At 35.2% G+C, this 72,089-nt stretch overlaps 3 non-coding genes across 3 annotated transcripts; all 3 read left to right on the top strand.

Moving 5' to 3' along the window:
* Window positions 1-2,144: 2,144 nt before the first annotated feature.
* Window positions 2,145-2,250, top strand: LOC121205817 (small nucleolar RNA R71). Its single transcript, XR_005900890.1, has one exon. It is a non-coding gene; the product is annotated as a small nucleolar RNA R71 (small nucleolar RNA).
* An 11,573-nt stretch (window positions 2,251-13,823) lies between these two features.
* Window positions 13,824-13,929, top strand: LOC121205875 (small nucleolar RNA R71). The gene has a single exon (XR_005900948.1). It is a non-coding gene; the product is annotated as a small nucleolar RNA R71 (small nucleolar RNA).
* A 35,788-nt stretch (window positions 13,930-49,717) lies between these two features.
* On the top strand, window positions 49,718-49,823 carry LOC121205427 (small nucleolar RNA R71). Its single transcript, XR_005900505.1, has one exon. It is a non-coding gene; the product is annotated as a small nucleolar RNA R71 (small nucleolar RNA).
* The last annotated feature ends 22,266 nt before the right edge of the window (window positions 49,824-72,089 follow it).

Below are 72,089 nucleotides of genomic sequence, written 5' to 3'. Positions count from 1 at the left end.
GGATTCCTAGTTACATTTCACGAACTCGGACTCAACTCAACGAGTTCGGATGCTCAACCATCCTAGTGACATGTCACTTGTATCCTAATCTATTCCTAAGGTTCAAACGGGCGTTTTCCTCGATCAAACATCTTTGCCGTCTTCCACGGAATATCGAAATCGGTACTTCGGTGATAGTTCATACTCATCAAGTAATTCACATAATTACATATTATTCAACAATAACTACAAAGCATAATATTTCATGATAATAATCAGCATCATATCATATAAACAACATTAAATTGGTTAAAATGACAATTATGTTACTACATTTACACATGAACTTACCTTGGTACCAAAATATAAAGATTTTGCAATTTAGTCCACAATCTTTTCTTTTCCTCGATTGAGGTCGATTCCACGTCTTTCTTGATCTAAAATAACACATTTAGCTCATTTAAAACTCACATTATCAAATTAATCCTTAACTCAAATTTTGGTAAAATTACAATTTTCCCCCTAAACTTTTGCATATTTACATTTTTGCCCCTAGGCTCGGGATTAAACTTTATTCCTTATTCTTATGTTTTACAACATGCTGATCACTTTTCTCTTCTATGGCAACATCAAATTCTCACTCTAACATGTACTTGTGACTATTAGGTATTTTTACCGATTAAGCCCTTTTACTCGTTTTTGCTTAAAATCGAGTAGTACAAGTTGTCTAACATAATTTAAAACCCCATATTCTATCATAAAACATCAAAATACACAAATTTCACCTATGGGTATTTTTCCAAATATAAACCCTAGGTTGAATTATTGCTAACATAAGCTTAATCGAGCTACCGGGATTCCAAAAACGTAAAGAACATTAAAAACGGGGCTTGGAATCACTTACTATGGAGCTTGGAAGCTTGAAACAAACCCTAGCTATGGAGAACCCTTGAAATTTCGGCCTAATGAAGAAGATGGACAAAAATTGGCTTTTAATTTTGTTTTTAATTCATTTTAATAACTAAATGACCAAAATACCCTTACTACTAAACTTTCCAAAAATTCCTTCCATGTCCTAATTTTGTCCATGAACTTAAAATTGGTCAAATTTCTATTTAAGACCTCCTCATTAATATTCCAAAACAATTTCATACAAAAAACTTCTAGAATGCATGTTTTACAACTTATTCGATTTAGTCCCTACTTTCAATTTAAGCACTTTAGGCATAGAATTTCATCACGTAATTTTCACACAATCATGAAATCATATCATAATCATCAAAATAATTATAAAATAATTATTTCTATCTCGGATTTGTGGTCACGAAACCACTATTCTGATTAGGCCCTAATTCGGGATATTACAAGTTCCATCGTGAGCTCAAGGTATGTTGGCTCGAGAATCCCAAAGAATAGCTCCCAAGGGTCGGTGGTTAGGAGGGCTCGAATCGAATCAGCCAACTGAACCTGTTCTACAGCAGCCCAATCAATGCAGCTACTCGCAATTAAAGGTTGGGCCCGAAGTATTTAGAACAGTTCTTCCTAGGGCCCTCGGGGGAACTGGCTCATCTAAACTTCTAGTTTAGTCAATGTTTTTGCTAAATTGGTGCACTCAGACTACACCTACTTTACATCTGTCCTTATTGACTACATTTCCCCTTCAATTTGATCCAAAAATTTACCAAATACAATATGGTCATTTTGGTTGGCCCTTTCTTGAGGTTTCTCTAAATAAGGAGGTTGATTTCCTCCCCATCTCAGTTTTGGGTGATCTCTCCACTCGGTCTATAAGTATTTGAATAAAGGTTTCCACCCTTATTCCTTATGCAATTCACATCCTCATAGGATTATTGATGTAATGGAAAAGTGGTTTGTCCACTCTATATATAGATTTTACACTATTCTCAGACTCTATACGATTGATTCTGTCCACTAGTTATTGATATCTATCGTCCTTATGGGCAGCCTTTACTGTAGATGGTCTCTGGCCATATCTATGTCATTCAATTAACCACTAGCAGGATTTCATTGCCATATTTTCTATTAATTAGTACGTATCATCACATGTTCGATTCATTAAGGCAACTCCTACGACTCCATCTAATCTTAACCTTAAGTGCACATCCAACCCATTGTAGAAAATTTGTAGTCGTAACCACTCAAGCAATCCATGGTGTGGGTATTTCTAAATCATCATTTTAAAACACTCTCATCCTTCGTGAAAACTTTCTCCTTCTCATTGTTTAAACATAGAAATTTCCCTTCTTAGCTAGATAGTCTTGGTAATGGGGAAGAAATTTTGTAGGAATTCTCCTGTGAGTTTTTCCCATGTTGTGATTGATCCTGGTGCCTTCGAATCTAACCAAGACATTATCAATTAATGAAAAGGGGAACAATTGAAGACGAATAGCATTACCAGTGACCCCATGATATTTGAAGGTATGAAAAATCTGGAGGAACCATTTTAGATGCTAACTCGGGTCTTCTGTCATCATTCCTCAAAATTGCAAATTATTTTGGATCATCTGGATCATAGCTGGCTTGCTCTCGAAATTACTAGCCATGATGGCTGGCCTCGTTATACTCTCTTGAACCATATCCAAATTCAGTAGCATATATTCCCTCATAGTCCTTACATTACATGGCATAATATTGTTACAGGTAGTTGTCGCGATGGTGATGGATCTTGTAGGTTGTTATTGTTAGCTTTGTCAAATGGTGGATTCTCACAAGGTGGTAAATTACCTCCAACAAGTAGTTGATTCTGCATTGGTTGTTGTTGCTCTTGCTATTGTTATTGATGATTCCTGTAGATTTTTCTTTATAGATCTATGACTGGACCTATAGGTGTTCCCCTACTACAAGTCATAAACTAAACCTAAAGAGAAAAGATTAGTAAGAATAATTAAATCATAACTATAATCTAGAACTTTACTAATTATTCTATTAATATGCAAAAATTAAAATTAAATCAGTGACGTTGCCTCCCCAACAACGGTGCCAACAACTTGACCATCTTTGGATGTACCAACGTCTAGAGTAGAAATCCTACACAAAATAAATAAAAAGGCGATATTCGCAAGTATATGGGTCTTGTTGAAATATAGTTACAATGAAATAGATGAGTACTCTGAGGATCGTAACCAAGGGAGGCAAACACTAAATTAATTCTAACCTAAGAGTAAAAAAATCTAATTAGTACTTTAAATGAATTATATTACGATGATATAAAAAGAATGGTTTTGGTGATCTGTACTAATAATAATAATGAAGAAAGAAAGGAATCACGAGAAATCAAATAATAATATATATCAAATATGGGCATGGGTGATTAGCTCGTTTCGGTAAACATAATCAACTGTGACTTCAGGTTTTCTTGTTCAATCCATTAGTCAATAACCTAGTAGGATCTTCTGATCTTCCACTAGAATAATAAGCCAGAAAGAACTACTTATCTCTTGACCTCACAGTCCAAACTGTTTCATGGTTAAGGTGTTTATGGATAGGCCATACCAAATTTGGGTTAATTCCCACCTTAATGATTTCCTAGGGTTGTTAGGCCTAGGTTTAGGTTCTTCCTGTCCTAAATAGATGATCCACTAAGAGAACCTTGCAAAACAGTTAATTAATCATACTTCCACTTGCTAATCCCCCACAAGAGGATTAGTTCCTCATGGATCTCATAAACAATATAAACTTGATAGAAGGAGTAAAACTGAATAATAATTCAAGAATACAAAGTTTAGAGAAAGCCTAATTTGTATTAGAATTGAATACAGAATCCTCGTAGAGTTTGATTATGTTTCAGAAATCTAATTTCTTTCACAAGAACAAATAATAAAATCGAAATAAACCTAAAGCCTCAGAAAAAAGAAAAATAAAAGACTAATCTAAGAAGAAAATTATACAATACGAAAGTTGTACATAACATGTGTTAAATGAACCTATTTATAGACTTTAGAGTTGACGTCATCCTTAAACCTAGGTTATTTGTTGTGCTCATGTTTAATGTTTGATTGTGCAGACCAAAACGCTAGATTGTAATTATTTCCCATACAGAGGTGACGTCGCGACACACCAGGTCTTGTGTCACGACATTGAGGGACTATGCTCATCTTGAGGGTATCTTTAGGGGTGTGTCGTGACACCCTCAGGTTGAGTTGCAACATCGAAGGCAGTCTTCAAATTCTTTTATTTTGCTCCCTATATTGTGACGTTCAATTCTCCTTGTTGCAACACAACGTCTAGTATCGAGTTAGCATACCTTCTAGTTTTCTCCTTTACATTCACAAAGTATATTAGCTCATCCTTAGGCCTCATTTGGTCCCTAAGGTCAATAAAAGACTCAAAGTACACATTTTAATGAATTTAAGTCAAGTTGCAAAAACTTAATTAAAACTTCACCAAAATGCTTGTATTCAAGCTCCTAAAATATGAAAACTAGTTTAATTTGTTACACCGAATTATGATAGATCAGCTACATTAGCCACTGAAGTGTCTCTCTGTTAACTCCCAACCTAACCTCTAATGCACCATTTTCTTGTGACAATAATGTGTTAAATAAAATCACATTAACATAATTATTTTCAAACACAGAGTGTAATCATACAAGTTTACAAAACATCAACGGAATGGTTTGCATATCAAAAAACAGAAAGGCTTAAGAGTTCGATACTTCGAATAAAATAAGCTCACTTCGCACCATTCAACATGAGTTTACAAACGCAAAGAGTTCGCACAACAACATAGGTTTGGAAACAAAAAAACTTCGCAACAAGGGGTATCATATATGCCTCGATTTTCATACTTTAATAGGGTTCATATACATCATGGGTTCACTAAATTAGGGGTGTGTATGTAATTTTCAGAAATAACAAACAGACATGGATAAAAAAAATGATACTTAGTAATAGATCTAACTCGTATATTTTAATAGCAAATCAACGTAACACTCATGCATGAAAAACATCGATTTTATCCATAGCAAAAGATAATCAAATATTCTAAGTCATGGTTCGTAAAATAGAATAACGAAAACTTTAAAGGAAACTATTTGGATAATAGAATCAAAATATAATAAGTCTAACATCCTCATAAAATAAACCCCATCACCTATGTTCCCAGGTTCACCAATAACTAGTTAAGAGTGAGCGTCACCAAGTCACCTACCTCACCACTTCTATTCGCAACATACTTCTCTGTGAAGTAAGAAATGAGTGGGTGAATTCATTAAGAACTCAGTGAATAATTAGGAATCAAAAGGTATGCTAAAAAATTGAGTTTTTAAAAAAACAAAAAGAAGACTTAGTCGTAATATCATTTCGCATACTGGGTTTGGGGTGGAGTTGAGAGACCTAGTTCATAGATCTTTTCAGAAACATAAGTTTGTAAAACAATTTTGCTTGTGTTGCTGAAAATCATACTTAAAAACTTAGCTTGTGATTTCTAGAAAACATAACTAATTCAGCATGAAATCATGCTTAAATACTTATCTTATCAAAATGGCTGAGAAACATAAAATATGTTCTTGCACTTAACGTGCTTATTAGAATGGCTGAGAAATATAAAAAATTTTCTCACACTTAACACACTTATCAGAATGGCTAAGGAACATAAGATATTTTCAAGCCCACACTTATTTTAGTCTCGTTAGATATGCAATTCTCCTTATAACACCTCAGAATGACTCAAAGAGCCCTTATAACATGTCTCATAAGTGAAACATGAAGTAATACATTCTCTTGTACATCAACATGTCCCAATGAATGGAGCATAGCTCGACATTCCCTTATCTCTCCATATGTCCCAAGGCCTCAATGCCCAAATCACATTAACAGAGAGATGAGTACTCACAATCCTCTGGTATACTAAAATATCCACCATGGCTCACAAAGAAGAACGCACAAAATTATTACAGAGAGCTCATATAGGGAATGTACATATCACAAAGAGCTTACATAGGGAGCTTGCATGAAAAAACTTATAAAAATCTCATAAAAAAGCTCGTAAAAAACATAGTTTATAAAATCATTTTTAAAAAAAAAATTAAAAGCATCAGCTCAATTAGGAGCTGGCATAAAACATATATTTAAAACACAATTTAAAAATATGTTTTGAAAATAGAGTCTCGGAACTTGAAAATAGGATCTCAGAACTTGAAAATTGGGTTTTTTCAAAAACTTACTTTTGGAACTTAGTTTTAAAAAATTAAAGTTCTTGAGACCATCATTGTTCGCACACAATATATGAACCTTAAACATTCATATTGAAAATCATGATAAAGAACATACTTAAGAAAAAATCCCATATTATTCACTGAAAAACTGTAAAACTAAACAAACTTGGCTTTGCCTTTATCTTTGCTTGTAGATGGTCTGGCTGGTTCGCAATATAAACAAAAACACAAATTACTTAAAGGGACCATACTTATAGAATTCACCCAAGCAATCTATCCTAGATTTCGGGGCAATCACCTAACAGGATAGAGACTTACCTTGGATGTTGCGAACTTGACTCAAAAAAGAGACTTAACAGCAACATATTCAATGAGAGAGTTCTCATTGAAATAAGGGTCGTATTTATAGACTTAAGTGTCTTGGAAATCTTTGGATACCCTACTTGACTTAGGAAAGGTGTTACTTGCACGTAAAGTATTCCAAGATACACCATATCTTTATTTCCTAATTTGAGTCTGACTCAATCTTTGACAGGTGAACCCCTAGTTCGCAACTTACCTGGTGAACTCTAACTAGCCAAACATACTAGCGAACACACTTGCAATAAATCTAGTGAACCACTTATTGTATCTTTTTTCACATATTGTTATGTTGAAACAATGGCGAATAATTTATTGATACACTTTTGGCACTCCCCCTATAACAGCCCGGTTTAGAACCTAGTCAGAATAATGGTTTCAGGACCACAAATCTAAGTTAGAAAAATATTTAAATATTATTTTTTGTGTTTTCAATACGTGGTTAAGCATGTGTGAAAGTTTCGTATAAAAATTTGATCGATTGTGTACTTAATTTTGAAAAACGACTTAATCGCGAAAATGTAAAAGATGTGTTCTATTTGTTAAAGTGCTTAATTGCTATGTCTTTTAAAATGGGAGGTCTTTATGATGAAAATAGACCATTTTTATGATTAAATGACATAGATGGACATGAGATAGTGGAATTATAATGAAATAAAAAGGTTAAAAATGTAAATGGCTTATTAATGTTAATTAAATTAAAACAAAACATTATCATCTCATATTGCCAAAAATACAAGGAAAAAGAGAAGAAAAAGAGATAGTTAGGTATCGGCTAGTTCAAGCATCAATTGAGGTATGAGTTTTGTTTGGTTTTTGATGATTTTTATGTTTTTGTGATCGTTGTTAAGTGTTCTAGCTAGCCCATATTTGAATTTCTTGAATTTTTGATGATTCTGAGTTGATCCATTGATGAAATTATGAGTTTTATGAAGTTTGATGTTAGTAAAGGAAAGATATGTATTGGGTTAACATGTTTTGTCTTTGAATTTTTGATGAATTTGAGTAAAATGGGCTAAATTATGAAATTTTTAAATTGAGGGACTAAAATGTGAAATAAGTGAAATATGTGGGCTTATATGAACTCTATGAACATTCGGCCTAACATGTGTAAAAGGATATTTTTTGTATTTTGTGGCTTTGTAAAAGTAGAGACTAAATTGTCAAAATGTGAAATGTGAGGACTAATTTGTAAAATTTCCTAAATATGTGTATATGGATTGAATTGAATGATTTTTTGAATAAAAGGGTTAATTTTGAGATACCGAGATAGCTTCGGTTATTTGAGATGGCACTAAGTGTGTGGGATTGTTCTAGCTTCAGCTAACCATTAAAGCATTAAGTGTGCGAATTCTTAAAGCATGGAAAGACTTCGGAAAGAATTAATGTATTCGAACAGGAGGTGAGAATGAAAATGAAAAAATACGGAAAAGTTTAGGTATGTACGAAACCTATGTGGTAAATAAGAAAATAAAGTAAAATTGTAAGAAAAATAAATGGCTAAAGTAATAAAAATTTAGTGTTCCTAATATTTCAGTTCCCCGGCACCGGTGCCAAAAACTTGATCGCGTGATTCGTAACAAATAATAAATATTTATAATGAAGATCAAACCTAGACTAACTATTATCACGACGAAAAGGCAAGCGCACCTATCGAACACTAGTATAGTAACGGCAAGACTGGGATATCGTACCTAAAGGAATCAAAAGTACTAGTAATAACTATCTTTTTATTATCTAGCCTAAAATAAAAGGGGTTCATTTTAATTAACTAATTATTTAAACTAAGAACGCATAGAGAAAAGAATTGGGGAATTGCTTTTAGGAAAATCGATTGACTTGAGACAATACCTAAGGAAAAATCCACCTAGACTTTACTTGTTATTCTGGCTCCGAATCGGACGATTTATTCATTCAACCTATTGCATAGAGATCCCTAAGTTATGTTATTATCCCTATTCAAGACTAATAACGTCTAATCCCTAGATTGAATAACCAAGACTTTTCTCTAATTAACACTTTAGGGTTGCATTAACTCGATCTATGGATCCCCTTATTAGGTTTCACCCTAATCCGGCAAAATCTTGTCACCCTATTTCTAGGCGCGCAATCAACTCCGCTTAATTATGGAAAATTTACTCTTAGACAGGGTCTATTCCTCCTTTGAATAAGAGCTGTCTTGAATTAGTATCCTGGGATATCAAAACAAGAATTAAGAACACATAGTTAAGAACAAGTTAAATATTTCTCATATGATTCAGAAAATAATAACATGATTCATCTTAGGTTTCATTCCCCTTAGGTATTTAGGGGATTTAGTTCATAACTAAATAAGAAAATATCTCAGAAGAATAAAGAATACAAAACATAAAGAAAACCCAAAACTCGAGAAGGGAAATTGAGGAGAGATCTTCAGTCTTGATAATGAATCCGGCTTCTGAGATGGATCAATCGGCTTCTTTAGGGTAATTCCTTACCCCTCTTCTCCGTCTCACTTTTCCTCTTCCTCTAGTGTGTATTCATAGGCTTTGGAATGCCTAGAAACCCTCAAAAGTGGCCTTTTTTGAATTGGACTTAACTTGGGCTCAACAGAGACATGCCCGTGTGACACACCCGTGCTCGATTACTTCAGGCCGTGTTTGAGTCTGCCAAATTGACACGGTCGTGTGGTCTGCCCGTGTGAGGAGGTCCAGGCATTGTTGATTTCGTACTTTGGCCCATTTTCTCCATTTTTGGCTCGTTTCTTGTTCCTTTCGCTCTCCTATGCTCTCCTAAGTATAAAATATGAAAGTAAAGCATTAGGAGCATCGAATTCATTAATTCTAATGAGAAATCATCCATAAAATGCATTAAAGATGGGGTAAAAATATGTATAATTTACGGTTTATCAAATACCCCAACACTTAAGCATTTGCTTGTCCTCAAGAAAAATCCTCAACTCATAATCCAAATACAACTTATAATTCTTATCGATAATATCTCAAAGTAATCCATAGGTAATCATACATTGAGAATTTGACTAAAAGAACATAAAAGTTTCAAATATTCGAAGTTGAGTATTTAATTATGAAAACATAGGTGTCTCTTCGCATCTAAGTAATTACCTTTGATTCAGAATATCACAGAGTTTCACATCCTCACTAATGATTCACTCAAATCACTCGAGGTGTTTAAGGACAATAAATGAAGCACTCAATAGTCAATAATGAAAAGTCATTACCATAGGCTTGCATGAATATCAAATCTCCACCACTGTAATTTAAGATGAAACATCAATCAAAAGGTCTTTAGAGGGTTGTAGTGCAGCTTGGTTAGGGGGATGTGGTCACAAGCTAAAAGAAAGGGTTAGAATCGAGATTGAATTGAAAAATTTCCTAACTAGAAAAAGGCTTAACCTTCACTTTCGTACAACAGAACTTCTTCTCATAATATGAAATTACTAATATGTATACATAGTTTTTTTTAAGAACAAGTTAGATAAAGAAGAAAAACATAGCTAAGCAACTTTTTCAACTCAGATCTCGATAAAAATAGGGATCAAATTAATTTGAGGGATTTCAACAATTATGGGTTAATGGTTAATATTAAGGGTAATACAAGGAATGGCTTGTTAGGCTCAAGGGGTTTTACTAGGGGTTAATCGTGGAGGTAGGGGTTTCATGGCATGAGTGGGTTAATCCTATGTTCGTTAATCATTTTGACATATCAAATCAAACGGTGTGGTCTCGACATGCATAATCAAGCAAGTTCTAGAATAACAGTTCAATACTAACGCACTCAAAGCAATAATAAAAGTGAGCATGAAAAGATGAATAGATGCTCTAAAGGCTCAAAAATCTCACAAAAATTATGGCTTTTTGATGTTTAGACTCCTGCATTCTAATTCAAAGTAATACCTAGACTTGGGGAAACAACCTATAATTTTAATTTCTTAAAAATCAACTTATCATGCTTGATTCTCTAATGTTTGAAAGTTTAAATAATCAGTGTATAAATCCCTATGTTTTAATTCAAGATATATCAATCAAAATCATAAGTCAATTAAACTTTATCCTAATTATGATATGAGAACTTTTTCAAGAGAATAAGGCAATCATTAATAAACATCCCCCCACACTTAAGATGTACACTACCCTCAATGTACAAAGATAGATATTAAAAATAAGATAGGGAGAGAAGTGACACTTCCTGTATGATGAATTCCTCGAACTAGACTTTTGGAGAGTGATTGGTTCAAGAATGGAGGAGGATACTCTGGCAGTCGTAGAGGTTCATTAGTCCATAAATTATACGCCACAAGAATATTATATCTAGTGGTGGCTATGATCATGGTCGAGCAGGACATGGCAGTCGTGGGGAACCTTTTCCGGTGGTAGTTTTAGTTCCTATGTGATGACGAGCTTAAAAGCTCTATATAACTGTGATAAAACCAGGAACTTTTTAGAGGATATTAGGAAGAATAATTACTTAAAAGGAAATAACCGAAATTAATAAAAAAGATAAAAAAATAAACTTTCTAAAATCTAATAAAGATAAAAAGTAGTTTCAATAAAAATTTAAAATAGAAAATAATAAATAAGTATTTTTAAACATCTTCATCGCTAGATGGTTCGCGAGGTAGGGCTGGTGATGAGATGTGGAGGCGTTGACAAATCTGGTGTAGAGTGGCATCAATGTTGTCAAATCATTAAAAACACTGCAGCTCGAATCGGGTGAGGCGTTCAGAGATGTCAGCATATGAAGCCGCCACATGAACTGGACAAGAAGTTGGTTGGTGGCTAAGAATAGGGATCAGGGAGTGGAGAAGGGGAGATTTCAGCCAGGGCTTTGGAAAGGAAGAGGAAAATGAACGGTGATTTGCTTATATAGGGGAGGGCCACAAAGCCTAGGGTCATGCCCGTGTACTTATGAGGGTGAACTCGTGGATTGTTGTACACAGTTGAAGGCCACGGGCGTGTCACCCGCCCGTGTCAAGGAAACAGAATCGAGCTTTGTCCCTGGCACACCCGTGGGTTTCCATCCCCACGCCCGTGTGTTCCTATCAAGTTCACCCACGGCCATGTCGCACGGCCATAGGGATTTATCGCACCTCATGTTTTGGGGAAATCATGTCATGCTTCAACACGGCCGTATCGCACGGCCGTGGCTTCTTCCCCTATTTGGCCACGGCTTTAGGTACGCCCGTGTGCCTGGCCGTGTGGGCTGAAAAACTTTGCAATTCAAAGATTAAGTTAAGGATCCAAAGTGTTAGAAAATAAAAATAAAGAAATCAAAATATGTTAATGCTCGGGTTGCCTCCCGAGAAGCGCTTATTTATAGGCTAAGCTCGAATTACCTCTCCGTTGATTTATCATGGTGGGTTGAGGAGTTCATACTCCTCGTTCCTGCTTTCAATTTTGAAATAAGGTTTTAAACGGGTGTTGTTTACCTTAAAAGTGCCGAACTTGGGATGACTCACCTCCACTGTACCGAATGGAAAAATACTAAGTACCGTAAGAAGGATTTCCTCATTTGGTGTGGTAGTGACAATGTGAGGATCAACGACATCTAGTAAGACTGTATCGCTGACCTGGAGTTGATTAGGAGAGGTATTGGGCTTGTGTTTGCGTAGTTTCGATTTATCGTGTGTTCTCGGTTTGTGTTCTCGCCATTCATCTAGCTCCTCTATCCATAGTCTTCGTTCTTCATGGACGTCTTTGTTCTCTTCATGATAGTAGCAGACTATTTCTATTGTCTTGGTTCAAGGAAGTTCCTGCAAGGATGATTGAATATTAGTTTTATCATCGACAGGTTTTATAGCATTAGCTTGAGTCTTAGAGGTTTTGACTGAGTCGCGTGCTTGGAATGTTACTGCGTCGTCACCTGCATGAAGTGTTAGCCCTCCTGTGCCTACATTAATAATGGTTCTGGTAGTTGCTAAAAATGGTCATCTTAAAATTAAAGGTACCTCGTTATCCTCATTCATATCTAAGACAACGAAGTCTACTGGAAATAAATTTATCAATTTTAACGAGAACGTCTTCAATAATACCCTTAGGAAATCTAACTGTTTTGTCAACCAATTGTATGCTCATCCTAGTCTGTTTGGGTTTACCGAGACCTAGTCATTTAAACATTTTATATGGCATAACATTTATACTTGCCCCTAGATCAGCTAAAGCATTATTCACAGATAGACTACCAATTAAGCAAGGAATTGTAAAACTCCCTGGATCTTTCAATTTGTTAGGTAGCTCATGCTTTAGAATAGCTGAGCAGACTGCATTGAGTTCTACATGTGATATAGCATCTAATTTCCTTTTATTCCTCAAAAGTTCCTTTAAGAATTTTGCTGAGTTTGGCATCTGCGAAAGAACTTCAATAAAGGGTAAGTTAATATGTAATTTCTTTAAGAGTTTGACAAACTTACCAAATTGCTCTTATGTTCTATCTTTCGTCATCGCTTTAGGATATGGCACACGAGGTTCATGATTTGTACTTACCTGTTTGGGATCATTATTTTTTACCTCTTCTCGTCCTTTGTTCATCGTGTTATCTTGCTGTAATTCTGGCTCAGGTGTAATGAATCCTTCTTTATCTTGAGTGCTAATTGCATTGAGGTGTTCCCTCGGATTAGGTTTAGTATTAATTGGTAGGCTACCTTGTGGTCGTTCAGAGATTAGTTTGGACAGCTGGCCTATCTGAGTTTCGAGTCCTTGGATCGATGCTTGTTGATTCTTAAGTGCTGCCTCGGTATTTTGGAAACGGGTTTCTGACATTGATATAAATTTTGAGAGCATCTCCTCAAGGTTCGATTTCTTCTTTTGTTGATAAGGTGGCTGTTGAAAATCCTGAGGATTTTTGTGGCTTTTGATTTCCTTGACCACCCTAGGAGAAATTTGGGTGGTTCCTCCAATCTGCATTATATGTATGGGTTATTTTGAGATCTAAAGTTATTGTTACCCATATAGTTGACTTGTTCTTCTTCAGTTGTAGGATTGAAGGATTAGTATTCTGTATGTACACCTCCTCCACACCTCGTTACTGGATGTACCTGCATAGAACCAAGAAAACTATCGATCTTTTTATTGAGAAGTTCTACCTGATTTGAGAGCATGGTGACTGAGTCGATGTTATGAATGCTGACTGTTTCGTTGGCTTTATCCTCATAACTTGCCACTGATAGTTATTCAGTGACATCTCCTCTATAAATTCATAGGCATCTTTTGGTGTTTTATTGTTGATGGTTCCACCAGCAGCTACGTCAGTCATTTGTCTTGTCGAGGGATTTACACCATTGTAGAATGTTTGAACTTGCAGCCAAAGCGGGAACCCATGGTGAGGGCACCATCTCAGTAAGTTCTTGTATCTCTCCCATGCATCGTAAAGTGTTTCTAAATCCATCTGCATAAAAGAAGAGATATCGTTATGCAATTTAGCTGTTTTAGCCGGAGAAAAATATTTTAGTAAAAATTTCTCGGTCATTTGTTCCCAAGTAGTGATAGACCCTCGTGATAACGAGTTCAACCACTATTTAGCTTTGTTTCTCAGTGAAAAGGGAAATAATCGAAGACGAATGACATCATCAGAAACGCAAAATTCCAGGAAATTTGCTAAGTGACTGTTGGGATCTTCATCCTGTAAGCCATCAAACTGAACAAACTGCTGTATCATCTGAATAGTGTTAGGTTTTAGTTCGAAATTATTCGCAGCAATAGCAGGTCTAACTATACTAGATTCAGTTCCTGTTAAAGAGGGTTTAGCATAGTCATACATAGTACGTGGAGCAGGATTTTGATTAGCTGCAATTGCAGGAGGCAGCTGATTGTCTTGGTTTTCAGCCATCTCTTCTGTTGGTGGTTGAGTTTCGTCTTCTTGCTTGTTCTCTGTATATCGTAAGCTGCGCCTTATCTCTCTTTGATTTTTGCGAACTATGAGGCCTATTTCTTCATCAAAAAGTAATGGTCCTGACGGGTTTCTTCTAGTCATAAACTATAAAAAACCTACCAAGAGAAAGAATAAGTAAATTAATAAATAAGAAAATAAAATAAAGTTGCAAGAAAAATAAATGGCTAAAGTAATAAAAAATTAGTGTTCCTAATATTTCAATTCCTCGACAACGACGCCAAAAACTTGATCGCGTGATTCGTAACAAGTAATAAATATTTATAATGAAGATCAAACCTAGACTAACTATTATCACGACGAAAAGGGAAGCGCACCTATCGAACAATAGTATAGTAACGGCAAGATTGGGATTTCGTACCCAAAGAAACTAAAAGTACTAGTAATAACTATCTTTTTATTATCTAGCCTAAGAATAAAAAGGGTTTGTTTTAATTAACTAATTATTTAAACTAAGAACGCACAGAGAAAAGAATTGGGGAATTACTTTTGGGAAAATCGATTGACTTGAGGCAATACCTAAGGAAAAATCCACCAAGACTTTACTTGTTATTCTGGCTCTAAATCGGACGATTTATTCATTCAACCTGTTCCGTAGAGATCCCTAAGTTATGTTATTATCCCTATTCAAGACTAATAATGTCTTATCCCTAGATTGAATAACCGAGACTTTTCTCTAATTAACACTCTAGGGTTGCATTAACTCGATCTATGGATCCCCTTATTAGGTTTCACCCTAATCTGGCAAAATCTTGTCACCCTATTTCTAGGCGCGCAATCAACTCTGCTTAATTATGGCAAATGTACTCTTAGACAGGGTCTATTCCTCCTCTGAATAAGAGCGTGTCTTGAATTAGTATCCTGGGATATCAAAACAAGAATTAAGAACACATTTTTAAGAACAAGTTAAATATTTATCATACGATTCAGAAAATAATAACAAGATTTGTCTTAGGTTTCATTCCCCTTAGGTATTTAGGGGATTTAGTTCATAACTAAATAAGAAAACATCTCAGAAGAATAAAGAATACAAAACATAAAGAAAACCCAAAACTCGTGAAGGGAAATTAAGGAGAGATCTTCAATCTTGATGATGAATCCGGCTTCTGAGATGGATCAATCGGCTTCTTTAGGGTAATTCCTTACCCCTCTTCCCCGTCTCTCTTTTCCTCCTCCTCTAGTGTGTATTTATAGGCTTTGGAATGCCTAGAAACCCTCAAAAGTGGCCTTTTCCGAATTGGACTTAACTTGGGTTCAGCAGAGACATGCCTGTGCTCGATTACTTCAGGCCGTGTTCGAGTCTGCCAATTTGACAACGCCGTGTGGTCTGCTCGTGTGAGGAGGTCCAAGCCGTGTTGATTTCGTACTTTGGCCCATTTTCTCTGTTTTTTGGCCCGTTTCTCATTCCTTTCGCTCTCCTATGCTCTCCTAAGTATAAAATATCAAAGTAAAGCATTAGGAGCATCGAATTCACTAATTCTAATGAGAAATCATCCATAAAATGCATTAAACATGGGATAAAAATATGTATAATTTATGGTTTATCAAAGATACTGTGTGTACAAAGGTTGATGAATTAGTATGAACATATTAATTGTGATGGAATAAAATTGATGGATGATTTGAGAACTACTAAGTGTTTATTAGATGATGTTTTGTATTATATAAATTGTAGATTATATTTAGTACGAACTTTCTAAGCTTCAAAGCATACTGTGTGAAATGTTATCTGTTTTACAGTGTTATAAATCTAGCTCAGATCCGAGGATCGCCAGCGACTCATTCACACTATCGGACATCTATTTGTGTATCATTTTGAGAGTTGTATATATGGTATATGGCATGTATAGGCTAGTGTCATTTTGGTATGTTTTGTGTTGTGATTAGCCATGAGACTTGACCTGTAAATATTGGTATGTATGGTTTCTTAAGTTGGTCTAATCGGTATGTTTGATAAGTAAGAAATGTGATGTTTATAATGTCCATGTGATGGTTTAAATATGGGATGTTGAATTGACAAGTTTTGTGGTATGAAATAGGTGATAAGATATGAGATTATACTTTTGAAACTTATGTGAGTTTTAGTGATTTTGGTATATTTAGGTTGTGGAATTGAGTAGTGAATTGGATGGTATTTGGATGTTATGCAATATGTATGAAATGGTTGATTTGGTTTCTTATAAATGATACAAAAATGTTGTGGTTGTGTTGTCATTGAGGTAGGTCGAAAATGTGGCTTAAACCAAGCCTAATTTCACCCCACACGAGCGTGTGTCTCTATTGTGTGTCTGTTGTGATTTAGCTATTCAAGTTAGTCTCGAGCACGGCCTAGATACACGGGCGTGTCTGGTGGCCGTGCAAGGCACACATCCTTGGTACATAGGCATGTGTGGCAGTTTTGAAGGGTACTTAGGCTAGACACATAGGCATGCGGTTGGCCGTGTGACCTAAGTCAATTTCGACCACGGCCAAGGCACACAGTCGTGTCTTGTGGTCGTGTGGTTAAGTCAGTATGTATCCACTATTTTTGCACGGTTTAGACTGTATACCCTGTTTTTCCACGGTTTAGACACACGGGCATGGCTAAAGCCGTGTGAGGCACACGGCCTGTTCACATGGGCGTGTGACTTGTGAAACTTTAAAAATTTTGTTAAGTTTCTGAGAAAAATTGTATGTGCTCAGTTTAGTCCCAACCCCTTTCTAAAGCATGTTTAAGGTCTCGTTGATCTAATACAAGGGACTTGATATTTATGTATGATCTATGGTGTTATGATGATTGTGTAATGAATGCTAGATGTTTTGATATGTTCGGTAATACTCCTTTACCCTAGTCCGGCGATGGATACGGGTTAGGGGTGTTACACCCCCTTTGGCGAGCTCCCTAATTTGCCGAAGTACTGGTGAACCCTTACTTGCAATGCCAAAACTTCCAAGTCTGATCTCGAGATATTACATGCCCTACGGGTTTTATCCCTTCCGATAAGTCTACAAGTTCGCACACTGAGTTGGAGTCCATAGAATCCATCTCAGCTTTCATAGTTATTTCCCAAAGCTTGGATTCAACACTCTGCATCACTTCATCATATGTGAGTGGGTCATCATCTTCCGTTTCGGCAAACTTAGTGTTAAAAACACTTTCGCCAAATTGGAAGAACTTAGGCCTACGAGAGACCCTCCCACTACGATGAAGCACCCTATCTTGAGGGTAAATTAAAAAAATGTGTCATTTTTTATAAAAATTAAAAAATGAAGCTATTTTTTTTTAAAAAATTTACCATTATAATTTGTTTTTGGATAGAGAAATTGAAAATGCATCCTATAGGGCGTGTCTTCATTGAAAATGCATCCTATAAGGCGTGTCTTCCTTGAAAACTGATAAACCGTAATTTATACATATTTTTACCCCATGCTTAACACATTTTATGGATGATTTTTCCTTAGAATTGGTGAATTCGATGCTCCCAATGCCTTAATTTCATGTTTTATACTTAGGAGAGCATAGGAGAGCGAAAGGAACGAGAAACATGGCAAAAATGGAGAAAATGGGCCAAAGTACGAAATAAACATGGCCTGGACTTCCTCACATGGGCAGACCACACGGCAATGTCAATTTGGCAGAATCGAAGCATGACTCACATGGGTAGAAGACACGCCCGTGCCATTCTAACAGGTTCGAGCACGACCTGAAGTAATCGCACACGGGAGTGTCCCTGTTGAGCCCAAGTTGATTCCAATTCAGAAAAGGCTAATTTCGAGGGTTCTTAGGCATTCCAAAGCCTATAAATACACCCTAGAGGATGAAGAAAGGGACAGACAGAGAGAAGGAGGCAGGGAACTGCTCAAAGGAAGCCAATTGATCCATCTTAGAAGCCGGATTCACCATCAAGACTGAAGATCTCTCCTCAATTTTCCTTCAGGAGTTTTGCGTTTTCTTTATGTTTTGTATTCATTATTCTTCTGAGATGTTTTCCTTTTTAGTTATGAACTGAATCCCCTAAATACCTAAGGGGAATGAAACCTAAGACGAATCTTGTTATTATTTTCTGAATTGTATGATAAATATTTGGCTTGTTCTTAATCATGTGTTCTTAATTCTTGTTTTGATATCCCAGGATACTGATTCAAGATAAGATCTTATTCAGATGAGGAATAGACCCTGTCTAAGAGTACAATTGTCATAATTAAACGGAGTTGATTGCGCGCCTAGAGATAGGGTGACAATATTTTACCGGATTAGGGTGAAACCTAATAAGGGTATCCATAGATCGAGTTAATGCAACCCTAGGGTGTTAATTAGAGAAAAGTATCAACTATTCAATCTAGGGATTAGACGTTATTAGTCTTGAATAGGGATAATAACATAACTTAGGGATATCTATAGAACAAGTTAAATGAATAAATCGTCTAATTTGGAGTGAGAATAACAAGTGAAGTCTAGGTGGATTTTTCCTTAGGTATTGTCTTAATTCAATCGTTTCCCAAAAGTAATTCCCCAATTCTATTTTCTATGAATTCTTAGTTTAGTTAATTAGTTAGTTAAAACAAACCTCCTTATTTTTAGGCTAGATAATAAAAAGACAGTCATTACTAGTACTTTTAGTTCCTTTGGGTTCGACAATCCGGTCTTGCTAAAACTATACTATTGTTCGATAGGTACACTTGCCTACATCGTGATAATAGTTAGTTTCAAGAACGATTCATTATAAATATTGAAAACCTGTCACGAAAATCATGATAAAAAACGTGTCCTACAGGGCGCGTTTTCACTATCTTATAAGTGAAAATGCGTCCTGAAAGTTGCACTTTCAATCACGCCAGCTAAAAACATGCCCTACAAGATGCGTTTTCATTTAAAACTAGCAATTTAGCTCCTTTAGTTAGATGATTAAATGTTAGTGCTTTGTTTTTTAGTCCTATGTTGGATTCCTCTACTACTCACATTTCTATTTTTATTTCATGTTGTTTCAAGTTTTTTTTTAATTAATATTTTTAACACATTAGCTCTTTGGTTAGATGGTTAGATAATTGTGCTTTCATCTTTGAGTCTTAGGTTCAAATCTTTTTATAAGCATTTTAATATGTAATTTTTATTTCATGTTGTTTCAAGCTTTTTTTTTAATTAATGTTTATAATTAATAAATATATTGTTTTCAAGTCTTTTTTTAATTCATCTTTTTAATTAATAAATCTTTTATTTATAAAATCAAATAATATTGCAAATATAATTATTTTTAGTAAATATAATATTTATATGTGTAATATTTACTTTTCAATCCATATTAGAAATCACCAAATCCAAAATATAGGTGGAGAAAATAAATATTTGATATATAAATATTTTATATAAAGAAAAATATATCAAAAGAATTAGTTGATATTTTTAAAAAATAATTATATATTTATTATCTGATTTTATAAATAAAAGAGTTATTAATTAGACAAACTTGAAAATAATATATTTATTAATTATAAACATTAATTAAAAATTGAAAGAAAAAAAGCTTGAAAGAACATGAACTAAAAAATACAATTAAAATGCTTATAAAAGGAATTAAACTTGGGATTTAATGATGAAACTACAGTTATATAACCATCTAACCAAAAGAGATTATATGTTAAAAATATAAAAAGCTTGAAACAACATGAAATAAAAAAAAATACAAATGTGTGTAAAAGATGAATTGAACCTGAAACTCAAGGATAAAAACCCTAATATTTAACCATCTAACCAAAAGAGTTGAGTTATCAATTTTTAGTGAAAACATGTCCAATAAGGCGCGTTTTCAGTTGACGTGGTTGAAAGAGCGCCTTTGTGGAACACGTTTTCACTAAAACGACAATGAAAATGTGCCAGTAGGACACGTTTTCAGTGAAGACGCGCCCTGCAAGACTCGTTTTCAATTTATCTCTCGAAAAGAAAGATGTATTGGTGAAAAAAACAGCCTAGCTTCTTAAATTTTATAGAAAAATGACATATTTCTTTAATTTACCCCTATGTTGTTGATCATTTGCAGGTCTACTATTAGGAGTTGGTTCTTGAACCATTTCTATAGGGTTTTGTATAGTTCCCGAAAGTTCCTCGTGTACCTCTTTACTCTGAGGTTTGAAGTCATTCATGTAACTTTCTTCAAGAAAAGTAGCATGAGTTGACACTATAATAGTTTTCTCTTTCAGGTTATAAAACAAATCACCCTTTGTTCCTTTTAGATATCCTACAAACATTAAGTAGAGCTTTGTGGAAAGATACTTAACTAGAAGTTCTTGAGTGTATAACCATCAACCTAAAACTTATCACATCATGTACCACAAATTAGTCATCATGGGATAATCTCACCCAGTGACAAACTGTGGCTCGTTGTCCTATTTAAAGAAAAAACTTATTGTTATATCGCATGATAATACTTAGAACAGGGTCGACCAACTATCATACAATTACAAGATAATTTTTCTTACTTTCAAGAAATCTCCTCAATGAGATCCACATGGCAATCCTACTGTGGGGTCGTTAAATTGTCATGTTATCATAAGAGACCATTGATGGAGGTCGTACGTCTTGTTTAGGGGTTTTCTCCCACTCAACATTTTTAAAAAACATGCAAGGTTTTTAATTTCCAATTTCAATCCTAAATGATTTATAAATACATGACATTCTTTAAAAATTAAAAAAAATTATTTTTTCACAAATTCTGTCAATGATCCCTCTCATACAGCCTTTACTAGTGTTGATGTTTAGATAGAAGAGGCATCATATCCCTCTGTGAAGGCTGCCCAAAAGAGTCAGCTCTTCGAAATCCTAAAAGGGGAAGTTGATTCTGTCACTATTGAGATTCAAAAACTTGTTGGCAAGAAAGGAAGTTTGTTTGAACTGATTTGTGACATTAAGAAAAAAAACCATGGTGAGTGAAACAACTTTTTCCTTTTAACAAAAAGGGTTTCTGTATGTGATGTTGATGATTGGCAAAGAGCTTGGTGTGGTTGCTACTTATGGTTTTTATTGCTATGTTTTTCTAAGAAGTTAATTTATGCCATTATATAGGCAGTGTTGATATGTTAAACATCTTTGAACATCTTTTAGTTATGAGTTATTTGTGATTATTTATCTTATATTTTTTTATGGCATGATGATAAGGGGAGATTTGATCATTTTTTTAGAATTGAGTGACCCGAATCCTTATTAAAATAAAATATAATGATAAAATAAAATAAAAGTAAAATCCATATACAACTATACTTCTTTTATTTTGTTTTAGAATAAGGTTTTTAAACCGTATTAAACTTCATCTATTTGATATTGATTAGAATAAGGTGATTCAATCTTACTACACTCCTATTAGAATATGGTTTTACAAGCCTATAAATAGACATAGTCTATTCCTCTTGAAATCATTTAAATTTGACATAGTGAATTATCTTTTCCTCCGCCCGAGGTTTTTTTCCGAAAAAGTTTCCACATAAAAATCTGTGTTTTTTATTTTTCTTTCTCTTTTCTTTGCAGTACATTTTCATTATCAACGTTCTATTTTTCACAAATTGGTATTTGACCTTTCGAGTTTTTCATCTCAATCACAATAATGATGTTTTAGAAGTATGAAATTCTGCTGTTGGATTGTATTGTGGTAGATAAAGATGTAGGCAGTTCTTATGCAGATAGACTTAGAGGAAGCACTGCTAAGGATAGATAAGATGACTTCAATGTTGACGGAGGAAGAGAAAAAGCGTAAGGATGGAAAGGCCTTAACACAGTTACATCTGTATTTGTCTAACAAAATTTTGTAGGATGTGATGAAGGAGAAGACCACCACTGCATTATGGAAGAGGCTGGAACAGAAATGTATGTCGAAAACTCTAACCAGCAAGTTGCATATGAAGCAACGTCTTTATGCACATCATTTGGAGGAAGGTGTGTAACACTCCTAACCCGTATCCGTTGGTTATGAGGTATTACTTGACTGAACAAAAATTCTATAAGCTCAAAGATATTTACCAGACATAAATTATCAACAATGCAACCTGTCTCATTGATTTTTCATAAGAGCTCTTATAAATTTCCAAAATGACTAACTATCAAAACATAACCGAATATCTAATAACAAATTAACTACTATCAAGTTATAACTAAAACATTTCAACACATTAGTTCAATTATAAGGCTTCTCTAAACAAAATAAGCGAGCCATCTTCGCATGGCTATAATGTATACAAAGACAAAATATCATTCTACCTATAGTCTATCCTATACATGCCTTAAATCATGATGATATACCATCTTCTCAACTCACATAATGACTCGATAGTGTGATGATATCTTCGGCTCTTCCAACTTGAACTAAAGGATAAACCTATAAGGAATGGAAAAGAGAACACGGAGTAAGCTTCAATGCTTAGTAAGTTTTAAGCAATGCAAACAATTAATTTACTTATAGCTCGATTATTTCAAATTTTCAAGAAATCATTCCTAGGTAATTGCCATTTCGGCCAAGTATCCATGAACATAATGCATATTTAGCAAATTCACCTCACTTGAATCCGAACTCAATTAAAACCAAATATTGAAATCACAAATAAGATCATAAGAACTCGAAAAGTATCTCATTAACTAGTTTTAACCATGTTTGCAACAAAATCACAAATTCACTACAAGCTGTTTTCCTGAGCAACAGTCACTAAATTATTTATAACTGGAGATAAGAAACTCCAAATAAAGTTCCGTTAATTTTTTCTGAAAATAGACTTATATATCTTCCATCCATAAAATTTTCAGAATTTTTAGTTTGACCAATCAATACCAGATTTTTATTTAAGTTTCCCCTATTTCACTAGTTGACTATTCTGACCACTCTTCACTACAAATCAATTTTCTCATTACACAGAATTCAAAATATGTTACCGTTTACTTCATTTGAAACTACACTCATTAAGGAGTCTAAGAATATAAATTTTATCTTATAATCATCATTGTACAATTTACAATGATTTTCTAAAGATAGAACAGGGGATTTCAAAGTCATTTTGACTCTGTCTCACTCGACTTCAAATATCTCATTATCTAAAATTCTTTTGCTTACATGTTTATTTTATAAGAAACTAGACTCATTAACCTTTAATTTCATAATTTATTCAGCTTCTAATTCAATTTCCACAATTTATGGTGATTTTCCAAAATCACGCTACAGTTGCTGTCCCAAGCAGATTTATTACAAATTTGCTCTTTCACACATTCCTTGCATTCAAATTATCTGAACATGTATATCATGTCATTCAAGATCGAACTCATATAACATAGGCATTAAAATGCTTCACTATCAGCTTTAGTTCAATTGAAACGAATGAAATACAATATCATATTCACATTTAATTTTCCAAGATCGTAATCACCTAAAAATAAAATCATATACTTCCACAAACCTTTCCACAAGGACCAAGTGTTTATATTTGAATATAAACATAGAATCACTTCACATAACTTCACATATTTACCGAATATATCACAATCACATTTATAGTCATAACACTTATTCATAGATGCATCACTTTATATATTTATAATTTAATTCAAATCAAAATCGCATACGAGTACATGATACATACCTGGCCAACTTAATATGTAATGCACTTTCAATTTGTCAACTTAGTGTAGGATCTTATAATTGTATACTTTTATCAAATTCATCGGCACTTGGCCCACTAGGTATAAAACCCGAAATTATATTATCAGCACAAAGCCTGCGGGACTTTAACCCGGATACATTTCCAGCAGGGTCATACCACTTGAGCTTAATAAATTGCTTATAAAACAAAAATCACAATATCAAAAACCTTTTTTAAACTCACAATTAACTCATAAATATTAAATATAATATTTACAAACCTACTCATCGGATTTAGTGGCCCCGAAACCACTATTCTGATTAACCCTAAAAACGGGTTGTTACAACTCTCCCCCTTAGGGATTTTCGTCCTCGAAGATCTTACCAGGAAATAAATTAGATTTACTTTCACAAGGCTCATCAATTTCTCACCTAGCCTCAGATTTCTCAACTTTTCAATCTCATGAGCTAAGATTATGATCTGCTCTTTCCTATACATCATAACAAGCTGAGTTTCTACTTCTGTAAGAGATACTATAGATAAAGGATCTTATTTGTATCGTCACATCATATATATAAGAAACACATTACAGGTCTTCCCAAGTTCTACTAATAATCTCATTCAATCCGATGAATTGCGAACTCAACTTCTCTTTATAGCTAAATCGAAAAATTCTACTCCCACTATAATACTTTCACAAATACTCAATTTTCTAATCGAAAATTCAATGCTTTTGCACATCAAGCCCACATATATTTTCTGCCAATCTGAAACTGCTTTTAGACGGTCACGAATTACTTTTATTTCCCCTCACTCTTTCCAATCACATCAACCCCGAAATTCTTTTATCAAAATTCAATTCAATACAACAAAGTTCAGTAATTGCAACCATACCTCTCTCATACAATGCTATCTTAACATTCATCTCATAGCCATTATTATTATACGGAAACTTAACCAATAATAAATGTCTTTCTCGGTTGCTTTCAAGTTCTAGAACACAGTGTGACAAAGTAACTCCATACCCAAAGCTCACAGTAGTTTATTTTAGTAACACAATATAATCCTCGTGTCTCCATTTGAACAATAAAAACTGGTACTCTTTTAGTAGTCCCCGTACGGAAAGATAATCACCACTGTGCTAGATGTCACAATTGTTGTAAAATCTCTGGATTTCTCAATACACGAACTCTATCTCGACACAATGAATGATTGTCGGTTCCAATCTGAAATTCTAAATCAGAAATCAATTTACGTTGTACCCTTTTTAACTTGTAATTCACTGACAGACCTCTTAGCCTCACAAATTTGCTGATAAGATTAATCACATGATTGTCGATCGTAAAACACATAAAGATTCTCGCTCAGAACCCCGAAGACTATAATCATTTGCCAAGAAGAAAACGTAGTAACTACCCGACTATAACCACTGCACTCAGCTATCATTTCAATTCAAACATTATCCTACTGTCTAATTCTATCATCACTGATTTCACAATATCCCATTACTAACAGGAATCAATTTAGAAAAACTTCCAGTTAATACGTTCTTTAGACATCATACCTGAATACTTTCATCTCATCGAATTCAACTTCTTCTTTAACAGTGAATTGGCATATAACGAATGGTCTTCAACATGATCCAATATCTTTTCTGTTACTGTCTTCACTTGCGGACTCATTCTCTTATATGATCACAATACTAATCTTTCAACCACGAAACTCTGTAATTTTCACACTCGTAAGCGTATTTAATCCATATAGCACGGATCTCATTACAATGCTTTACCGATGAGGGGGTGAGGGTTGTAAAGCCAACAATTTTAACACTTACGTAAGCATGCACATCACACATACTATTATGAACGAATAGTTCATTACTAATTCCGCATTCTCAAACATCTAGCAATCATTTACTTATGATCACTTGGTACTTAACACATAGCTCATACGCTAAATCAAATCATAAATTCTAAGTCAAAATATTCACACAACCATCATTTACCCAACATCACAACTCATATACTCATATAATTATAATATTTATCAATAGCAGAATATCATGCATTCTGATTCATACCTTTTTTGAGTTTCAACTCATCACCAACACATTTTCACTCAAACGTCTGAGTATAACATTCTGTACTATCAGAATTAGCTCGGTTGGAAAGCATATCTGTCTTACAAAACAATTTCGTTAGAGCCGGGAGATGTCACACTATCACGAGTAGTAATATGGCATGTATAGCTAGACTCACATACGCTAGGCTAGTTCGAGAATCGAATAAACCATAGCTCTGATACCACTAAATGTAACACTCCTAACCCGTATCCATTGCTGGAATAAGGTTATGAGGTATTACTTGACTGAACAAAACTTCTATAAGGTCAAAGATATTTACCAGACATAAATTATCAATAATGCAACCTGTCTCATTGATTTTTCATAAGAGCTCTTATAAATTTCCAAAATGACTAACTATCAAAACATAACCGAATATCTAATAACAAATTAACTACTATCAAGTTATAACTAAAACATTTCAACACATTAGTTCAATTATAAGGCTTCTCTAAACAAAATAAGCGAGCCATCATCGCATGGCTATAATGTATACAAAGACAAAATATCATTCTACCTATAGTCTATCCTATACATGCCTTAAATCATGATGATATACCATCTTCTCAACTCATAAAATGACTCGATAGTGTGATGATATCTCTGGCTCTTCCAACTCGAACTAAAGGATAAACCTATAAGGAATGGAAAAGAGAACACGGAGTAAGCTTCAATGCTTAGTAAGTTTTAACCAATGCAAACAATTAATTTACTTATAGCTCGATTATTTCAAATTTTCAAGAAATCATTCCTAGGTAATTGCCATTTCGGCCAAGTATCCATGAACATAATGCATATTTAGCAAATTCACCTCACTTGAATCCGAACTCAATTAAAACCAAATATTGAAATCACAAATAAGATCATAAGAACACGAAAAGTATCTCATTAACTAGTTTTAACCATGTTTGCAACAAAATCACAAATTCACTACAAGCTGTTTTCCTGAGCAACATTCACTAAATCATTTATAACTGGAGATAAGAAACTCCAAATAAAGTACCGTTAATTTTTCCTGAAAATAGACTTATATATCTTCCATCCATAAAATTTTCAGAATTTTTGGTTTGACCAATCAATACCAGATTTTTATTTAAGTTTCCCCTGTTTCACTGTTTGACTATTCTGACCACTCTTCACTACAAATCAATTTTCTAATTATACAGAATTCGAAATATGTTATCGTTTACTTCATTTGAAACTAGATCATTAAGTAGTCTAAGAATATTAATTTTATCTTATAATCATCATTGTACAATTTACAATGATTTTCTAAAGACAGAATAGGGGATTTCAATGTCATTTTGACTCTGTCTCACTCCACTTCAAATATCTCATTATCTAAAATTCTTTTGCTTACATGGTTTCTTTTATAAGAAACTATACTCATTAACCTTTAATTTCATAATTTATTCAGCTTCTAATTCAATTTCCACAATTTATGGTGATTTTCCAAAATCACGCTACAGTTGCTGTCCCAAGCAGATTTATTACAAATTTGCTCTTTCACACATTCCTTGCATTCAAATTATCTAAACATGTATATCACGTCATTCAAGATCGAACTCATATAACATAGGCATTAAAATGCTTCACTATCAGCTTTAGTTCAATTGAAACAAATGAAATACAATATCATATTCACATTTAATTTTCCAAGATCGTAATCACCTAAAAATAAAATCATATACTTCCACAAACCTTTCCACAAGGACCAAGTGTTTATATTTGAATATAAACATAGAATCACTTCACATAACTTCACATATTTACCGAATATATCACAATCACATTTATAGTCATAACACTTATTCACAGATGCATCACTTTATATATTTATAATTTAATTCAAATCAAAATCGCATACGAGTACATGATACATACCTGGCCAACTTAATATGTAATGCACTTTCAATTTGTCAACTTAGTGTAGGATCTTATAATTGTATACTTTTATCAAATTCATCGGCACTTGGCCCACTAGGTATAAAACCCGAAATTATATTATCAGCACAAAGCCTGCGGGACTTTGGCCCGGATACATTTCCAGCACGAAGCCTGCGGGACTTTAGTCCGGATACATTTCCAGCACGAAGTCCCCACGAAGCCTGCGGGACTTTGGCCCGGATATATTTCCAGCACGAAGCCTGCGGGACTTTAGCCCGGATATATTTCCAGCACGAAGCTTGCGGGACTTTAGCCTGGATACATTTCCAACACGAAGCCTACGAGACTTTAGCCCGGATACATTTTCAGTGTCTTGCATATTTATTCACATGTTAACACATTTCACATAACATTTCACATTAGCAATTTAATTGCTTCATTCGAATATAAGCACAAAATGTACACCTACCTTTTAACTTTCGGTTCAATAATCATACACAAGGAACACATAATCTTTTCATTATCCTAGTTTCACTTTTAATAACCATTCGACTATATGCCATATTCACAAATTATTTCACACACAACCTCGATCAAGTAGGAACAATAGTCACAATTCATCTATTATACAAATATCCCATTCTTTAACTTTGTTTCATAATAGCTATTCTGTCACCACATATATACCATTCAATTCACATTCGACTTTATACAAACAAGTACAATAAAATTGTATACACATTTACACACTTTCACATCATCACTTAATAGTCATTCTGTAATATCCTGATTTTGGGCCTAGTCAGAATAGTGGTTTCGTGACCACAAAATCCGAGATATAAATAATTATTTTATGATTATTTTAAGGTCTATGATATGATTGCATGATTGTGTGAAAATTTCGTGATGAAATTCTATGCCTAAAGTGCTTAAATTGAAAGTAGGGACTAAATCGAATAAGTTGCAAAACTTGCATTCTAGAAGTTTTTAGTATGAAATTGTTTTGGAATATTAATGAGGAGGTCTTAAATAGCAATTTGACCAATTTTAAGTTCATGGACAAAATTAGGACATGGAAGGAATTTTTGGAAAGTTTAGCAGTAAGGGTATTTTGGTCATTTAGTTATTAAAATGAATTAAAAACAAAATTAAAAGCCAATTTTTGTCCATCTTCTTCATTAGGCCGAAATTTCAAGGGTTCTCCATAGCTAGGGTTTGTTTCAAGCTTCCAAGCTCCATAGTAAGTGATTCCAAGCCCCGTTTTTAATGATTTTTACGTTTTTGGAGTCCCGGTAGCTCAATTAAGCTTATGCTAGCAATAATTCAACCTAGGGTTCATATTTGGAAAAATACCCATAGGTGAAATTTGTGTATTTTGGTGTTTTATGATAGAATATGAGGTTTTAAATTATGTTAGACAACTTGTGCTACTCGGTTTTAAGTGAAAACGAGCAAAAGGGCTTAATCGGTAACAATACCTAATAGTCATAAGTACATGTTAGAGTGAGAATTTGATGTTGCCATAGAAGGGAAAAATGATCAGCATGTTATAAAACATAAGAATAAGGAATAAAGTTTAATTCCCGAGCCTAGGGGCAAAATTGTAATTTTTCCAAAATATGATTTTGGGTCAATTTGAATAATGTGAGTCCTAATTAGACTATATTTTAAATGATAGAGCAAGGAAAACTGAAATTCGGGCTAAAATGGGGAAAATACTAAGTTGTGGACGAAATGGTAAAAGTAGTCATTTTCGCATACGAGGTAAGTTCATGTGTAAATGTAGTAACATAATTGTTGTTTTAAGGAATTTAATGTTGTTTATATGATATGATGCTTATTATTATCATGAAACGTTATGTTCTGTGGTTATTGTTGAATAATATGTAATTATGTGAATTACTTGATGAGTATGAACTATCACCGAGTATCGGTTCTGATATTCCGTGGAAGACGGCAAAGATGTGAGATCGAGGAAAAAAGCCCGTTTGAACCTTAGGAATAGATTAGGATACAAGTGACATGTCACTAGGATGGTTGAGCATCCGAACTCGTTGAGTTGAGTCCGAGTTCACTTATGGATGCGAACGTCCGAGCTCGTTGAGTTGAGTCCGAGTTCACTTATGGGCGGGTTACATGGTAGCTTGGCTACATATGTGGCACTTATGTGCAAACTTTCCATTTATCCGAATTATATTCCGATGTGTTCAACGGGTAAAGTTCTACTGAAATGGAGGAATACTCAAGATGAAAGGGACGTATTGGTAAGTGTTGTGAAATGGATACTTTGAACAGGTATGTACTTAACCCTCGGGTTGAAAAATCGATATAACAACAATATGGTAAGATGATAAATGAAAATGTGATATGAATGTCTTGGTGATGATTATGCAAATGATGTTTTATGTTTGCTTATATGGTTATGTTACTTGCTATTTGCATGTAAACTTATTAAGCATTTATGCTTACTCCCTCCTTTTCATTCCTTGTAGTTTTGACAAGCCAGCTCGGAAATCGGGAACGGTCGAAGGCTCGCTCACACTATCCGTATACCATCTTGGCATAATGGCTTGTATATTTTGAGTATGGCATGTATAGCATTATAATCATTTTGTATATATGGTCTTATGATATGGTTATTGAGTGGTATGGAAATGCTTGGTAATGATTAGCCATTGGAATGGCTAATCATGATCATATTTGGTGTTATGTATGCTAAATTGCTAGCTAATCCATGGAAACCATGAAATAGGTAAAATTTACTATAAAATAGATTCAGACAGCACCAGTGACGTGAGTTTGAAAAATCACTAAAATAGTAGAGATACAATTAGATGATTAATAATATATGTAATTGAAGAATTATGAGTCTATCTTCATATGGATGGAACAAAACAGGTATATGAGTTATATTTTATGAGATGTTTAAATTTTTGTGAAACAGGGCCAGAGCGATTTCTGGATCCCCTGTTCTGAATTTGTAAATTCACCATAAATTTTACAAAGATAATTAGAAGTCATGCTTTATATTTACAGATTCCTTATTGAGTCTAGTTTTATTAGAGACAAACGGCATAGTCATTGAAGCTCTGTAGAGGGAGATATCTGATTCGTAATACACAGAGGTCAGAGTAGTCGAACCCCGAAACAGGGGAGACTTTAACTAATAAACTGTACTAATTGGCCTGACAAAAAATTCTAGAAAAAAATTAGTAGATAGATATATGAGTCTAGTTTCAGGAAAAATTTTCGGAATTGGATTTTGAGTTTCGTAACTCGAGATATGATTTTTAAAGCGACTGTGATGCAGTTAGCCAACTTGTCTGAAAATTTTAAAATGAATTGTAGGAGCTGTTTAACTAATGAATTAAGTCTATTAACACCTCGTGTTCGACTCCGGCAATGGTCTCGGGTACGGGGCGTTACACATTCGGCCACATTATATACATAAATCATCCATTTCATATTCGGCTTTATAGCCGAAATTCAATATACTTATTGCAATTCGAACTTGTAAACGTCAAATAATTACTTATCATATTATATAATCTTAAGCGCGAAGCAAATCAAATATAATTACATAAGGACTTACCTCGGAAGACGATAATCGGAACGAGACGACTAATTGACCATTTTGATATTCCCCCCGATCCAAATCCGAATTCTACTTTTGCCAATCTAATTAATATCAAAATTAACTCACTTATTCAACATTTCATTAAATTTTATCTAAAGACACATAATTTGGGCATTTTGCATTTTATCCCCTAACATTTCACATTTTTACAATTTAATCCCTATTTCAAAATAACACAAATTACTCAAAATTTCATCAAACCCATGTTAGGCCGAATTTACCTTAGGTCTCTAGCAACCCATTTCTTTTATTTATTTCACGTTTTGACCCCTCAATTTACAAATTTCTAAATTTAGTCCTTAATACACATTTTTATCAAAAATCACTTAATCAAACATGAAAATCAAACATCAAAGATTTATTACTCATCATAAAACAACAAGATACTCAAACCTTCAATAATGGCATCATCCAAATACTTTAACAATTTTAAAATTAGAGGTACGGGCCAGCTAGATTACGAAGCAACAATTTCAAAAACGTAAAAATTATTAAAAACCAAGACGACATGGACTTACATGCATGAACAACCATGGCCGAACCTTCAAAGCTTTGAGAACATTATTTTCTTTCTTACATTCGGCTATTGATGAAGATGATAGCATGTAATTTGGCTTTTGTTTTATTTTATTTTATTATAATTACCAAATACCATATTTAACCTTAATATACATTAATAATTTCCATTATACTAAGCCATGGAATTCCACTACCAACAATTATGGAATAATTACCACTTAAGGACTCCCACTATTTAATTCCATAGCTATTTAATATCTTTAACTTATAGAACACAACTTTTACGCTTTGCGCGATTTAGTCCTTTTTGCTTAATTAACTATCAAAACAATAAAATTTTTCAATGAAAGTTTAATATCATCTTATTGCCACTCCGTAAATATTTATAAAAATATTTACGACTCGGTTTATAGAAATGAGGTCTCGATACCTCATTTTCTAAACCCACTTGACCTTAGGGTCATACCACTTGAGCTTAATAAATCGCTTATAAAACAAAAATCACAAGATCAAAAACCTTTTTTAAACTCACAATTAACTCATAAATATTAAATATAATATTTACAAACCTACTCATCGGATTTAGTGGCCCCGAAACCACTGTTCTGATTAACCCTAAAAACGGGTTGTTACAAGGTGCATCTGTGCACGAACACTTAGCATTGCTTAAAGAAATTCTTTCGAACTTGGAGGCCATGGAGTTTCAATATGATAAGGAAGATCTAGGGTTTATTCTACTTTGTTCGTTGCCCCCATCTTATTCAACCTTTAAAGACACAATTTTATATAGTCACGAGTCTCTCATAGTTGATGAGGTTTATGATTCTTTGACCTCGTATGATAAGATGAAACATCTTGTGGTTAAACCCGACTCTCAGGGAGAGGGTCTCATTATTTGTGGGAGACAAGATTGGAATGTTGATGATGATCATGGAAGGACACAGGAACGGAATCCTCGCTGTAAATCTAAGGGTAGATCGAAGTCTTCAAACAGAGGTAAAACTTGTAACTTCTACAAGAAGAAAGGGCACATTAACTCTAAGTGCTATAAGCTGTAGAACAAGATCAAAAGGGAGATTGCAAATCAAAAGGAAAAACAACAAGAAAAATCTGGTGAAGCTAATGTTGTAGAAGACTACAATGATGGTAAACTTCTAGTCATTTCTGTCAACAATTCTAAAGTGAACGAGGAGTGGATCCTTGATTCGGGTTACACCTTCAACATGAGTCCCAATCGATATTGGTTTACAACTTACAAAATAGTGTCTGAAAGTGTTGCTTTGATGGTAAATAATGCTTTGTGTAAAATCACAGGTGTTGGAACGATTACAGTCAAGATGTTTGACGGAGTTGTCAAGACACTTAGTGACGTACGAAATGTTCCAAAATTGAAGAGAAATTTAATTTCGTTAAGTACTATTCATTCAAAAAGGTATAAATACACAGCTGAAAGTGGGGTTTTGAATATTTTCAAAGGTTCCCTCGTTGTGATGAAAGGGAAGAGAAAAACTTCCAAGTTATATGTTTTGCAGGGTTCTACTACTACTGGTAATGCAGCTGTCACTTCCTCTTCCTTATCAGATGATGATGTTACTAGACTTTTGCATATGCTCCTAGGGCATATGAGTGAGAATGGCATGACAGAATTGAGCAAAAGATGACTTTTTGATGGGCAAGGAATTTGCAAACTGAAGCTTTATAAGCACTACATTTTTGGGAAGAACAAGAGAGTTCGATTCACCAGTGGAATCCATAGCAAGAAGGGAATGTTAGAGTATATTCATTCTGATATGTGGGGGCCATCTAGAGTGCCTTCGAGAGGTGGAGCTAATTATATGCTAACTTTTCTTTTATTGATGATTTTTTCAGAAAAGTTTGGGTGTTCTTCCTAAAGCTGAAAAGAGATGTGTTTTTAACATTTAAGTCTTGGAAAACTATGATTGAAAAACAAAAGGGAAAAAAAATAAAACACCTCCGCACAAGAATGGCTTAGAGTTCTATTATGAGTTTAATGAACTATGCAAGTCAGAAGGGCGTGAGACACTTGACAGTTCGTCATACTCCACAACAAAATGGCATTGCAGAATGAATAAACAGAACAACTATGGAGAAAGTTTGATATATTTTATCGAATGCTAATTTACTAATGTCATTTTGGGCCAAAGCAACCTCTACTGCATGTTTTTTATCAACCAATCTCTATCCATTGACATTGAGAAAAAGACTCCACAAGAGGTATGGTTTAGTAATCCTACCGATTATTCTAATTTAAAGATCTATGGATGTCCTGCGTTTGCTCATGTTGATAAAGGAAAATTGAAATCGAGATCTATTAAATGTGTTTTTCTTGGTTATAAATCTAGTTTAAAAGGATATAAGTTATGGTATCATGAAAATAGAAAAGTTTTGATCAGCAAAGATGTTGTTTTTGATGAAATTGCTATGCTACCTAACTTATCTCTTAAAAACTATTCTAATAAAGAACATAAAAAGCACGTGGAGCATTAGATTAATCCAGAATCTGCAACAGATTTGACTCCTCAAGCCAATACAAAAATTCAGAATAGAGTTACTTCTTCACCACAATACTCTATCACCAAAAACAGAACTAGAAGAGAGATTAAACCTCCAAAGAAGTATACTGAGGCTGATCTAGTTGCTTATGCTTTAAATGTGGCTGAAGATATAAATGTAAACCAAGAGTCATCTAATTATTCTAAGGCAGTTAGTTGTAAAGACACAGAAAAAGTGGATGTTTGCTATACAAGAGAAGATGAAATAACTCCATAATTATAGAATATGGGATCTTGTGAAACTTCCTACAAGCAAAAAGGTTGTTCGTTGTAAATGGGTGTTTAAAAAGAAAAAAGGGACTCTAGGAGTTGAAGAACTTTGATATAAAGTAAGGCTTGTTACAAAGGGTTACAGTCAAATTCTAAAAGTGGACTTCACAGATGTGTTCTCCCCAGTTGTGAAGCATAGTTTGATTCGAGCTTTGCTTGGTAGTGTGGCCATGCATGATTTAGAGCTTAAGTAGTTAGATGTAAAAACTACATTTTTGCATGGAGAACTTGAGAAGGATATTTATATCAAACAACCAGAGGGTTTTACAGTCTTAAAAAAAGAGGACTATGTTTGTTTGCTGAAAAAGTCCCTTTACGGTTTGAAACAGTCACTAAGACAATGGTGCAAGAGGTTTGATTCCTTTATGACTTCTCATGATTTCAAAAGAAGTAGCTTTGATAGTTGTGTTTATTTTAAGAAAAACAGTGATGGTCCTTTATGTTGATGACATGTTGATAGTAGCAAAAGATAAAGGATATATAATAAAGGTCAAAGCTCAACTAAGTAAAGAATTTGAAATTAATATTTGGGATCAGCAAAGAAGATACTCGATATGGAGATTCTCAGAGATAGAAAAGAAAGTAAATGGTACCTAAGTTAGAAGGGGTACATTAAGAAAGTTATTTGCAAGTTCAGTATGCAGAGTGCTAAACCTGTTAGTACTCCTTTAGTAGCCTATTTCAGACTTTCATCTTAGTCCCCACAATCAGATGATGAGATTGAGTATATGTTACATGTTCCATATTCTAGTGCAGTGGGATCTCTCATGTATGCTATGGTTTATTCAGTCCAGATTTATCATATGCAGTTAGCACAGTTAGCAGATACATGGTGAATCCTAGTAAAGAACATTAGAAAGCAGCTCAGTGGATTTTAAGATACTTACGAGGTACTACTGATGTTTGCTTACAGTTTGGAAGAAGTAGAGATGGAGTCATTGGGTATGTTGATGCTGATTTTGCTGGAGACCTTAACAGAAGAAGTTCTCTCACAGGTTATGTCTTTACAATTGGAGGTTGTGCAATTAGTTGGAAAGCCACTTTGCAAACTACAGTCGCTTTGTCTACCATTGAAGCTGAGTACATGGCAATTACTGAGGCTTCTAAAGAAGCCATTTGGTTGAAAGAACTCTTTAGTGAACACAATGAAGACCTTCAAATCAGTACAATATTTTGTGACAGTCAAAGTGTCATATTTCTTGCAAAAGATCAAATGTTTCGTAAGAAAACAAAGCACATTGATGTTCGGTATCATTTTGTTCGTGATATTATTGCTCGTGCTGATATTGTTATGAGCAAAATTAGTACTCATGAAAATCCTACAGATATGATAACTAAGTCACTTCCTATAACCAAGTTTGAGAATAGCTTAGACTTGATTTGTGTTCATTGTTGAAGTTAAACCCTTAAGGGGTTTTATGGAAGAGGTGCAGAACTTGTTTATTGAGAGTTCGTGATGAAGAACTTGTTCATTGAGAATTCGTGTCAAAATGGAGATTGTTAAAATTGAGTGACCCGAATCCTTATTAAAATAAAATACAGTGATAAAATAAAATAAAAGTAAAATCTAAATAAAACTACACTTCTTTTATTTTATTTTAAAATAAGGTTTTTAAACCTTATTGAACTCCATCTATTTAATATTGATTAGAATAAGGTGTTTCAATCTTACTACACTCCTATTAGAATATGGTTTTACAAGCTTATAAGTAGACATAGTCTACTCCTCTTGAAATAATTCGAATTCGACATAATGAATATCTTCCCCTCTATAACACCCTTAATTAGTACCCGTCACCGAAATAGGGTTTCAGAACATTACCAGAACATTTAGAACATTTTTCCATTTAACTTCGTAAATTTCAATTCATTTATCGAGATCATCCATAAAGTCCCTTGATCAGGCCCTCCAGGCCCAATACAAGCATTAGAATCGAATCAGGACTTTATCGGGACCTCTAAGAAATTTTTGCCAAATTATAAAACTTTCCCAATGTGCAGGGCTCACACACCCGTGTGGTCCAAGGGACACACCTGTGTGACCCTAGGAAACGCCCATGCTAGAGGCTGTGTTTGATCTCGTGTAACTCTCTTACTTGCACACACGGCCATGCCACACGCCCTTGTGCTAGGCCGTGTGGTTAATTAATTCAATTCGAATTAGGTGCAGGTTTCACACGGCCAAGAGACACGCCCGTGTTCCAGGCCATGTGGTACACACGACTGAGACACACGCCCATGTCTCCACCCGTGTGCCCAACTCTGAGCATTTTGTTTCTCAAAATTAAGGTGTAGGGGACACACAGCCTAACCACATGCCCGTGTTACCAGGCCGTGTGCCACACACAGTCTAGACACACACCCATGTGGACAAAATGAAGTCATTTCTAACTTCATTTCTCACCCAAAATTTCACCCAAGACCTGCACTTGAAGCACACATCCAATACCAACCAATTCAAGCATTCAAATTGGGCAATTTATATCATTCACAAGGCATATCTGTAACGACGTAGCATAGAAACATGAAAAATATTATGGATCTTCTCAAGTTCTGACGGTAAAGCAAGTCGATATGCTACTGGCCCTATTCTCTCAATCATCTCATACGGGCCGATGAATCATGGACTTAAATTTCCTTTACGGCTGAATCGAACAGCCTTTTTCCACTCCGACACTTTTAGAAACACTCTGTCTCCGACTTGAAATTCAATCTCTCTATGTTTTAAATCTGCATAGGATTTCTGTCTATCTAAAGCTGTTTTTAAATTGTCGCAAATTGTTTTCACTTTTTCTTTAGTTTTTCTGATTAATTCAACCCCATGAATCTTTTTCTCACTCAATTCAGTCCAGTACAACGGAGTTCGACATTTGTGGACATATAAAGCTTCATACGGTGCCATTTTTACTCTCTCGGTCTAACCATCAGTCTGAGGATGAAAAGCAGTACTAAAATTCAACTTTGTTCCCAGAGCCTCTTGTAGTTTCTTTCAAAATCGTGACATAAATCTCGGATCTCTATCAGAAATAATAGATAGTGCCACTCCATGTAACCGAAAAATTTCAGAAATGTACAATTCTGCTAATCTATCAAGTGAGTAATCTGTACGTATCGATATGAAATGAGCAGACTTCGTTAGTCGATCAACGACAACCTAGATAGCATCTTTCTTTTTCGAAGTTAGAGGCAATCCCGACACAAAATACATTGTAACTCTATCCCATTTCCACTCAGGAATCATTGCAGGTTGTAATAAACCTGATGGTACTTGATGTTCAGCTTTGACTTGCTGAAAAATCAAACATTTCGATACAAACTTTGACATATCCCGTCTCATACCCGACCACCAATACAGTTGTTTCAAATCGTTATATATCTTGGTACTACCAGGATGAATAGAAAAGTGACTACTATGTACTTTATGCAGGATTTTCTGAATAAGCTTTGTATTTTTCATTGTACAAATTCTATTTCGAAACATTAAATAGTCATCAATTCCAATATGAAATTCTAAATCAGAAATAGATTTACATTGAATTCGTTTAGCTTGCAATTTACGGTTATTTTTTTGATCATCACAAATTTGTTAAAGAAATATCAGTTTAGCTTTTAATTCGGCTAAAATAGACCCATCATCACAAATCATCAACTGGGTGTTCATTTCTCGTAATGCAAACAAAGATTTTTGACTCAGGGCATCAGCAACAATATTAGCTTTTATTGGGTGATAATCAATTACAAAGTCATAATCTTTCAATAACTTGAGCCATCTTCGTTGTCGCAAATTCAAATTTTCTATGCCATCAGATATTTCAAGCTCTTGTGACCTGTATAAATGTGGCATTTTTCACCATATAAGTAGTGTCGCCAAATCTTTAATGCGCATACTATTGCAGCCAACTCTAAATCATGCATTGGATAGTTCTTTTCGTGCGGTTTCAACTGCCAATAAGCATAAGCTATAAATTTTCCTTCTTGCATTAGAACACATCCCAGACCGTTTAATGACGCATCGCTATAAATCACAAATTCTTTCCCCAATTCTGATTGAACCAATACTGGTGCTTCAGTTAATAGTAATTTCAACTATTCAAACTTTGTTAACGTTTTTCTGACCAATTGAACTTTACATCTTTTTGTAACAGTCGTGTCATCGGTGTCGCAATCATTGAGAATCCTTTCACGAATCTTCGGTAATAGCCCGGTAAGCTCAAAAAACTATGAACTTTAGATACATTCAACAATAGTAGAAATTTTGCTCGAATCATCCCTAATACCATCAGTTGAAACAATGTGCCCCAGAAATCCAACCTCTTTGAGCTAAAACTCACATTTACTAAGCTTTGCAAATAACTGTTTATCACATAGGGCTTGTAACACAATTATCAAGTGTTCAGTATGCTCAGATTCATCTCATGAATAGATCAAAATGTCGTCAATGAATACAACAACAATCTATCTAAATACGGTCTTAATATACGATTCATCAAGTCCATAAAAATGGCAGGAGCATTAGTTAAACTGAAAGGCATAACAAGAAATTCATAATGTCCATACCTCGTTTTGAACGCAGTTTTTGGCTCATAACTGATAGTAAACCAATCTCAAATCAATCTTTGAAAATACTGTAGCCACTTTCAACTGATCAAATAAATCATCAATCTGCGATAGAAGGTATTTGTTCATTATAGTCAATTTATTCAACTGTCTGTAGTCGATACACATTCTCATCGTGTCGTCTTTCCTTTTCACAAACAATACCGATGCACCCCAGGGAGAATAACTCGGTTGTACAAAACCTCTATCTGTCAATTCTTGCAACTGAGCTTTCAACTTTTTTAATTCTGTTGGAGCCATTCTATATGGAGCTATCGATATTGGTGTTATTCCCGGTACTAATTCAATACCAAATTCAACTTCTCTGATCGGTGGCAAACCCATTAATTCTTTTGGAAATACTCTGAAAAATTATAAACAACAGGTATAGATTCAATTTTTGATTCAGACACCTTTATATCCAGTACGTATGCAAGATATGCATCATAGCCCTTTTTAAAATATTTCTGAGCTAACACAAATGATGTCACAATAGGTAATTCATTCAAATCATCAGACTCAATCTGAAGAATTTCACTATTTTAACATCTCAATTCGATAGTCTTTCATCTACAATTCACAACCGCATCATGCATAGCCAACCAATCCACACCAAGAATTACATCAAATTCATCAAACGGTAGAAGCATCAAATCAGCCCGAAAATAGTAACCCCAAGTCATTAGAGGACAATGCTAACAAATTTTATCAACTAAAACAAACTTGCCTAAGGGGTTCAACACTTTAATTACAAATTCTGTAGACTCGACATATAAACTCTTTTTAAACACTAAATTCATACAGATATAAGAATAGGGTGATCCAGGATCTATCAACACAACTATATCAGTATCAAAAAAGGGAAAAAGTACTGATAATAACATCTATATCAAGATCAGATCTGTAACTCGTATGAGCTTACCAATATATCAGTTCGTAAGAGCTTACTGTTTTAAACTCATTGGAGCTTACAGTTTCAGCTCGTATGAGCTTACTGTTCAGCTCAATAGAGCTTACCGTTTCAGCTCAATATAGAGCTTACTGTTCATCAACTTGGGAGGATCTTACCGATCATGGCTCGAAAGAGCATAAATGATAATGAATTGATGGATTACTGATGTTTATTACTCGATTATCCTTTGAAGTTCTAATAGGTTCAACGGGCTTAAATTTTGTTTATACGGATGAGTACTGTTATTGAATGAATTATTGGTTATATGATGAAAAATGAAATGTAGAATGTTAGTTGTATTGATTATTGAATTGTGATAATGGATGATTTCATGTAGTAACATGTCTAACCTATGGATGAATGCTTGTGATAGGCATTTGGAAATTGCATGGAGTTTACTTTAGTTATTTGTCTTGTTTTATGTATAAATGGTAAGTTTAATTCAAAATTATACAGGCTTACTATGCTATAAAGCTTACTCTGTTTCTTTTTCTAGGTTTTATAGAGGTTCGTTAGCTCACTCGTTTTGGACAGGTCGGAGTTGCATATCACACTATCCAATTTTCGATTGGTACTTTTGAACTTGTGGACAATTGTAAATATGGCATGTATAGGCTAGTTTAAAAGATGTTAGTTATGTTACTTGACATCATGATTTTGGTATGTTTTTTGTGTATAAGTTAAGCCATGTGATTTGGCTTATTTTGGTATTATGTTTTGGTTAAGTTTAAGTGTTCATTTATGGTATGTTTTGGCAAGGAATTTATGAAATGAAAATATGCAAATCAAGTCTTGATATATAGTTGACATATGAATGGATTATACATAATGTTATTTAGGTAATTGAGTACCAAGTTGAATTGGTATAAAATGTGTATGAAATGGTTATTTTGGGCTGCCAATTGAGTTGTATAAACGTTTTCATTTATGCTTGTGAATGCTTATGTAAATAGGGTGGCAAAATGTCTTCATAAATAGCCTATTTTTGTCCACACGAGCAGGAACACGGGTGTGTGTCTCAGCCGTGTGTGATACACGGCCATGTTACACGGCCGTGTGTCCCCTGGTGTTGAAATTAAATTGAAGTCAGTATGCTCCACACGGCCACATACACGGATGTGTGACCGACCGTGTAGTACAAGTCAGTATACCCTACAGTTTTGGCACAGCCTAATTCACGGGTGTGTATGGCAATTTAGAAAGGCACACGGGCTAGACACATGGGCGTGTGGTTGTTCATGTGACCCAAGTCAGTATCCTCTCCAGTTTTCACATAGCCTGGCACACGTGCTTATCCTCAGCCGTTTGACATAAGTAATATGTATGCCTTGTTTTCACACGGTCTAAGACACGGGCATGTCTACTAGCCATGTGAGGTACACGGCCTGTTCACATGGGCGAGTGATACTTGAAATGTTGAGATTTTTCTAATTTCCAAAATTTTCATACGTTACCGAGTTAGTCCTAAATGCATGATTTAAGCTTTATATGTTTGATTTAAGTACATATTCAATGTGAATGAATGATATTTACTGAAATGAGATTACATTTGATAAATGATTGTTCTGAATTGAGTGACAAGTCCGGTAATGCCTTTGAACCTATTCTGACAACGGTTAAGGGTTAGGGGTGTTACAATATCACTACAAGCATACATGATCACAATCTTACCTTAGTTTAACTTAGGCATTCCCAACATTGATCACGTATTTTTAACATATGATCGCAATTTTTATGTGACAGATTTTAAATATTTATAAAGAATCGTTCTTGAAACTAACTATTATCACGATGTAGGCAAGTGTACCTATCGAACAGTAGTATAGTTTTAGCAAGACCGGATTGTCGAACCCAAAGGAACTAAAAGTACTAGTAATGACTGTCTTTTTATTATCTAGCCTAAGAATAAGGGGGTTTGTTTTAACTAACTAATTAACTAGACTAAGAGTTCACAGAAAATAGAATTGGGGGATTACTTTTGGAAAATGATTGAATTAAGACAATACCTAAGGAAGAATCCACCTAGACTTCACTTGTTATTTTGACTCCGAATCGGACGATTTATTCATTTCACTTGTTTCGTAGAGATCCCTAAGTTATGTTATTATCCCTATTCAAGACTAATAATGTCTAATCCCTAGATTGAATAATTGAGACTTTTCCCTAATTAACACCCTAGGGTTGCATTAACTCGATCTATGGATCCCCTTATTAGGTTTCACCCTAATCCGGCAAAATCTTGTCACCCTATCTCTAAGTACGCAATCAACTCCGCTTAATTATGACAAATGTACTCTTAGACAGGGTCTACTCCTCCTCTGAATAAGAGCTTATCTTGAATCAGTATCCTGGGATATCAAAACAAGAATTAAGAACACATAATTAAGAACAAGTTAAATATTTATCATACAATTCAGAAAATAATAACAAGATTCGTCTTAGGTTTCAATCCCCTTAGGTATTTAGGGGATTTAGTTCATAACTAAAAAGGAAAACATCTCAAAAGAATAATGAATACAAAACATAAAGAAAACCCAAAACTCCTGAAGGGAAATTGAGTGGAGATCTTTAGTCTTGATGATGAATCCGGCTTCTAAGATGGATCAATCGGCTTACCTTGAGTAGTTCCCTGCCTCTTTTTCTCCGTGTCCCCTTTTCCTCTTACTTTAGGGTGTATTTATAGACTTTAGAATGCCTAAAAGCCCTCAAAATTAGCCTTTTCCGAATTAGACTCAACTTGGGCTCTGCAGGGACACGCCCGTGTGCGATTACTTCAGGTCATGCTCAAACCTGTTAGAATGGCACGGGTGTGTGTTCTACCCGTGTGAGTCAAGATTTGATTTTGCCAAATTGACACGGCCGTGTGGTCTGCCCGTGTGAGGAAGTCCAGGCCGTGTTGATTTCATACTTTGGCCCATTTTCTCCATTTTTGGCTCGTTTCTCATTCCTTTCGCTCTCCTATGCTCCCCTAAGTATAAAACATGAAATTAAGGCATTAGGAGCATCGAATTCACCAATTATAAGGAAAAATCATCCATAAAATGTGTTAACCATGAGGTAAAATTATGTATAAATTACGGTTTATCAAATACCCCCACACTTAAGCATTTGGTTGTCCTCAAGCAAAATTCTCAACTCATAATCAAAATTAATTCTTCTTAACTTATAATCTCTATCAAAAATATCTCCAAATAATCCATAGGTAATCATACATTTAAAATTCAGCTGAAAGAACATCAAAGTTTCAAACATTCCAAGTTGAGCATTTTATTCTGAAAACATAGGTGTCTCCCCTCATCTAAGTAATTACCTTTGATTCAGAATATCACAGAGTTTCACATCATCACTAAAGATTCACTCAAATCACTCAAAGTGTTTAAGGACAATGAAAGTAGCACTCATTAGTCAATATGAAAAGTTATTACCATAGGCTTGCATGAAAATCACATCTCCACCACTATAAATTGAGACGATACATCAATCAAAAGGTCTTTAGAGTGTTGTAACATGGCTTTGGTTAGGGGTGTGGTCACAAGCTGAAAGAAACAGTTAGAATCGAGATTGAATTGAAAAATTACTTAACTAGAAAAAGATTTAATCATCACTTACGTACAACATAGCTTCTTCTCAGAATATGGAATTTAAATACTTAAGCTCAAAAACAAAAGATTACTACTAATGTGTATACACAGTTGTTTTTTTTAAGAACAAGTCAAATAACATAGACTAACTATTAAGAACAAGACATAGCTGAGCAACTATTTCAATTCAAATCTCGACAAAAATAGGGATCAAATTTAATTTAGGGGATTTCAACAATAATGGGTTAAGGGTTAATTTTAAGGGTAATACAAGAAATGGCTTGTTAGGCTCAAGGGGGTTCACTAGGGGTTAATCGTGGAGGTAGGCTTTTCATGGCATGAGTGGGTTAATCCTAAGTGCCTTAATCATTTTGACATATCAAATCAAATGGTGTGGTCTTGACATGCATAATCAAGCAAGTTCTAGAATAACAGTTCAATACTGACGCACTCAAAGCAATAATAAAAGTGAGCATGAAAGAATTAATAGATGCTCAAAAGGCTCAAAAATCTCACAATAATTATGGCTTTTATGATGTTTAAAACTTGTGAATTCCAACTCAAAGTAATACCTAAACTTTGGGGAAACAACCTAAAATTTTAAATTCTTAAAAATCAACTTATCATGCTTGATTCTCTAATGTCTTAAAGTTTAAACCATCAATGCATAAATGCCTATGTTTTAATTCAAGATATATCAATCAAAATCATAAATCAATCAAAATTTATCCTAAATATGATATGAGAGCTTTTCAAGAGAACAAGGCAGTCATTTAAGGATTTTTCTGATAATGAAATGAATACCCCCCCACACTTAAGATGTACATTGCCCTCAATGTACAAAGATAGATATATAGAAAAGAATGTCAAAATAAGATAGGGAGTGAAGTGAAACTTCCTGAGTGATGAATGAATTTCCTTGAATTTGAGTTTCGGAGAATAATCAGCTTGAGGGTGGAGGAGGATGCTCCGGCGGTGGTAGAGGTTCATTAGTCCATAAGTCCTGTGACAAAAGAACATTATATCTAAAATTGGTTATGGTCGTGGTCGAGCAAGACATGGCAGTCGTGGAGAACCTTTCCCAGTGGAGTTTTGAGTCCCCGAGTAATATTGAGCTTTGAAGCTTTTTATAACTGTGATAGCATCAGGAACTCTTTTAGAAAGTATATAAGAAAGAATGATTACTCGGTAGAAAATAGCCAGAATTCAAAATTGTTAAATAAAAATTATAAATCCTAATAAAATTAAGATGAAAGAAAAATAAAAAGTAGTCTTAAGATAAAATAAAAGTAAAAACATAAAATAATAAATGAAAGTTCTTAAACATCTTCATCGCTAGATGATTCGCGAGGTGGGGGTGGCGATGAGATTTGGAGGTGCTAACATATCTGGTGTAGAGTAGCATCAATGTTGTAAAATCATTAAAAACACTACTGCTCGAATCAAGTAAGGCGCTCATAAATGTCAGCATATGAAATCGCCGCATGAACTAGAAGAGAGAGTGGTGGTGGCTGAGAAGGTGGGTCCTCGTGCTGTGGGGGGACATCATTAGTAATGTCCTCAGGGGCCTCCTCCTCAATAGATTGGGTGAGACGATATTGAGGAGGGTAGGTTCCTCGGCGCTTTTCGATCATCCTCATGCTAAGCATGCTCGAGATGCCTTGTGGAGACATCTGGCCAATAAGGGTCAAGGATGATTCTTGGGCCGCGGTACGGAGGAACCCGAAGTGTCGAGCCAACCGAGTAACATAGGGGCAAATAGAGATGACCCCCTTCCTATGCCGTTCCGTTTGGTGTTGAATGGCGAGGGAAATGAAATAGGCAAGGTCAATGACGTGCCCGTGCAACATACACCATAGAAAATAGGGTCGTCAGTGTTGACGACGCCAGTGCTCTCTCGCCTTCTTGTAATCATGTGAGCCAAAATGGCATGTAAGTACCTCAAAGATGGAGGGAGAGCCGATGCCTTGGAGCGGCTAGGATTGTAGGTGGTTGAACCTGGTACTAGTGCATCCTAGCATCGTGAAGGAGAATGATGGATATGGCGGTTGAGAGTATCTAAGTCATTCTCCTCCTTGAACTCCTCCGTCTATAAGCCAAGTGCAGTACCAAATCCTAGGACGTTAAGCTGGCAGACTAATCTGCCTAGGCCAAATTGTACCGTGCCGGGATCATCGAAGTTCGTCATTACGGTCTGAAAATGAAACGTTGAGCATAGTTCCACCTTGGGTTCGAGATATGTTGGCTCGATGATCCCAAAGAAAAGCTCCCAAGGTTCGGTGGTTAGGAAGGCCCGAATCGCATCAGCCAACTGAACTTGTTCTATTGCAGCCCAGTCGATATAGTGGCCCGCAATTAAAGGTCAGGCCCAGAGTATTTGGAAAAGTTCTTCTTAGGGCCCGATGGGGAATTGCAGGAAAGGGTGGCGAATTTTCGCAGTGGAACCCGAGGAACATGACGCTCCCTTCCTTTTCTTTGAAGCAGGGATAGCGGTTTTCTTTCCTCGTGAAGATGACATTATATACTTGCAAGCAAAACCATTATTTCGTCATGAGGAATGTTCAAGGTAATACAAAAGCAAATCCAAAAAGGCAGAAGTCATAAATTAGAACTAATAATCTCAGTCACAACTACTAGCAAACTTAATCAAAAATAATTTTATAGTGTATCATTATCATGACAATAGTATGAGTTTCCTAAAAAAAATGGCAAATAATTCTATGCTAGTAAATTTTATTAATGGAGAATATTAGCCCAAAAGTCATGAGTATTTTCACTTTAAACTAATAAAATGTATTAGATAAATCATGCAATGAGGAAGAACTTCAACATGAAAAGATAAAAACTACTCTAGATATGAAATGTGAGTGATAAAGAGATGAAAAGAACATAAAAAAATGCGTAGTACTATAATAACTTAACATGAAAAGTGAGTATAATTAAAGGGAAAAGAGTTAACAAATGCTAGAAAGGGGAGAATGAGCGTCAAAAATGGAGTTGGAAACGGCGCACAGGTTTGGGAGGGCGTGTGAACTTGCAGCGACTAGGGTTAGGGTTTTTGGGTGAAGAAGAAAATGAATAATGCAGCCTATTTATAGATTTTAGGGCACACGGCCAGGTAACACGCCCGTGTTCACCAATTTCATCCCGTGTGATTCGCGAATTTTGAATTTGGGAGCATCTGACATTTAGTCCACGCCCGTGTTCCTTGGGCGTGTGGGTGCACACGGCCGTGTCGCACAACCGTGCCTGGCTTCGTTCCCTTCTCCCATGCCCGTGTATGTATGCCAACGCCCGTGTTAATTTAACAGGTTCGACCATGGGTGCTAGACACGGGTGTGTCGCACGCCCGCGTTAATATGATAATTTTGGTCACGATTTCAAGGCACGGGCGTGTCGCACCCCCATGGTGGGGAAATCTTTGCCCTGTTTTCACACGGCCTAACGCATGCCCGTGTGATAGGCCGTGTCTGTGTGGGAAACCTATATTCAAGAGTTCTGTTAGTAAGTTAGGTGTTAAATACTAAAATTTAAAGAAGTTAATACAGTTAGTGCTCGGGCTGCCTCCCGAGAAGCACTTATTTATAGTCTAAGCTCGACTTACCTCTCCATTGAATGGTCATGGTGGTTCGAGGAATTTATACTCCTCATTCTTGCTATCATTCTCATCAAAATAAGGTTTTAGATGGGTGTTGTTTACCTTAAAAGTGCCGAACTTGGGATGACTTACCTCAACTGTACCGAATGGAAAATGCTAAGTATCATAAAAGGGATTTCTTCATTCGGTTTGGTAGTGACAATGTGAGGATCTACAGCATCTAATAATATTTTATCTCCAACCTTAAGTTGATTTGGGAAGGTATTGAGCTCGTTTTGGCGTAGTTTTGGTTTATCGTGTGTTCTCGATTTATGCGCCCGCCACTCATTTAGCTCCTCGATTTGTAGCTTTTGATCTTCATGAATAGGTCCTCTGCTATTGCTTAAGAATGGCTCATGTACTTCCTTCAGACTTATTTCCTGCAAAGTAGGGTGCACCATATTGTCAGTTTTAGTAGAATGGTTTAGACGATCACCTTCAATTTCCGATGTGTTGCTAGAATTGCGAGCTTGAAAGGTGATTGTTTCGTCTCCTACACGGAGTGTGAGCTCACCTGTGCCAACATCAATAATCGTTTTAGCAGTTGCTAAAAAGGGTTGTCCTAAAATCAAAGGAGTATTGCTATCCTCCTCTATGTCTAGAACAATGAAGTCAACGGGGAATATAACTTATCGATTTTAACTAACACATCTTCAATAATACGCCTAGGAAATCTTATAGTTTTATCTGCTAATTGAATGCTCATCCTAGTCTATTTGAGTTTCCTAAGACCTAATTGTTTGAACATTTTGTAGGGCATGATGTTAATACTAGCCCCTAAATCAGCTAATGCATTATTAACATCTAAACTACCAATGAAGCAAGGAATTGTAAAACTCCTTGGATCTTTTAGTTTGTTGGGTAGTTTATTCTGTAAAATAGCTAAGCAAACTGCGTTTAGCTCCACATGCGACGCCTCGTCTAACTTCCGCTTATTTGCTAAAAGCTCCTTTAAAAATTTCATTGCATTTGGCATCTGCGATAGAGCTTCAATAAACGATAAGTTAATATGTAATTTTTTTAAGAGTTTAAGGAATTTACCAAAATTTTCATCTGAGCGGTCTTTCCTTGTCACATTGGGGTATGGCACACGAGGTTTATATTTGACATTCACTGATTTGTTCTTATTATGACCTCCTCACCTTGACCTCTGCTCACCACAGTTTCTTCCCTCGGTTCTGGCTCAGGCTCAGCGAATCCTTCTTCATCTTGAACATTAATCGCGTTGAGCTGTTCCCTTGGGTTGGGTTCAGTATTACTTGGCAAGCTACCTTGTGGTTGTTCGAAGATTAGTTTGGAAAGCTAGCCTATCTAATTTTTGAGGCCTTGGATCGATGCTTGTTGATTTTTAAGTGCTGTCTCAGTGTTTTGGAAACGGGTTTCTGACACCGAGATAAATTTAGATAGCATCTTTTCAAGGTTCGGTTTCTTTTCTTGTTGATAGGGTGGTTGTTGAAAAATCGGAGGATGTTATGGTCTTTGATTTCTTTGACCGTCCAACGAGAAATTAGGATGGTTCCTCCAACCTGCATTATAAGTGTTACTATATGGGTTATTTTGGGATCTAGAGTTATTGTTACCCATTTATTGGACTTGTTCCTCCTCGATGCTAGGGTTGAAGGGCTGATACTCTGTGCATGCTCCTCCTCCATTCGTCTCGCACCTCATTACTTGATGTACCTGAGTAGAACCAAGTAAACCATCAATCTTTTTATTTAGAAGTTCTACCTGGTTTGACAGCATAGTAACCGAATCGACATTATAAATGCCTGTTGTTTTAGTTGGCTTAGTCCTCATGACTCGCCACTGATAGTTATTCAGTGACATCTCTTCAATAGATTCGTAAGCCTCTTCAGGTGTTTTGTTGTTGATGGTTCCCACGGTTGCTGCATCAATCATTTGCCTTGTCGAGGGGTTTACACCATTGTAGAATGTTTGAACTTGCAACCATAAAGGTAGTCCATGGTGAGGACACCTTTGCAGTAGGTCCTTGTATCCCTCCCATGCATTGTAAAGAGTTTTTAAGTCCATCTGCACAAACGAAGAGATATCATTATGTAATTTGGCTATTTTAGCCAACGGAAAATATTTTAATAAAAAATTTTCGATCATTTGTTCCCAAGTAGTAATTGACCCTCGTGGTAACGAGTTCAGCCACTGTTTAGCTTTGTTCCTCAATGAAAAAGGGAATAACCTAAGATGAATGGCATCGTCAGAAAAGCCATTAATTTTAAATGTATCACAGAATTCTAGGAAATTTGCCAAGTGAGTGTTTGGATCCTCATCCTACAAACCATCAAATTGAACAAATTGCTGTATCATTTGAATAGTGTTAGGTTTTAGTTTAAAATTATTTGCAGCAATGGCAGGCCCAACTATACTTGACTCAGTTCCTGTGAAAGTAGGTTTAGCACAATCATACATAGTACGAGGAGCAGGATTTTGATTTGCCAGTTCAACGGGTATCGCAGGAGGTAGCTGATTGTCTTGGTTTTCAGCCATCTCCTCGGTTGGGGTTTGAATATCGTCCTCTTGCTCGTTCTCTGTGTATCTTAAGCTTCGCCTTATTTCTCTTTGGTTTCTGCGAACTGTGCGATTGATTTCTTCGTCAAAAAGTAGTGGTCCTGATGGGTTTCTTCTAGTCATAAACTATAAAAACCTGCCAAGAGAAAGAAAAAATAAATAATAAATAATAATAAAAATAAAATAGAATTAACTTGGAAGAAAAATAAATGGCTAAAGTAATAAAAATTAAGCGTTTCTAATATCTTAGTTTCCCGACAACGGTGCCAAAAACTTGATCGCGATTTTCGTGTGACACGTTCTAAATATTTATAAAGAATCGTTCTTGAAACTAACTATTATCACGATGTAGGCAAGTGTACCTATCAAACAGTAGTATAGTTTTAGCAAGACTGGATTGTCGAACCCAAAGGAACTAAAAGTACTAGTAATGACTGTCTTTTTATTATCTAGCCTAAAAATAAGGGGGTTTGTTTTAACTAACTAATTAACTAGACTAAGAATTCACAAAAAATAGAATTGGGGGATTACTTTTGGAAAATGATTGAATTAAGACAATACCTAAGGAAGAATCCACCTAGACTTCACTTGTTATTCTGACTCCAAATCGGACGATTTATTCATTTAACTTGTTCCGTAGAGATCCCTAAGTTATGTTATTATCCCTAGTCAAGACTAATAACGTCTAATCCCTGGATTGAATAATTGAGACTTTTCTCTAATTAACACCTTAGGGTTGCATTAACTTGATCTATGGATCCCCTTATTAGGTTTCACCCTAATCTGGCAAAATCTTGTCACCCTATCTCTAGGCGCGCAATCAACTCCGCTTAATTATGAAAAATGTACTCTTAGACAGGGTCTATTCCTCCTTTGAATAAGAGCTTATCTTGAATCAGTATCCCGGGAATCAAAAAAGAATTAGGAACACATAATTAAGAACAAGTTAAATATTTATCATACAATTCAGAAAATAATAACAAGATTCGTCTTAGGTTTCATTCCCCTTAGGTATTTAGGGGATTTTGTTCATAACCAAAAAGGAAAACATCTCAGTAGAATAATGAATACAAAACATAAAGAAAACCCAAAACTCCTGAACGGAAATTGAGGGGAGATCTTCAGTCTTGATGATGAATCCGGCTTCTGAAATGGATCAATCGGCTTCTCTTGAGCAGTTCCCTGCCTCCTTTTCTCTATGTCCCCTTTTCCTCTTCCTTTATGGTATATATATAGGCTTTAGAATGCCTAAAAGTCCTCAAAATTAGCCTTTTCTGAATTGGACTCAACTTGGGCTCGGTAAGGACACGCCTGTGTGCGATTACTTCAGGCCGTGCTCGAACCTGTTAGAATGGCACGGGCGTGTGTTTTACCCGTGTGAGTCGTGCTTTGATTCTTCCAAATTGACATGTCCGTATGGTCTACCCGTATGAGGAAGTCCAGGCCGTGTTGATTTCGTACTTTGGCCCAATTTCTCTGTTTTTGGCCGGTTTCTCGGTCCTTTCGCTCTCTTATGCTCTTTTAAGTATAAAACATAAAATTAAGGCATTAGGAGCATCAAATTCACCAATTCTAAGGAAAAATCATCTATAAAATGTGTTAAGAATGGGGTAAAAATATGTATAAATTATGGTTTATCAACATAAAACATGTGCATATATTTATATCATAATAATCTACTTAGTCATACAAAAATAAGCCATTACTAGCCATCCCAATGGCTAGGTTACAAAAAAACATTTTCCAGCCACTATTGGCGAAGTTTCCCTATACATGCCATCATACCAAAATGATTTCACTAAATATACCAAAAATGCTAGACGATAGTATGACGATGCTCCAATGATCTTCCAACCTTCACACGCTTCCAAGCACTATAAAATAGGGGAAAAATAAAAGGAGTAAGCATTATATGCTTAGTAAGTTCGTATAACAGAAACTAAACTTAACAATCTTGTTTATTAAAATCTAGGCATACAAGGTTAACCCTTAGAGTACTTAACCAAGGAATACACTTACGAGCTGCATGTCGTATATCTAGATTACCAGTCCAGGCAAAATCCTTTATATAGTGTATGCTCACAAGAGCTCAATTAGGGTTACCAATCTAGGCTAAACCTAATAATAATGTATGCTCGAGAGGTATTACATCGGGATTACTCATACAGGCTAAATCCTTTTTATAACAAGGTCATTGGGATTACTCGTCCGAGCTAAATCCCACCTGCCACAAATGCAGGACCCTACTTGTTTCAGGAAAGCGCACACAATCATCGGAATTCAACATCCAATCGGGACTAACCCTTTATCACTATTTCAAGCTTATTTTCATTTTCATCATAGCATACAACTGAAGCACATCAACATAAATCACATTACATACAACACAACAATTAATTAACATAATTACATATCCGATTAAGTTATACGAACTTACCTCGACACTTGTTTGCGTAAAAGTCTACTAATTCGAAATCTTTTTTTCCTCGATCTAACCTTGAATTAGTGTTGTTCGAATCTATATAAATGAATTTAATCATTCATTTCATTCATTTCATACTTAGATGGACTCAATTTAAGTCCTAGGCAAAATTAACATTTTGCCCTAACTTTTTCCAAAAATTTCGATTTTGTCCCTAAGCCTGAAAAATAAAACTTGTACAAATTACTCCCTATTACAAGCCTAACCAAAGCCCCATTAAAAATTTTCCAGCACATGTAATCATAAAATTTCAGAATTTTATTTTACAACTTTTCATTTTATTCCCTAAATCATGTTTTAATGATAAATTACTTCGTAAAAGTGCATTATATATCAATAATCTTTCATTTTCTACCACAAATTTCTAATTTCCAGCATAATACATCTATAACCCATTTTCATACCTTGATAACTTTTCAAATTAATCTCTCTTTGAGAGATTAAGCTATCCCTGTTTTAAAAATACAAAAATTACTAAAAAAGGGACAAGGAAACTTACCCAATTAGGCCTTGAAAGCTTCTTTTTTCTCTCCTAGGGTTTCCATATATTTTTAAGGTTGAATATGACAAAATAAGATGATATAATTCTTTTCATCTTTTAATTAATTAATATTTTGCTATTTCCAATTTAGTCCTTACCCTTTTTCTATAATTTCATGGATGAGTCAACATAAAAATCTACATACTTTTATTAATGGTCTAATTACCATATAAGAACCTTAAGTTTTGAATTCCATAACTATTTATCCTTATAGCTACTAGAATTCAACTTTCACATTTTATGCAATTTAGTCCTTCTCATAATTAAACACTTAATCGATAAAATTTTCATATAAAAAATTTCACACATCATTTCTAACATATTACGAGCCATATGATAAAATAAAAATAAAATATATTTTGGGTTGGATTTGTGGTCCCGAAACCATTGTTCCAATTTTACTGAAAAATGGGCCGTTACAACTTTCCCACTTTTAGGGATTTTCGTCCTCTAAAATCTTACCAGTAAAAAGATTCGGTATTGCTTTCTCATAGTATCCTCCAGCTCCCAGGTAGCCTCTTCTATACCGTGTGGTTGCCAAAGAACTTTTGCTAAAGCTGCCGTTTTATTTCTTGACTCTTTTGTTTCCCGAGCTAATATTTTGATTGGTTCTTCACCATATGTCATACCAGGCTGGATTTCTACCTTTGTCAGAAAGATAACATGTGAAGGATCAGACCGATGTCGTCATAGCATAGACACATGGAAAACATTATGAATCCGATTAAGCACTGGTGGTAAAGCTAATCGATATGCAACTAGTCCAATGAATCGTGGACTCAATTTTCCTTTTTGGAAAAATTGGAGAACTTTCTTCCAAGGCGACACTTTCAAGAATACCTTGTCACCAACCTGAAATTCTATCTCCTTTCTTTTCAAATCAGCATAGGACTTTTGTCGATCCAAGGCTGCTTTCAAGCTATCTCGAATTACCTTTACTTTTTCTTCGGTCTCTCGGACCAAGTCAACTCCATGTAGCTTTTTCTCACTGAGTTCTTTCCAATACAATGCGGTTCTACATTTGCGTCCATACAAAGCTTCATACGTTGCCATTTTAATACTAGATTGATAACTGTTATTATAAGAAAATTCAACCAAGGGCAAATACCTTTCCCAGTTACCTTCAAACTCAAGTACACAACACCTAAGCATATCTCCCAAGATATGTATTACCCGTTTAGATTGACCATCTGTCTGGGGATGAAATGTAGTACTAAAGTGTAACTGAGTAACTAGAGCTTCTTGCAATTTTCTCCAAAATCGAGAAGTAAACCGATGATCTCTATCTAAAATAATGGAGACAGGCACTCTATGCAATCTGAATATCTCAGAAACATATAACTCAGTCAATCTATCCAAGGAAAAATCCATACATACCGGGATAAAGTGTACAGACTTTGTCAATAGATCAACAATTACCCAAATGGCATCTTTCTTCTTTGGAGACATGGGTAGCCCCGATACAAAGTCCATAGTAATTCTTTCCTATTTCCATTCTGGTATCGTAACTGGCTATAATAGTCCAGAAGGCAACTGATGTTCAGCTTTTACTTGCTGGCATATCAAGCATTTAGATACAAACTCAGAAATTTCTCGTTTCATTCCCGGCCACCAGTACATCTTTTTCAGATCGTTGTACATTTTATTACTATCAAGATGAATAGACATGTTACCATTATGAGCTTCACTCAAGATCTTCTGCACTAGTTCTGAACTTTTCGGTACACATACTCTACCTCTGAATAACAAACAACCATCAATCCCGATCTAAAATTCTAAGTCAGGAGTCGATTCCCTTTGTACCCATTTTGCTTGCAACTTACTATCATTTTTCCGAGCTTCAAAGATTTGTTGCAAAAACATTGGTCTAGCTTTTAACTCAGCTATGATTGGACCATCATCAGACAATGATAATCGAGTATTCATTGCTTGCAGAGTATACAAGGATTTTCTGCTCAAAGCATCTGCCACTACATTGGCTTTTCCCGGATGGTAGTCAATTACAATATCTTAATCTTTCAGCAATTCTAGCCATCTACACTGTCTCAAATTCAAATCTTTTTGTTACATCAAATATTTCAGACTTTTATGATCAGTGAATATGTGACATTTTTCACCAAACAAGTAATGCTGCCAGATTTTCAATGCAAACACTATGGCTGCCAATTCAATATCATGTGTTGGGTAATTCTTTTCATATGGCTTTAGCTTTCCTGAACCATAGGCTACTACCTTACCATCTTGCATCAAAACACAACCTAAACCATTCAATGACGCATCACTGTAAACTGTAAATTCCTTACTCGATTCAGGCTGGAGTAACACACGTGCTTCTGTCAATAAAGCCTTTAATCTGTCAAAGCTCTACTGACATTTATCAATCCACTCAAATTTTACATCTTTCTGTAGCAAACGAGACATCGAAAAAGCTCTATTTTTCCCGTGGTTCTTTCCCCGAAAGGGTTTCCACATAAAAATATGTGTTTTCTTTATTTTTCTTTCTCTGTTCTTTGTGATACATTGTCAATATCAATGCTCTATTTTTCACACATTTGTTTATGTTTGTTCAAAAATCCAAAGGGGGTATATTGTTGGGACTTTAGTTGTCCAATTGCTAATGTTTCAACTCATGTTTAAACACCTGCTAAACTACTTTTGTTCACTTTCATGTTTAAACAGAAGTCTAGATAGGCCTTTGGACATTAGTTAGGATAATAACTTCAGGACAACTAAAGTCAAGTTAGATGTTAGTGTTTTTGAATTTGACCTCCATAATTGGTTTCTCTATAAGAAAATTATTCCTAGAACATGTTTTAACTCGTTCAAAATAATAATGGTCAAACTTGGGTATTATAGAGCATGGAGATCGACATGCCTTTTCCCGCAAGGTTTGTTCTTACCCTTTAAGTCTTTATCTTACTGATTAATCTAACGAATTTACTTGGTTCATAAGGCTTTACCTTGGGATAAATATTTGAGGTTTTTAACCAGGATTATTATGCAATTAAAAGGATTAATTTATATATGTAACACCCCTAACCCGTATCTATCGTCGGAACAGGGTTTCAGAGTATTACCAGAACATCCAGAACATTTTACAAATAATTTACGTAAATTATTATTCATTTACTGAAATCATTGAAAACATCCCTTAATTAAACCCTCAAGGTCAATACGAGCATTAAAATCAAGTCGGGACTTAATTGAAAACTCATAAAATTTTTCATGACATTTCAAAAATTTTCCAAGGTTGCAGGGCTCACACGCCTGTGTGGTCGGGTCGTGTACTACACACGCCTGTATCCCTAACCCATGTAAATCTCTAACTTATAAGGCATGAAAAAGTTGAAGTCACACGCCCGTGTGCTAGGCCATGTGGCGAATTTTATTTTTGAAATTTAGGTGCAGCTTCCACACGGCCGTGTAATACGCCCGTGTTCAAGGTCGTGTCAACCACATGGCTGAGACATCCGCCCATGTGCCCAATTCTGAGCATTTTGTTTCTCATTTTTAAAATGCAGGGGACACACGGGCGGACCACATGCCCATGGGACAAGCCGTGTGTCACACATGGCCAAGACACATGCCCATATGTCTACCTGTGTGGACAAAATAAGGCCATTTCCTAGCCTCTGTTGTCACCCAAAACTTACCATTTTCCTACACCAGAACTCACAAGCATATCCACCAATCCAATATCATTTTCACATAAAATTTGACATCAATCATATGGTATTATCTCATGCATCAATGGATATAAATTTATATGCTAACATAATTCCATCAAACCAGTACACAATAAGCAATTGTATAATTACCAAAACATAACTTTTAAGATAACCAAATTAGATCATCACTAGCCACTGCAATGGCTAGATTACAAAACAAAAATTACAAGTCATCATTGGCCAAATAACTTATACATGCCATTATACCAAAACGAGATTTCTATTTGTACCAAAATGAGATAGTGGATAGTGTGATGATTGCTCCGGCCAACTTCCAACCTTCGCGAGCTTTAGAGCACTATAAAATAGGGAAAATTAAATAGAGTAAGCATTTTATGCTTAGTAAGTTCGTATAATGAAAAATAAACTTACTAATCATATTTATCAATACAAGCATACATAGTTATACATTCCACAAAATTTGGGTGACTTTACCTAAACACAAACACTTAATCAAACAAGTTAATCACATAACCATATATAAATATCAAGTAACATAGATGAGCTCATCATATTACAAGCTTCCACTAATTTCACCTTTCTACATTTTAAGAGTCTTTTCTGTCGAGCTATTGAAATTTTGATGGATGTTTATTAGTATACTCATGTGCAAAAGTACACATTAGGGTACATAATAAAAGGGCACACTCTTGAGCCACACATTCTACAACAGGATTACCAGTCCAGGCTAAATCTTATTCGTAGCATATGCTCTAGAGAGTTTAATTTGGATTACCTATCTGGGCTAAATCCAATCTATAACAAAAGCTCAATAGGGCTTACATTAGAATTACCCGTTAGGGCTAAATTCTATCTGCAGCATAAGTAATATTATTCTTATTCAAGAAATCACCTTCATCCATCGAAATTCAACATTCAACCAGAACATGACAATTTGTCCATATTTCATAACTTGTGACTATTTCATTATGTATATCATCACACACTTATCAACACAATCATACAATTCAATTCAAGCATATTAACATACATATTTAAGTTACACAAACTTACCTTAAGAATGGTTCGTATTTGAATTTCAACTAATCCAAAACCTTTTGCTTTCCTCGATCTAGTTCTGTGGTTGGTCTTTCTGGATCTATATGGGTAAATTACCTATTAGTCTATCACATTTCATATACATTTGAATCCTATTACATCCTAAGCAAAATTACCATTTTCCCCTATTTTTTCAAAATTTTTGATTTTGTCCCTAGGCTCAGAAAATGAAATTCATGATATTTAACCCTCTTTCCAAGCCTAGTTGAAATTTATATAGTACATTTACAGCACATACATTTCACAAATTTCAAAATTTTCCATGTGTTTTACCATTTTTTCATTTTAGTCCCTAAATCAAGTTTTCATCAAAAATTGCTTTGTAAAAGTTGTTTATCTGTAAATAACTTTTCATTTTCTACCATAAATTTCTAATTTTCAGCATATTCATCCATGACCCAAATTTCATACCTTGATAACTTTTCAAATAAATTCCCTAAATAGAAAGATTAGGCTATCCCGATTCCAAAAATATAGAAATTACGATAAACGGGACTTGATTTCATACCTTATTAAGCTTGAAAAGTTTCCTTCCTCTCTCCTGGGGTTTCCATAGAAAAATTGGGGAAGATGATATGAAAATAGATGATTTTTTTCTTTTAAATTAATTATCATCTATTAATTTTATTGATTTCAAATTTAGTCCCTACCCTTTTCTAATTTTTCCATGGATAAGTAATTAAAATATCTACTAACTACTCTTCAATGGTCTAATTACCATATAAGGACCTTATTTTTGAATTCCATAGCTATTTGGTACCTATAGCTACTGGAACCCAAAGTTTGTATTTTATGCAATTTAGTCCTTTCCCTAATTAAACATAAAATCAGTAAAATTTTCATACAAAAATTTTCATGTGACCTTCCTATCATGATACAAACAATAAAATAAAATAAAATAAATTTTTTTATTTTTGGCTCAGATTTTTGGTCCCGAAACCACTATTCTTGTAACAACCCTGTTTAGACCCTAGTCGAAATAGTGGTTTTGGGACCATAAATTCGAGTCAAAAAATATTTTAATATTATTTTTTATGCTTATAATATGTGAATTGATATTTATGAAATTTCGTATGAAAATTTGATCATTTGTGTGCTTAATTTGATAAAAGGACCTAATCGCGTAAAATGCAAAATTGTCCTATTTGAATAATGGTCAAATTGATGTGTCTCTTTAAATTGGAGGTCTTTATGATGCAAATAGACCATTTTTATAAGTAAATGACATTGATGGACATTAGTTAGTGGAATTTTAAATGATAATAATACGGTTATTTTGGTAAATTATGTATTAATGTTATGTGAAATAAAACAAAATGAATTTGGTTGTCATTCTTTCACCATATTGCCAAAAATAAAAGAGAAAAGAAAGCTTTTTATTTCACCTAGGGTTCGGCTATTACTCATCTTAATTAAGGTATGATTTTTTATAAGTTTTTGATGATTTTTACGTTTTTGTGATCATTGCTTAGTAATCTTTCAAGCCCATGCCTCAATTTTTGAATTTGATTATGATTTTGAGTTATGCCATTTTTTATTTTGTGAGTTTTGTAATGTTAATTGATGAAATATGGAAGCTTGATGATAGATACATATATTTTGTATTGGGATTTTTGATGAATTTGAGTAATTTGGGCTAAATTGTGAAAATGAGATTTTGAGGGACTAAAATGTGAAATAAATGAAATATATGGGCTTATATGAACTACATGAATATTCGTCCTGACATGTGTATAAAGAAATTTTATATATTTTGTGATTTTATAAATTAGGGACTAAAGTGTTAAAATGTGAAAATGTGAGGGCTAATTTGTAAAATACTCTAAATATATGTTTACAGATTGATTTGAATGAATGTGAGATTTATTAAATGAATGTGAGATTTAATAAGTCAAATTTGAATTTGTTTAGATCAAGACCAAAGAAAAAAGAATTAGATGGGGAAAGTCGAAAGTCGTTGAATAGTCGTTCGTTTCCGTTCATTTTCGTATGAGGTAAGTTGATATACAAGTAAATGTGTTCAATTGAATTATTATTGCTTATATGATATTTGAATTATTGCGAATGGATATGAGAGCTGAATATATGAAATTCGTGAAAGTTTCAATAATGTGACGATGTCTGAAAAGTCCCGTACGAACCATAGGAATAGCTAGGATACATATGTCATGACATAGGATTTTTCATATGTGATTTCTTGTAAGACCACGTCTAGGACGTTGGCATTGATTTGAGATTTACGTGTAAGACCATGTCTGGGACATCGGTATCGTATTTGATTTCGTGTAAGACCCTATTTGGGATAGTGGCATTAATATTTGATTACATGTAAGACCACGTCTGGGACGTTGGCATTGTACAATCTTACTGAGCTATCCGCGTATCCTCTTTCATTCAGTAAGATTCAATGGGCATTCCGAGAAATGATTAACCATGTGAGTGTATATTTGATTCAGGTGCATTTGAAACGTATAACATGATTGGTAATGAAAGGTAAGTATTTGTACAATTATGGACTTATGATATATGTAATTGAATTATGAACAAATGAGCAATATGAGACTTATGGATAAGTGATTATATTTTTCTATGAGTTACATGAATGAATTATGTTATGTGATAAATTTATTTGTATATGGCTTACTAAGCTTTTGAAAGCTTACTTTGTGTGTGTTTGCATTGTTTTTAGATATCGAAGCTACCGAGAGCTCAGGGATCATCGAGGATTATCACCACATTATCAAACTCTATTTTGGTACCTTTTGAGAATATATATATTGAAGTATGACATGTATAGGCTAGAAATATTTAAATATATTTGGTAATGTGTATATCTAGCCATGTGATATGGCTTTATTTTTGTTGTGTTTATAAATGACTTTTGAGTATAAGCTATGTGATGCAATATGGTCAATATAGTGTTCATGAATGGCGAATAGAATTGATTATTTTGGTAAGTTATGATATGTGCCTATTTTGGAATTTGGTAAGATTTTGGCATGTGAATGAATGAAGAAAATTGAGATTGTGAATCATATGTATTGGTATGACTTTGTCTTATGATTTGGCATGATTTGGTATGGATTGTAAAAATGAAGTTGGTTGTTAAGATATGTCATGAATGATGTATGTTTTGGTTACGTATTAGTTGGAATTTGGTATGAAATGTTTTGGTTTAGATCTTGTAGGAAGGACCCAAAATTAGGGCGGCAAGTTGTCCTTGTAAATGGCCTATTTTTGTCCACACGGGTAAAGACACGGGCGTGTGTCTCAGCCATGTGTGACACACGATTACGTTACACAGTCGTGTGTCCCCTAGGGTACCATACGATTTAAAGTCAATATACCATACAGTTTTGACAAGGCCTTGACACACGAGCGTGTCTGTCGGTCGTGTGTGGCACACGGGATGGCATATGGGCGTGCGGTCAGCCGTCTGATCCAAGTCAGTAGCCTCTCTAATTTTCACACGGCCTGGCACACGGGCGTGTCTTGTGGCCGTGTGGACAAGTCAGTATGTATGCTCTCTTTTGCCACGGCCTAGACACATGGGTGTGTCTAATGCCGTGTGAGGCACACAGCCTGTTCACACGGGCGTGTGACATTTGTAACTTAGAAAAATGTTTAAGTTTTGAAAACTTTTGTATCTGCTCAGTTTAGTCCCAACCTCTTTCTAAAGCATGTTTTAGGTCTTGTTGACCTATGTAAGGGACTCTGTTATGATGTGTGACTGTGATGCTATGATGATTGTGAAATGAATGTTAAATGTTCCGATATGTTCTATAATGCCTTTTAAGCCTAATCTGGCAACAAACACGGGTTAGGGGTGTTATAATTGGTTGGTATCAGAGCTATGATTTAGTTAATTCTAGGACTAACGTAGTGTTTGTGAGTCTAGTTATACATGCCATAAATATGAACTATGATAGTGTGATGATTCCTGACAATTAAAATGTGTTTTTATATAGTAAATAGATCCCGAACGAGCCGTAGTTGACATTGTTAAAAGTAACGCACATGCTTTCACTTAAGGGATAGCGCCATCTGATTCTAGACCTACTAGTAGTAGCCACGAGGGAGAGGCTAAGCAAGCCTTTTACCAAATGATGAATGATTGGTTTACCCAGTATATTAGAACCAATGCGACTATGCCACAACCTTCACACCTGCTAAATCCTCCACAAGTCCCAGTTGTGCCACAAGCTGTAGATCCGATTCGTCTGAGTAAGCCTCCAGTTGATAAGATTAGAAAATATGGGGCTAAAGAGTTTCGAGCTACTACCGATGATGATACTGAGAGAGCTGAGTTTTGGCTCGAGAATACAATACGGGTGTTTGATGAAACGTCATGTGCTCCCGAGGAATGTCTAAAATGTGCCGTTTCACTTTTGAGAGATACGTCGTATCATTGGTGGAAGAAGTTTTTTGAGCTAAAACAGGGCCACATGTCTGTTACAGAATACGAGCGAGAATTTTTAAGATTGAGCCAGTATGCAAGAGAATGTGTCTCAACTAAAGCAATTATGTGCAAAAAATTTGAGGATGGCTTGAATGAAGACATCAAATTATTAGTCGGGATTCTGGATATAAAAGAGTTTGTTGTGCTTGTTGAATGAGTGTGTAAAGCTGAAAAACTTGATAAAAAGAAAAGAAAAGCCGACTCAAAAGCTAGAGAAGTGCTAAAAAAATCATCGAGCAAGTCATTTCTGTAACACCTCGAATTTGGGCCTAGAATTATTAGGTCTTGAGCATAGGAACAGTTAGGAGGCAGCACATAAATGTTTAGTTATGCAATAGAGTGACACAAATACATGTTTGCTTCAATGGTTAAGTGTCCTAGGAGGAGTCTGAGGAGTCTTGGGTTCAAGCCTGGGCAGGTGTAAAAAGTTTTGTTTTTAAAGGAATAAGCACTGTCTCTAGGAAGTAAGCTTTTAAATAAAAATGGGTAAAACATGGCAGAAAGGGCCTGTTGGTCTAAAGGATAAGTGGCGTCCTATGGTTACTTGAGTTATGAGGTTTGAATCCAACTTTGAGAGTGGAGTGTTTTATTTTGTTACACTTGCGGTGTAGGTAGTAGAGGTTGACTGAAACACTGCTGAGTGGAGTGGAGTTTGAACTGGTCATGGAGGGATTGTAGGAGGGAGTGTTGGGATGTGGATAGTGATCGGTTGGGGAGATTTGAGGAGAGATTTTAGGAGAAAATCATGGGGAGATGAAAAGAAGGAAGTATTGTGCCAAATAGGGATTCTAGGCACTCAAAGAATCGGTTTTGGGAAGGATTTCAGCTTAGGTTTCTTTTTCTCCATTTCGGTTACTATCAAGTGCTTTTCTTTTACTTCTTTGCACTTTCAATTTTGGAGGCTGATTTTTATTTGGGGTCTTTTGGGTACCTTTTTTTCTGCTTTTTGTGAAACTTTAATCTCTCTTTCGGTCAATTGCCTTGTTAATCGACTCCCCTTACTATTATTTCTTCTTTTCTTTCTCGCAATTCTTTTCTCTTTGCACTTTATGGTTGGGCCGATTCTCTTCTATTCTCCCCCTCTCTCAAGGTTTCGGCAATTATTTCATCTTTCCCTTTCATTCAATCGTTTTTTCTTTGGCCAAATATTGCTTAGTAAGTCTCTGTCTTATTTCTTTCTCCCTTCAGTTTTCACTTCTCTGAGCACCATCTTATTTCTTCTCCTCATTTTGATCGTTATCCCTTATTTACTGTTTTAGATCAATCCTCCTTCTCGGTTCTTTGTACGCTGCATCACTTATCTACAATCTGCCCTGTCATTATTGGTAAATGAATTAAGGTTTACTATATGGGAACATAGGTTATTATTCGAAAGGAGGTATTGAACGGTAAGCGTAGATTGCATTATACTCCAAATACGGGTTTATTAAAGGTGGTGACTTTTGTGTAGGTGGTGATCGAAATTTATTGGCACATCTCCTAAGAACCAGGGGTACGCTTACGATTATTTTCAAGTAAGGAGTCTATGGTCAGTTTGGGAACTCCATTTGGCTCCATTTGAAACATGAGTTCTGTAACTGCCTAGATGTCACTTCAGGTATAAAAGGATTCGGAGCACGGTTAACATCAAATCACATCAGGTGTGTAACCACACTGCTACAATTGTAAATCGGCAAAAGCTGGAAAATATGACTATGGACGCTACACGAGTGTGCGCTTGCTCGTGTGGTAATTCGAATGCATAAAACGTGGGTGTTTGATCGTAGAGGCCACCATGAGCGATTTCATGGGCTTAGGCCGTTCTGGGCCATGTTGGGCCAAAATAGGCCGTGTGGGCCGCGTGGGCCCCACGGGCTTGTGGGCCCCCACACGGGTAAACCACACGGATGTGTGGGGATTGTTGGGCTGGGCTGTATAATTCACACGGCCAAATCCATTTTTGGGCTTTGTGGGCCACACGGGCATGTGGGCCTACCTGGGCCAACATAATGGACCTTGGGCCCATTTTTACTGTATGACTGTTAAGGTTGCTCGGGTCGCCCGAGACGACTGTGAACCTAATGTTGGGTTGGTAAGCATACCTAGACCCCCTTATGTGGTAAGATGATTGTTCTGCCCTTATGTGATAAAATGACTATTTTGCCCTTATGTGGTAAAATGATTGTTTTACCCTTATGTGGTAAAATGACTGTTTTACCCTTATATGGTAAAATGATTGTTTTGCCTCTATGCGATATATGGTTATATTTTAGCATGCTATTATAATTGTGTTGAGTACATGTATAATATTATGACATGACATGACATGTGGCATGATGCATTGCATGGGGGTGGGTTTTTATATGATTGGAGGAAGTGTATTGTACTGGCAGCTCTGCTACAAATCACTGATGGCTCTAAGCCTATTATACTGGCAGCTCTACTGCAAATACTATTTAGTGCCGCAACCGGTGCTAATTCTGGAATGTAGGGATGGGTGGGATGATTATATCCCCACATGTAGTGTAGGGTTGGACGGAGATGGAGTGTAGAGGCTGTATGGGTAGGACTTGCATACTACTTATTGTTACTGCACTATTTACTGTTACTGCACTGTTTACTATTTCTGCATTGTTTACTGTTATTGCAATGGGCCAAGGCCCGAACATATGACTGTTTTTGTATTGAGATGGGCTAAAGCCTAAACTAATATTGCCACTGTTACTAAAAAGGCTTAGGCCCAGACTGTATTTGCTCATTGTATGTTTGACTGTCTATTTATTAAGGGATTACGCACTGAGTTTTCGTAAACTCACCATTCTGCTTATCTGCGCAGGTAATCCTTAGATGGATCGGTGCTGCGGGGAACTCGAAGGTGACCATACAACCGTGCATGCCTCTAGCTTTGACTTTTAAATTATAAGTACTTTAATTTGGGTTTTTTTTGTAATAAGGCCTCTTTAAATTTTTAACGTTTAATTTGGGGTTTTATTTATGTTTGCTAGCAATAGGACACAGGTTTTCAAAAGAAAAATGCTTTTCAAAACATCACGGCTACGCAACACGCTTCAAAAGCTTCCACAAGAAACATTGTTTTTAAATAGACAATGACGTTTTAATATGATTAATTTTTGACAAACGAATTACATTTTGAAGATAAACGACAAGCCTTAAAATCATCATGAAGGTCATTCAAAAAAGGTTAATGGAAAATGGGTTTTTAACAATTTCGCACTTTGTGAAAAGCCCTTCAATGTGACATCGCCAGATTCAGCCATAACGTCCAGGCTGGGTTTGGGGTGTTATAATTTCATTCGGCATCAAAGAAATTCTGAGAGGATTTTAGCCATTCAAAGGCTAATGTAGGACATTTGGGTAGAGATCGTGTTAGATCGCATTCGAACTTCAAAGCTCCAACTACTTCTATTGCAAGTGTTTGAAATGTCCGATTCGATCGACCTGAGTGTAGACATTGTGGTAAAAGACATCCTGGTAATTGTAAACTGTACGATCAGGCTTGTTTTAAATGTGGATCTTTAGATCACTTTATCCGAGATTTTCTTGAGTTTGTTGAACAAGAAATTGCACAAAATATAAGACCGAGTAACAGATCAGCTCGGGGTAGACCTTCCAGAAATACAGGAAATGTTAGCGAAAGTCAAAGAGGGACTAAAGATACCGCTGTGCGATCTGAGGCTAAACTACTTGCTAGAGCCTACGCCAATCGTGCTCGTGAGGAAGCTTCGTCTCCCGATGTTATAACCGATACTTTTACTCTTTACGATACTTCTATGATTGCATTGATAGATCCCGGATCAACACATTATTATATATGCATGAACTTAGTGAACAGTAAGACTTTGCCTGTAGAGTTTATTGAATTTGTAATTAGAGTACCGAACCCCTTAGGCCGGTGTGTTTTGGTTGACAAAGTGTGTAAGAATTGTCCATTGATGATTTGAGATTCATGTTTTTCGGCCGATCTAATGTTATTGTCTTTTGATGAGTTTGATATAATTCTGGGTATGGATTGGTTAACTTTGCAAGATGCTATTGTAAACTGAAAATATAAGATTATTGATTTACGATGCCAGAATGATGAGATTATTCGAATGGAGTCCAATAATCTGAATGGTTTGCCGGTAGTGATTTCTTCAATGTTAGCTCAGAAATATGTGAGAAAGGGTTGTGAAGGCTACTTTGCTTATGTGATTGATTCGAAAGTGACTGAAAAGAAAATTGAATCAGTACCTGTTGTCTGTGAATTTCCTGATCTGTTTCCTGAAGAACTTTAGGGATTACCTCTGATACGATAACTTGAATTTGGTATTGAGTTAGTACCGAAGACTACTTTGATTTTGATAGCTCCGTATAGAATGGCTCCGACCGAGTTAAAAGAATTAAAGTCTCAGTTGCAAGAGTTGACTGATAGAGGATTCGCAAGATCGAGTTTCTCACCTTGGGGTGCTCCTATTTTGTTTGTGAAAAAGAAAGATATTACGACGAGAATGTGCATTCATTATCGTTAGTTGAACAAAGTGACTATCAAGAATAAATATCATCTGCCCAGAATTGATAATTTGTTTGATTAATTGAAAGGGGCTACAATGTTTTCAAAGATAGATCTGAGATCAGGATATTATCATTTGAGAGTAAAAGATTTAGACATTCCGAAAATTGTATTCAGAACGAGGTATAGACACTATGAGTTTTTAGTTATGCCTTTCAGATTAACGAATGCACCTGCTATTTTTATGGACTTGATGAACTGAATATTTAGACTAAATTTAGATCGATTTGTTGTCAGATTCATTGATGACATATTGATATATTCACATGATGAAACCGAACATGCTGAGCATCTAAGAATAGTGCTACAGACTTTGCGTAATAAACAGTTGTCTGCGAAGTTTAGCAAATGTGAATTCTGGTTATGAGAAGTTGGTTTTCTAGGACATATTGTTGCAGCATTAGGTATCCAAGTTGATCCGAGCAAAATTTCAACTATCTTGGATTGGAAGCCTCTAAGAAATATTTCCGAAGTTCACAGTTTTCTGGGACTTTCTGGTTATTATAGACGATTTGTGAAAGGTTTTTCTATGATTGCTACTCCGTTGACGAAATTGCTTCAGAAAGATGTTAAATTTGAATGGTCTAAAAAGTGTCAGAAAAGCTTTGATCAGTTAAAAGACCTATTAACAGAAGCTCTGGTGTTAGTACAATCAGAATCAGGTAAAAGAATTTGTAATATACAGTGATGCTTCATTAAATGGTCTAGGTTACATTTTGATGCAGGAAGGCAAAGTCATAGCTTATGCCTCGAGACAGTTAAAGCCGTACAAAAAGATTATCTGACTCACGATCTAGAATTGGCGACTATTGTGTTTGCTTTGAAGATTTGGCGCCACTATCTGTTTGGTGAGAAATGTCATGTATATTCTGATCATAAAAGTTTAAAATATCTGATGACTCAGAAAAATTTGAACTTGTGACAGGAAAGATGGCTAGAACTACTAAAAGACTACGAGCTTGTTATTGATTATCATCCAAGAAAAGCAAATGTTATTGCTGATGCTTTGAGTAGGAAATCATTGTTTGCATTGCGTGCGATGAATGCTCATTTGGTTTTGTCTAATGATGGTTCGGTTTTAGCTGAATTGAAAGCAATACCAATATTTATTCAACAGATTTTAGATGCTCAAAAAGTTGATAATAAGCTAATAGCAAAACGAGCTCAGTGTGAATTGAATTCAGATTCTGAATATCGAATTGATAATGATGATTGTTTGAGATTCTGAGGTCAGATTTATGTTTCGAGAAATTCAGAGTTGATTCAGATGATTTTGAATGAAGCTTACAACATTGTTTATCTGTACATCCGGGTAGTACGAAAATGTATAATGATCTGAAACATCATTATTGGTGGTCTGGAATGAAAAGAGATATCTCTGACTTTGTTTCAAAATGTATGATTTGTCAACAAGTTAAAACTGAACATCAAGTGCCATCTGGTTTGTTACAGTCGATTATGGTTCCAGAGTGGGAATGAGATAGAGTGACAATGGATTTTGTTTTGAGTTTGCCCTTATCTTCGAGAAAGGAATATACGATTTGGGTTTTGGTTGACCAATTGCGAAATCAGCTCATTTTATTCCGATACGACCTGATTACTTGCTTAATAAATTAGCTAAGTTATACATTTCTGATATCGTGAGATTGCACGGGGTGCTATTGTTAGATAGAGATCCGAGATTCACTTCGCAGTTTTGGAAGAAACTATAAAAGGCTTTAGGTAGAAAGTTACACTTCAGTACTGCTTTTCACCAGCAAACGGATGGTCAATCCGAATAAATTATTCAGATTCTCGAGGATATGTTGAGATGTTGCATTCTTGATTTTGAAAGTACATGGCAATAGTACTTGACATTGATTTAATTTGCTTATAATAATAGCTTTCAATCGAGCATTAAAACGGCACTGTACGAAGCATTATATGGTAAAAAATGTCGTACACCTTTGTATGGGACTGAGCTAAGTGAGAATAAAGTACTCGGGGTAAATTTGATTAAAGAGACTGAACAGAAAGTGAAAGTGATCCGAGATAGTTTGAAAGTAGCTTTCGATCATCAGAAATCATATGCAGATTTGAAACGAAAAGATGTTGAATTTGAGATCGGTGACAAAGTGTTTTTGAAAGTATCCCTATGGAAGAAAGTACTTTCATTCGGTAGAAAAGGCAAGTTGAGTTCGAGGTTCATCGGGCTGTATGAGATTATAGAGTGTATCGGACCGTTTGCATATAGATTATTATTGCCACCTGAATGGAAAAGATTCACAATGTATTTCACGAATCAATGCTTCGACGAAACAGATCCTATCCCCTCACATGTGATTTCTCCGTCTGAGATCGAAATTCAGTTTGATATGACTTATGAAGAAGAACCAATCCGTATATTAGCTCGTGAGGTTAAAAAATTGTGAAATAAGAAAATTTCGTTAGTAAAAGTAATGTGGCATCAACATAGTGTTGAAGAGGCTACGTGGGAGCCTGAAGATGCTATGAGACAGCAATATCTAAATCTGTTCAACGGTAAAATTTTCGAGGACGGTAAAATTTTCGAGGACAAAAATCCCTAAGGGGGAGAATTTTAACAGCCCAGTTTAGACCCTAGTTAGAACAGTGGTTTTGGGACCATAAATCAAAGTCAACAAAATATTTTAATATTATTTTCCATGCTTATAATATATGAATTGATAATTGTGAAAATTCCGTATGAAAATTTGATCGTTTGTGTGCTTAATTTGATAAAAGGACCTAATCGCGTAAAATGCAAACTTGTCCTTCTATTTGAATAATGGCCAAATTGATGTGTCTCTTTAAATGGGAGGTCCTTATGATGTAAATAGACCATGGTTATAATTTAATGACATTGATGGACATTAGTTAGTGGAATTTTAAATGATAATAATAAGGTTTTTTGGATAAATTATGTATTGAAGTTATGTTAAATAAAACAAAATGAATTTGGTTGTCATTCTTTCACCATATTGCCGAACATACAATAGAAAAGAAAGCTTTTTCTTTCAACTAGGGTTCAGCTATTACTGATCTTAATTAAGGTATGATTTTTTATCGGTTTTTGATGATTTTTACGTTTTTGTGACCGTTGCTTAGTAATCTTTCAAGTCCATGCCTCAATTTTTGAATTTGATTATGATTTTGACTTATGCCACTATTGATTTTGTGAGTTTTGTAATGTTAGTTGATGAAATATAAAAGCTTGATGATAGATACATATATTTTGTATTGGGATTTTTAATGAATTTGAGTAATTTGGGCTAAATTGTGAAAATGAGATTTTGAGGGACTAAAATGTGAAATAAATGAAATATATGGGCTTATATGAACTACATGAATATTCAGCCTAACATGTGTATAAAAATATTTTTTGTATTTTGTGATTTTATGAATTATGGACTAAAGTCTTAAAATGTGAAAATGTGAGGGATAATTTATAAAATGCCTTAAATATGTGTTTATGGATTGATTTGAATGAATGTGAGATTTAATAAGTCAAATTAGAATGTGTTTAGATCAAGAATCAAAGAAAACGGAATTAGATCGGGGAAAGTCGAAAGTCGTTGAATAGTCATTCGTTTCCGTTCATTTCCGTACGAGGTAAGTTGATATACAAATAAATGTGTTAAATTGAATTATTATTGCTTATATGATATTTGAATTATGGAAAATGGATATGAGAGCTGAATATATGAAATCCGAGAAAGTTTAGATAATGTGACAACGTCCGAAAAGTCTCGTATGAACCATAGGAATAGCTAGGATACATATGTCATAACATAGGATTTTCGATATGTGATTTCGTGTAAGACCACGTCTGGGACGTTGGCATCGATTTGAGATTTACATGTAATACCATGTCTAGGACATCGGCATCGTATTTGATTTCGTGTAAGACCCTATCTGGGACAATGGCATCGATATTTGACTACATGTATGACCACGTTTTGGATGTTGGCATTGCACGAGCTTTCCAAGCTATCAGCACATCCTATTTCATTCCATACTATTCAATGGGCATTCTAAGAAATGATTAACCATGTGAATGTATATTTGATTCAGGTACGTTTGAAACGTATAACATGATTGATAATGAAAGGTAAGTATTTGTACAATTATGGGCTTATGATATAAATTGAATTATGAACAAATGAGCAATATGAGACTTATGGATAAGTGAATAGAATTGGTTATTTTGGTAAGTTATGGTATGTGCCAATTTTGGAATTTGGTAAGATTTTGGCATGTGAATGAATGATGAAAATTGAGATTGTGAATCATATGTATTGGTATGAATTTGGCTTATGATTTGGCATGCTTTGGCACAGATTATAAAAATGAAGTTGGTTGTTAATGATATGGCATGAATGATGTATGTTTTGGTTATGTATTAGTTGGAATTTGGTATGAAATGTTTTGGTTTAGATCTTCTAGGAATGACCTAAAATTAGGGTGGCAAGTTGGCCTTGTAAATGAGCTATTTTTGTCCACATGGGTAGAGACACGGGCGTGTGTCTCAGCCGTGTGCGACACACGGTTACGTTACACAGCAGTGTGTCCCCTAGGGTACCCTACGATTTAAAGTCAGTATACACTACAGTTTTGACACGGCCTAGACACACGGACATGTCTATCGGTCGTGTGTGGCACACGGGCTGGCATATGGGCGTGTGGTCAGCCGTGTGATCCAAGTCAGTAGCCTCCCTAATTTTCACATGGCCTGGCACACGAACGTGTCTTGTGGCCTGTAAACAAGTAAGTATGTATGCTCTATTTTTCCATAGCTTAGACACACGGGCATGTCTAATGCCATGTGAGGCACACGACCTGTTCACACGAGCATGTGATATTTGTAACTTAGAAAAATGTTTAAGTTTTGAAAAATTTTGTATTTGCTCGGTTTAGTCCCGGCCTCTTTCTAAAGCATGTTTTAGGTCTCGTTGACCTATGTAAGGGACTCTGTTATGATGTGTGACTAT

Source organism: Gossypium hirsutum, chromosome A08 (genome assembly GCF_007990345.1).
Source record: "Gossypium hirsutum isolate 1008001.06 chromosome A08, Gossypium_hirsutum_v2.1, whole genome shotgun sequence".
Taxonomy (NCBI): Eukaryota; Viridiplantae; Streptophyta; class Magnoliopsida; order Malvales; family Malvaceae; genus Gossypium; species Gossypium hirsutum.
The sequence above is the reverse complement of the archived record's forward strand: the minus strand, read 5'-3'. Positions and strand labels throughout refer to the sequence as shown.